The 64,145-nt window shown below is 32.2% G+C and overlaps 1 protein-coding gene across 2 annotated transcripts; it reads left to right on the top strand.

Moving 5' to 3' along the window:
- The first annotated feature begins 10,561 nt into the window (after window positions 1-10,561).
- LOC129290122 (uncharacterized) lies at window positions 10,562-18,656 on the top strand. 2 transcript variants are annotated; one of them, XM_054926831.1, is made up of 9 exons: window positions 10,562-10,964; window positions 11,246-11,312; window positions 11,420-11,497; window positions 12,136-12,188; window positions 13,621-13,704; window positions 17,260-17,312; window positions 17,399-17,463; window positions 17,587-17,645; window positions 18,230-18,656. In XM_054926831.1, the coding sequence occupies exons 1-9, from the start codon at window positions 10,731-10,733 to the stop codon at window positions 18,317-18,319; spliced, it is 783 nt and encodes a 260-aa protein (XP_054782806.1). In that variant the 5' UTR covers window positions 10,562-10,730; the 3' UTR covers window positions 18,320-18,656. The 2 variants fall into 2 exon arrangements, with proteins under 2 accessions (XP_054782806.1, XP_054782805.1); XM_054926830.1 differs by having other exon boundaries at window positions 10,565-10,970.
- Window positions 18,657-64,145: the final 45,489 nt, after the last annotated feature.

The following is a 64,145-nucleotide window of genomic DNA, read 5'->3' as shown; positions in this document are numbered from 1 at the left end:
AAATGGTCCCATATCTAGATTATAGTACTCGGCGTCCACTAAGTCTACCATGGTGTGAAAAGGTTGGTTATCTACCCACACTACCTCCACTTCATTCTACTTCCACATAATTAGACACTACTACAGTGATGAAGGGATGCACTCATTGCTACGAATCCAATCTTGGTCTTGGAGGTCTTGATACTGAGCTGTGGATTTGATCACGAACAAAGCAACTAGGGATGCATTGTCATTATGGCTAATTATCATTATTGTATAAAAAAATATGGTTATGGAAGAAGCCAAGTTAAAATGTGTTATTACACTCTAAAAAATTTTCTTATTGTCTCTTTCATGGTTACAATTAATGACTTGACATGGCATCCACCTTTGGAGTATACACTTGCTTGGCATCTTAATTCTAACATTAAAATGTTCCATATGATTCTTGTTGCATATCCCAACTCTATTCTTATACTCTTGGTAGGTTTACAGATGGAGAAATACATTATGATTTATTAGTTGATTATTGTAATCATTGCCTCGTGGATGTGCTTGGTTATTTATAGATTTTTTGTCTAAATTTTCTCATTATGCCATTTTTTTTTGTGAAAGAGAAACCTTCTATCTATTAATCATGAATGTTGGATCATGTTTTTTTTAACAATTGCATATAGGGTGGTTGATGCTTTAATCATCTTACATGTAGGGGGCATATTTTTTTTTAAAAAAAGATGCATATAGATCCTATATATACACATATAGGACAGTTCTTACAATCATCCTATATCTACTTTTGCAATAGAGGACATTTGTCAACCATCCTTTATTGGGAAAAACAATTGTCTTTTATAGCCTTTTTATGTTATAGTGATTTTTGAAATCCAAACACATGTTCATCAAATAATTCCATAAGTGATATTACATACAATAATCCCTCCCTCTCCGCTCTTCCTTTAAGAGAAGCTTATAGTTCGCTAGAAGGGAGATGGATTTTTCTTTTAAGAGGATCTAAAAAATTTCATATGTCTTGTTCATGTTAAACATGTATTGAGTTTGTACATTGTTATTGATTTGCTTCTTATTCACCTCAGCCTTCAAAACTAAGAGAGGGCATGTGACCGCTTTGTCTTTTATGAGATCTAGCATGGCCATATCTCATTGTGCTTTTAAAAAATATGTTCCTATAACTGCTGGATTTGTTCTTGTTATCCTTAATAAGGAGTTCTTCCTACTCCATCACCTTAGCTATTAGCTCAAATAGGTCTTAAAACTCCGTGCCTTGAATGTGCTTAGTTTTTAAGAGTTGTAGTTTACAACATTTGCAAAGCTTCTTGAATCTATATAAGAACCTCTTCGAGCTTTCTATAAGGTATTGCAAAGTTATGCATAGTTTTGTCATGCAAACTTCTAGCTTTATCATGCGGGATTGCTCATGAAACTTTCCCTTCATCTCCATCTAGTCATACACTGAGTTTCAAGGAAACCTAGCATGCTAAGAGAATATTGACCTTATAAGTGAGTTATGGAATAATATCAGTTTCATGTTGTCTAAATGGATGAGTTCTCCAAATTGAAAGGTAAACCTTGTAATGTGTTCTAATGTTAATGCACCACTAAAGAACAATGTGAAATTTGGGATGTGGATCCTATTTAAGAAGAGATTATCATGATTAATATATTTAGGATATGGCTTATGGAACTTAAGCCTTACTAGAGGCCTCAGTCTAGGTCTTTATAGCTCTTTAACTGCTTCCTTGATGGCTTTTAAGTCCATAAGGAGTAGTTCTCTAACTATATGCATTTTGATTCTAGCTCTCTCCATGTCTGCAATATTGCACCTTGAGTCTTAAGGACCTTGCCTATTTATAGAAAATGGCAACAACGTGCTCCTTCAAATTTGAACTTTCGTGCCAAAAGGAGTCAATAACTGTTTACACTAGTGCCTTATTGAGGGTGTGCTTCATCTTATGAAGAGGTAAGTGTGAGTGCATGATATACTTATGGTAGTGAGAAGAGTAGGTGAAAATGGGTTGTGAGTCTCCTAAGCAGGGCATTCCATTTAGTTATATCAAGGTTGAGTATCCAATAGGCTTGTATTCCATAAAGCTGGATTAGGCTTCGTTCAATTCCTCTCTCATGTTGAACCTTGACTTTAATTATTACAAAATAGAAAAGATTTTGTTTAACAAGAAAATTTAATGGCATTTAATGGCAATAAAGGGTAATTGGACTCATATACTTTAAAATTTGTTTCTCTAAATTCTTCTTTATCCTTATACCCATACTATTTTTTTATATTAGAATAAGTATGAATCTCATAAATTTCTATGTCTTGATTCAATGAGATTCTCTTTAAGCTAAGTATTTGACTTTTCTCAAAATTATTCTTTAGCTTAATTCATTATTTGAGAAGTTTTTCAATTGGATATTAAATCTTAGTCATCATCTTTGAACATTAAAGCTTATGTCTATGTTATTTCTTTATATCAAAATAATATATTTATATTGGTACAGTGATCTCTTATTCTCACATAAACCTTTGCACCAGTACAAGTATGCTCTCTATTCCTTTTGTCTTTATATTAATACAAGCATTTGTTATATCGGTACAATGGCTTTATTTTCTTGAAAATTCTCTTATACTAATATAATGACCATTGTTCTTGTGAACACCGTATTTTGTCTGGCTATTTTTTTTAAATTTAATAATAAATAATCAAAAAAATATAAAGAATATAAAAATGAAATTCAACCCTTTTGAGGATTATATTTTCAAAATAAAAAAATAAAAAAATTATTTAATTTAATTGATGGGGCTTAATTTTATTTTAGATAATCCTTTTTTGGTTAGGATTTTATTTCTTTCAGTTCATTAAAATAATCAAAAAATATAAAAATATAAAATGAAATTTAATCATTTTTAAGATTAAATTTAAAAAAATCAAAAAAAAATATTGTTTAAATCTTTTAAAATCTCTCTCTAAATTATCCCAATCATTCAAAAATATTAAAGAATCAACTTTTGAGAGTTAATTTTTTTCTTTCTTTCTTTAATCTTGTTGTTTTTTTTTTAAAAAAAAGAGAGAGAAATATTCTAGTTTAACTCAAAATTAATTTCTTTTTTTTCTTTCTTCTTCCTCTTAATCTAATTCGTGAAGTTAATAAACAAAAAAAAAGGAAGAGCAGAACGTGCATGTTGCATAGGCCGGAGAGAGGAAATGAGAAAAGAAGCAGACTGCCGTACACACACATACTCTTTCGGCCATGTAGCAGAAACAGAAACATAGAAACAGCAAGATGAGAGACCAAACACAGAAATGCAAAAAGCACACACAGAACAAAAGAAACAGAAATAAGCACACACACGAGAGAAACAAAAACATGCAGAGCATACACATGCAACACAGAAAAGAGAACACACACGCACGTACACTTTCGACTGGGTGTAGAAAAAGCAAAACAGAGTAGAAAGAACAGCAAGCAACCGGAACACGTACGCATATGCTTTCGGCTAGCAGGAGAAAAGAAACAGAACTAAGGATGCACACATGCATGTAGGAGACGGCACAGTAGAGAAAGCAGATGGAACAGCACAAAAAAAGTGAGAAGAAATAGAGACAGAAATGTAGAAAAATAGAGACGGAACATCACAGAAAAAAAGGGAGAAGAGATAAAGGCAGAAACGCAGAAATGCAACACTCACACACAAAAGAAATAGAAACAGAGCAGAGAGATTTGGGGGTGCACATAAAAAATGCAGCAGAAGAGAAGGAAAAAAAGAAGCGGAGTAGGAGAGCAATGATTCACCTCTTCCATCCTCTATATAAGACCGAACGTAAAACAGAGAGAAGGGGGAGAGTGCGTGTTTTCTAAAAAAAAAAGACTGAAAGAGGAGGAGTGGTTCTTACTAGAGTGAGAAACTGAGAGGAGAGGGCTGTTCTAGCTAAAAAAAGAAATGAAAAAATGGAGAGAAAGAACTGCTCTTGCTGGAGAAAAAAGAGAGAAACCGAGAGGCAATGATAATAAGCATTTTCTGGGAATAAAAGAGACTGAGAGAGAAAGAGGAAGAGACTAAGAGAGACGAGTACGATCAGAGGAAGGAGTTTTGAAAAGAGGAAGCTGAGATCAACGAAGAAAGAATTGAAAGCGTACCTATGATTTTCAGAGAGTGAAAGAGGAAGAGCCATTACACAGGTTTCATGATTTATTTGCCTTTGGATCTGGAATGTTTCATAGTTGATTTCATTTCAGCTTGCATTTTGTAAATATCTGGGATTAGTTGCTACTCATGAACACTGCAAAGGTTTTATATGTTGTTCTTATGTGGCTTGGCTATAGCAATTATTCTTCTTTGGTCATGAGTTTGGATGGATTAAATGGTTGAAAACGTTTGATGTTCATGTCTTATGTAAAACCTTTCAATTTAATCACCATATATGTGGCTCTAGATAGTAAAAAGTGATTTGAGTTATTCTCTTTAAAAATCAAGTATGTGCTTGTTTTGCAACCATTCAAGAATTAGTCTTTATGATTAATCCTAAAAAAAATTTCACTTTATGATGTTTGACAATGATAGCTTCAATTAATATTGCTTATGTTGTTGGTAACTTATGGGGAAGGCATTTTTAAATTATACTTGGTTATTTCTTAAGCTATAATTATAAAAATTGCTAGGTCATTTTAAATTAAAATTTAAATCTGCATGAATGTAACCATGTATGTTTGATAGACATAGCTTCAAATGCCTCAAATAAAAATTAGTTGTGTGAAAATCATATGGGTCTCTATGACTGATTAAAATGATTTCATACTATATAAATCAACAAGGTTTTGCGGGCGTGAGGATCAATCTTGTACATATTTATATGAGTTTCAAAGGCCCATCATTAATATTAACTCTCTTTTATAATCTAAATCAAAAATTTATTTAAGTCCCATGTGAGATTTTAAGAATCTTCGTAGAGACTTAAATTAATCACATTATCGTGTGGGATAATAAGTCCTCGCAGATATAGTAGTTCTCAATATATATAATAAATGATATCTGTAAATAATCATATAATAAATAATTTAGAAAATTAATTAACCAAATTAATGTATTTAAATGGCAATCATATTTACCAATTATATCTTTTAGTCATGTGAGATTTTTGAATCTCCGTAGACTTATAAGATAATCGTATTATCATATGAGTCAATAAGACTCTACAGATATAACGATTAAGTTTTTAAAATATGTATAAATTATATATTAATATAATCACATTAAAAATGTATTTAAATTTAATTCCTTTATCGTGTGAGATTTTAGAATCTCTGCAAATATTTAAGATAATCATATTACCGTATAAGCCAATAAGGCTATGCAAGTATAATGATTAAAATTCTTCAAAACATGTATCTACGTGCTAAAAAATTATTATCAACACTTAAAAATGTACATAAGAATATAAATAAATAAATTAAATTGTCAAATTCTTTTATCGTGTGAGATTTCATAATCTCCGCAGATATTTAGAGCAATTGCATTACTGTATGAACCAATAAGGTTCTGTAGCTACTGCGATTAAAATTTCCATTCATAAAACATAAAGAAAAATAATTTTAAACTCTTTCCTTTCTTTATTCCAAAAATTCAAAAATGGAGAAAATAATTAAATTAAATTACCTTTTGCAATTTAAAACACACATATCAAAATTTCAAAAATTATTTTATTTGCAAAATGGTGAATTGTTTTTAATTAATTTCTCTTCAAAAAATATATTTTCACCAACAATTTTCAAACCCGAATTACGTGGACTTTGATCCCCATTACAAGGTACGTAGGCTTCAGAGTCAGATTTTGAGTCAAGTTCGTCCTCCTTCGTAAATAAATAAATATTTCTCACTCAATTATCATCATTTTTATATCAAACACATGAATATAAAAGGGATAATTAAAATAATTATAAAAACATATTAATAGAGCACAACAAACTTTAGATAACCGTTCTGACGAACGGGTGTTGTAGGGTGCCTAATACCTTCTCCACACTTAACCGACTTCGAACCTTGTTTATATTTTCATAGACCACCCTTATCCTCCCTTTAATTAGTTTCTCGAGATTTCCCTCAAAATCTTAGTGGCGACTCCTCTTTCTATCTGGTTCCCACCGCGAAGGCTGACACCTCTGCTCGGGCGCCTTCTGCATCGCATTTTTCCGGATGCGACAGTTCCCTTAAACTTCACTTTAAACCACTACTCCACTATAACTTATTTGGGTATAAATATCTTATATGGATACAAACATGCTTATAGTGGTAGAACCAACATTTATTCCCATATAGTGTACCTTTAATCATTGTCTTTTATAAAAAGCTATTCTGTTATAATTTATTTATTCCCATACCATAACTTAGTATTTCTTCTCAAAATATTCTTGATTACATTGGTATAATGAAGTTTATATCGATACAATTATGAAGAAACATGCTCTATTGTATGTTTTATAACCTCTGAGTTTCAAAATATCACTTGTTATTCTATGTCTCCATATTCTAAGTGTTGTATTTTCATTTTTACCTATCTAGATGTCTTCTAAACACAACCTTAGGTCAATTTAAACACTCATCAAATCTATCCTTATTATATATACCTGTATAGTATTTGGTTTTACCAATATTAACCTACCTACATTTTGCTAGAGTAATAAATGCATATAGCCATTACTTTCCTTACTTGTTATGAGCACACAAGCTATTGAAAAGCAATGTGTCATTGTCTTAGTTTCGGAGTAACTCAGGAGGAATGAAGATGAAGAGTTTAATGACCAATTAAATGTGTCTGATGGATCATTAATCAACTCCAACTATGAATAGGCAAATTTATAAAGATAATTGTATTGGGAAGAGTTATTAAACAATCTTAAGCATTCAATTCTTTACCAACCTTTTGCTTTTATATTCATTGTTATTGAACTTTATTGACTGTATATCTACTCTTGGAGATTTTTTAATAGTAATAGTTCATTCTTGGCTTACTCTGTTTATCCATGTTTTCACTGCTTGAAATAAAAGACTTAAGCTCAGGGAGCTTAGGAGGGGTTATTCATTACCTTTGTAAGGAGGCATGAATCAGATATATTATTTAGGAGTGTATTGTGCAACTAAAAGCCCAAATTAATCTTGGTAGAGTAAATGAACAAAAATCTTAAGTGTGACTTGGGAATTGGACATAGGCTTAAGCAGTTTGAGCTAAACCAAGATAAATACACGTGCATTGCTTCTCTCCTTACTCTCAATATCTTGGTGATATCGTTTTTTTTAACTTTTCTCTTTTATTATGTAAAATTGGTTAAAATTTTATTTAGCCCAATTCATCTTCCCTCTTGGAAACATTTAAATCTTAGGCCCAACGAGCTAAATTTACTCTAAACAAATAGTTTCATAAATTTATGTAAGGTAACTTGTGGATTTAAGGAAAGTTACTTGTGACGGAAAATTAATTTTGAATGGATAGTCTCATGAATTTATGAATAATTACTTTTGATTTAAGATAGTCAATTGTGAAACTAAGGAAGGTTACTTGTAAGTCTATGGATTAGTCAGTTGTGAATGGATAAATATTCTCTTATGAATAGATGCATCGTCACTTGTGAATTTTAAGAACACTCACTTGTAAATCTATGAATAATTTTTCTTGTAAATTTATAATTAAGGGACCTTTCACCTTTTTTAAATATATATTCATAACTATTTTTTTAATAATTTCACAAGTAACCTTTCCAAATTTCACTAGTGGCTATTCTTAATTTATAAGTGATGATGCATAAATTCATTAGATTATCTTCACATTAATAATTGACTTTTCATTGTTTCATAAATAATGTTCTTTAAATTCATAAGTAACCTTCCATTGGCTATTTTCTACAAGACCATCTATTCATTCACATTTGATTTTCCATATGTTCACAAGTGACTTTTCTATTTGGCTAGTTGTGATGGCTGGAAAGTGTGGTTGAAGAAATTCAAGAGACAAGATAATCCTTTTTGTCAAGCTTCTGTTTGGTTGAATAATCAAGAAGTTCAATCTATTCTTTCACAAAAAAAAAAAAAAACAACTTATTTAGATTCATGACTATTCAGCCTCAAATGTCTTTGATTGTATACTTCACTAAATTGTTAATAATAACTTCTCAACCTCTCATGACTCTAGTCCTCTTGGTATCATCTGCCATGATAAACCTTCAACAAAGATCTTTCACTATGGAGACTCTCAACTGTGATATTATTTTATTAATTTTTCAATTTATCTCATACTTATTTCGTATTTCTAAGTTTATGTGTTCTAACTCTGGTATTGTTCTTAGACCTATTTCATTGTAGAACTCTTTTTACTTTTTATGATACTGATCATTTTATTAAAAAAAAGTTAAGATGTAATTTTACTTTTGTACTTATTTTCAAGCAGTGTTAGGCAATCTATGCTTATAAGTGAGACAATTTTTCCCCTGAAATATTTTTCAGAGGAGAAAAATTCCTCTCTATTAGTTAGCCATTTATTCTCCCTTTGTGCTGATGTGTCATAGCTCATTACATTCTAACTTGGCATTTAAGTTGTAAGCTCTAACCCAGCTTTGAACCTTTAACATGGCATCCCTTTTTTTTCAAAAAAAAAAGAGGAATTTTTTTTAAAAAAAAAACCTACAAGTGGACCCATAATCTTGTTTGATGATGGAAAAGAAAAACCCTTGGTTTTATAACAAATAAAGCCAAAATCCTATTGCAATCAAGAAATTTCATACACAAAAACCAATAAAATGCTTGAATACTCGCAAAATAGGCAATTGTAGTAAAGAAATTATAAAATTTTAATTGATAAAACTAAAAGATAGATGAAACTATCACATTCTACCTCTAAATTCTAAATCTAAATCCCTAAAATACATTACCACCATTATTCTATCAATCACAAGTAAGACATACTTCTAATTCTAATTCTATACTAGACCTTCACAAATAAATTTAGTGGAAACCTTCTTTAACCTTTAAATTTATGCATGGTTCTTCACTGCCTCTTGAGGGCATAAAGCACATCCATGGCATTAACAGTCTTCCTACGAGCATGCTCTATGTAACATAGCATCACAAATCACATTTTCTATGAAATTCTTAAGCACACCACAAGTTTCCTTGAAGAGCAAACCACAAATGCGCTTGATACCTCCTCTTCTTGCTAATCTCTAAATTGCAAGCTTTATGACTCCTTAAATGTTTTTGTGAAGAACCTTAACTCTATCGAATTCACCATATTCCTTGTTTTCTCTTATAGCATCAATCTCTTGACCAAATCCCCCACTCTCTCTTTGATCGGTACCAACTTGTTACAAAACTAAAGAGTTAGGGTTCCAAAGACTTAAGGGCAGTATTGCTTGCCTACACTAACAAACACAAATATACTATTTTTCAACTATAAAACAACCATACACATGCATATATAATCTTGCTCTTGATGTTATAAATTCATCTTGGCAGTCAAATTCCTAACCGCTCTCATATTTTCTTTACTCAATCTGATGTGGCCGCTTCTAGAATTGGAGGGAGAAGAAGAATGAAGAAGATGAGAGCACAGTTCACCATATTTTTCATGCCATCATGTTTATTTGCCAGGAGAGCCAAGTCACTAGTAGAAAAACAAAAGAGATGCCACGCTAGACGGTCAAAGATGGGTTAAAAGTCATAGGTTGGATGCCAAGTTAGAAGATAATATGCCTTATGCCATGATACATAAGCATAAAATGAAAGAACAAATAGTTGACTAACAGAAAGGCAAATTTCACTCCTCTTAAAAAATAGATCAAGGGAAAAATTATCTCACTTAATAATTTATGGTGCCCAGCACTCTTTGAAAATAAGTATAAGGGTAAATTTGGATTTTAACAAAAAAGTAACTTTTGTATAATTCACAAATGATTATCTTTAAAGTCACAAGTGATTATGCATAAATTCATAAAACTATCTATCCATTTATAATTGACTTTACAAATAACTTTTCTTAAATTTATAATTAATTGGTAAGGGTAATTTTGTAAATGCATTTGCCTTTTTATTTCAAATAAGCTTTGATTACTATTAATGTATTGAAAATGTCCTTATCTTTCCCCCAAGACAAAATGCTGTGCTAGGCTAGGGTACATGGCTAGTTTTTTTTTTTTTTTTTGGAGAATGGCAAAGAGGTCTCAAAAGATTTAATTAATTTAAATTAGGTCTTAAGTATTAAATTTTAAAAATTTACAACTCAATCTCTTAATTTTGTGACTGTATTGTGATGAATTTACAATTTATTTTTTAAATTTTAATATGGTTGAAGAGTAAGAAAATTTATTTTTCCTATTAAAATTTAAAATATAAGTTATAAATTTATCACAATAAATTATAAAATTAAAAAATTAAATTATAAATTTTTAAAGTTTAACCTTCAAAATCTAACTTAAATTAATTTTTTTTTAAACTTTTCTGTCCTTCTTTATAATTTTTTTTTCTTGGAAGGGTATATTATTTGGGAAGCTAAAGGATTCATGGAGCGATGTGCTCAGCAGGTGTAGACCATTGGATTAATCAAACGGCGAATGCGTAGAGATGGGCAGCTTCGGTTCTCTTCAGGGTCTCTTGTTCAGGCTCTGATTCGCCTAGAGCGCGCGCACCTTGCTTGATAGTAGACGAAGAGAGACATTGATCTCAGGTCATATCCTTAGGGGCACCTCCAACAATGGCGACGACTACCGCGGAGCCATCGGATGCAGAACCTCCATTATCATCAGGCGCCAATCCCATAAGCACCAAGCTGAAAACCCTAGATGAAACGACGCCATTCGTTGATTACGCCGTCCACCAAGCCCAGCTCTACGAGAAGGCCTTGAACAACGCCCTCGATTCTGCTATTGATTCTTCCAAATCCCGGCTTTCTCAGATTCGTTTCACATCCTCGGCGCATTTTCATCAGGTCTTGGTACGTTCATTTGTTTTGTATGCTTGTTTAGTTCGTGTCTATCTGCCGTTTTTTGTTGTCTTTGCATAATATTTCGAGTGATGACTCAAATTTTGAATTGTACATTTCATCATTTGTTCAATTTATGTCAGTAACGGGAATATTTGCTAATCCTGGCAAAATAATTTCCATGGATCAAGCATATTTTCAGGTGCATGGGCACTCTCCAGCGAACTAATCAGGATTCTTCTTCTTTTGTTTTGGTTCTTTTCTTTTTAATATCAATGTAATTGTAGGGTGCTTTGCATGATCTCAAGTCTGACTATAATGCTTACGAGGAACTTTTATTTGGAAAGATTAAAGGTTTGTTATTTGGTTGTTCTACTGATTCAATTGTTAATGAAGTAGTGTAGGTTCATCTGTTAATACCTTCATGATTCAGATACCCGTGTTTTACTTTTCCATCGCAGAGGGTGTTCGTGTTGCAGCTTCTCATCCAATCATTACTTGTGGGGCTACTGCTGCGTTGAGTTTTCTTGTACTTAAAAGTAAGTGTCAACACGACACTTATTTGTGGCTTCTATATGATCAATGTAGGGTGAATTCTTGCAATCCTGCATGTTGAATTTGGAATATGATGATGAAAGGGAGTAGCCATTGTTGTTAAAATGTTTCATTTAAATATAATGATACTAACCTTTGATATTATGGCAAAACCTTCCTGTGAACTTTGTCCCTGTGCAGTTTAAACTATGGAAAAGGATTCCTTTTTCATGCTATGCAAATCAAGATATGGAATATTTATTATTTTTTTTTATCATTACTAAACATTATTTGTCTCTTCTTATTACTTTTTTTAAAATATATTTATGTTGGAATAAAAGACATTTCACTAATATATGTGTGTGTGAATGTGTTGGAATAAAAGACATTTCATTTGCACAAATAAATTTTCTCATCTAACTACTATATTCCATTTCATTTTGTGTACCAAACGAGCCCTTTATCTTCTCCACTGTGAAAACAACTAAATTTATAGCCTTGCTAATGACATAAATGCCAATATCATGTTTGTTATACATTTATGCTGTGACATGCATCATGCAATGTTGATATCCTTATTGTAAATTTCTACTGTTACTTAATGGTAGATTTGCATTTTTCTTTAAATTTGCTTAACTCACAGGACCTCGCCAATTCATGTACCACAATGCACTGCGCCTTTTTGTTAGTGAAGAGGTGAGTAATGCCCTAGATATTTTTATTGTCTTGAAAAGGATAAAGATACATGCTGAAGTGCAGTGGCAACATAAATTATATCTGTATTTGATAGCACTCCACCAAATACTGATGATAACATCTAAATGGTATGGAATAAAGGAAACAAGATGGCAGAGTCGTTTCATATCATAGCAGCAAATAAGATCCTCAATCCTAGTAGAAACAGATAGGATAGGAACGATGGCAACAATGCAAATCAACAATAATGTAATACAAAATTACAGAATAAGAACTAATAAACAACATCCTCGAGCTTTTGAGATGCTAGAGACACTCCACCTAAATCTGAACTCCCTTGCCCCCTCCTATCCTAAATTTCCTGTTTATTCACTAGTTGACTACTCTATTCCCAGTGAGTAATTACATGCGACATCCTTTTTTTTTTTTTGGGGTAAAATCACTTTATGTAAAATCGTTTCACCAATAAGGATTTGGAACCTCATGATTGGTCATCGTATGCAAGATTTTGAATTTTGATTTTATTATCTAGAATGTTCTTGGCTCAAGCATTCAATTTTTCCTTAGATGATAACATCTAAATGGTATTGAATAAAGGAAACAAAATGGCGGAGTCCTTTCATATCATAGCAGCAAATAAGATCTTCAATCCTAATAGAAACATATAAGAACGATGGCAACAATGCAAATCAACAATAATGTACTGCAAAATTACAGAATAAGAATTAATAAACAACATCCTCCAGCTTTTGAGATGCTAGAGACACTCCACCTAAATCTGAACTCCCTTGCGCCCTCCTATCCTTAAATTTCCTGTATATGCACTAGTTGACTACTCTATTCCTAGTGAGTAATTACATGCGACATTCTTTTTTTTGTTTTTTTTTCCTTTGGGTAAAATCACTTTATGTAAAATCATTTCACTAATAAGGATTTGGAACCTCATGATTGGTCATCGTATGGCAAGATTTCGAATTTTATTTTATTATCTAGAATTTTCTTGGCTCAAGCATTCAGTTTTTCCTTATTTTCTTATGCATTGACCCCTTATGTATTTTTTATACATATATGTGAAATTATTTAAGTATTTTTTATACATGTACTAAGAGGGGTAGAAGGCCAAAACAAACACTTATGGAAGTTATTGATCGACATCTCTTAATTAACATTTTTAAAAGTTTGATAAATGATAGAGTACAATGGCGTAATACAATTCATGTAGCGGATCACAGGATGAGGCTTGTTGTTGCTGTATTTGAAATTATTTATAATCAAAATTTAGACAAATTGTCACTTTGTCTGCATATAAATGCTTAATAATTTGATTGTTTTTCATGGAAGGTCTAGATAAATATTGGACTATGTTGAAAGTGTAAAGACATTGCATGGTAATTACCTGGATTATTAATGATACATTTGTTTTGAGGTGTAGGCCTTGATTAATAGAGTTAATATGCAAGTGAGAGAATTGCGGCAATTGGTTGAATCTTTGAGGGCTGAAAGTGAAAAGTTAGAGGTAAAACTTCAAGTTCCATTATTCCATGTCAACTCTTATAAGTTGCAATGATTTTGTTACATTTATTTCATGTATTAATTTAGATTTTGTAGGTGCAAAGTGAAAAACTCTGCACTAAAATATTCAGTGACAAAGAAATTAGAATTAGAATATGTGGATTTGAGAATTGTGTGATTTTTGAATCAATTTCCTTGATTGATAGCATAGTACAAAGTTAGAGAATATAAACAGAGTGCTATAAACAAAAATAAAGGCTAATAAATGCTATACACCGAGCACCTTCTCTCTAATCCTATCTTAGAGAATATTTACAATAAATGACGACAACCAAAATAAGCCTTATTCCATTAGATGGGGTCAGCTATAATAAAAAAATGGCCCATTTGTTTAACACTAAAGCATAAATTATCTTTAGATAGTTTAGAGATTTTATAACATCCATTTGTGCAATAATGATGAAAATTGCGAAAGGTATCGTATGGCTAAAAGGGAAACTAAGAAGGCCTGAGTGAAGTTTGTTCTAAAGCATTTGAAGAGTTTTATAATGGTCTTGGGATAAAAGATGAAGAACGAAAAATTTATAAGATTGCTAAGAACAAGGAAAGAAAATTAAGAGATTTGGAACAAGTAAGATGTATAAAGGATGAAGAGGGAAATGTTTTGGTCGCAGATAATGATATTAAAGACAGATGGGAGACATACTTTTCTAAACTTTTCAATTGTGAAGTGAGAGAAGTTTTTAAGAAAATGGCAAATGGTAGAGCCAATGAACCTGATTGTATCCTTATTGAAATGTGAAAATGTTTGGGTGGAGGAATGCGGTGGTTAATTAAGTTATTTAATGAGATCTTACAATCCAAGAGAATGCTGGATGATTGGAAGAGAACCACTTTAGTTCCTATTTATAAAAATAAAAGATATTTAGAATTATGCTAACTATAAAGGGATTAAACTTATGAGTTATACTATGAAATTATAGGAAAGAGTGATTAAATATAAGTTGAAATTGGAAATTGATATTTTTGAGGATCAGTTTGGCTTCATGCTAGGGAAGGCAATTATAGAAGTGATTTATCTACTAATGAAATTAATGAAAAAATATTGATATAAAGGTAAAGATTTACATATGATTTTCATTGATTTAAAAAAAGCTTATGATCGTGTACTGAGAAAAGTACTTTTGAAAGTATTGGAAAAGAAGGATGTCCAAGTTGTCTATATTCGAGTTATACAAGACATGTATGAGGGAGCAACAACTAGCATAAGAATGCTCGGTGGTGAAATAAAAGATTTTCCTATGAAGATTGAATTGTATCAAGGATCATTTTTGAGTCCTTATTTGTTTGATCTAGTTTTAGATGTTTTGACTGGGCATATTTAAGAGAAAATTCCTAAATGCATGCTTTTTGCGGATGATATAGTTCTTATTACAGAGATAAGAGAAGAGATTAAATTGTAAACTTGAGCTATGGAGGAAGGCATTGAAGTTAAAAGGTTTCCGCTTGAGTAGGAGTCAAACAGAATATTTACATTGTAATTTTGATAAGAGGTCAGTGAGTAGTGATTTGGAAGTGAAATTGGGTGATCAGGCCATACCTTAAGTGGAAAAGTTTAAATATTTGGGAGCGATTGTCCAGACAAAATGGGGAGATTGATGGAGATATTGTACATAGGATACAAGCGTAGTGGTTTAATTGGAGAAAGGCTAAAGGAGTTATCTATGATTGTAAGGTACTTAATAAGCTTAAAGAAAAGTTTTATCGAATTGCAATAAGACCAACAATTTTATATAGTAATGAATGTTAGGCTTTGACAGGACACCAAAAGTATAAAGTTGGAGTAGCAAAGATGAGAATGTTGAGATGGATGTATGGATATACACATAAGGACAAAATTTGAAATGAGTGAATACCAAAAAAAGTGGGCTTGACACCTATTGAAGGAAAAATGGTAGAAAATCATTTGAGGTGGTTCGGACATGTACAAAGAAGACCATGGGAGGCACTTGTGAGGAGAGTGGAACAGATGACTTTGAGCCTTATCAAGAAGGGTAGAGGAAGATCGAAGAGAACATTTTTGGAGGTTGTTGAGTGAGACCTTTTAATTAATAATATTTCTAAAAACATAATAAATGATAAAGTATAATGGCATTATATAATCTATGTAGCCGACCCCACCTAATGGGATAAGGCTTTTTGTTGTTGTTAGAGATTTTATAAAAAAGAGATTTACTTTGTAGAAATTTTGTAAAAAGTTGAAATTATTTTGTTTGCTTACAATAATAAAAAAATTGTTATTATTTAGTAATTTTTAGATTCTATGATACCTTTGTGAATCTCTCTGTTCACAAAAAATGATTTATTATTTAGTTATTTTAAAATCTTGTTTATCTTCGTGTATCTCCATATTTTTCATAACATTCTTTCTTATTTAGTGTATCAGATCATTTCCAAAATAGCTTCTCAAAAATCAAAATAATAAAAAGGCATGCTTTTGTTTCCAGGTTCTGATTAGTTAAAACATTTAAAATTTCACAAAATAGATTTTTTTTCCCTTGAAGATATAATTGATTTTTTTCATAAAAAAAAAACTTAAACAAACGGGCCAAAATAGGCAATCCAATTGGGAACTTGGGTTTTGATATTAATCTCAAAAGGGTTTGGTGCATCAGCTCTTCATGAGAAGGCTTCACCTAGCCTTCATCTTCTCCCCCTACCTTTTTGCCTCTCAGGTATGTACACTTCCTGTTATCACATGTTCCGGCCTTTCCTATGTTACTCGCTCTCCTAGGATATCTCATGTAAGTCTTAGGGAAGAATCTTACTTCATCCTGAGGAGGCACTGTTAAAATCCTGATAGTTAAAATGGACACTTGATTAAGAAACGAGTCTTGCGATGGGAAGAAGTCTATTTCCAAGCTTCTAAACTAATGTGAGGCCAAAAAGTTAAAATACGTAAAGGGCAAGAACCTTGCCGATTAAATCATGAGACTGCTATCTAATGAAAACAACCATACTTCTTTAGGAATGACTTTTCTTTTGGACAGGAAGTTCCAATGTCATTATGTAGTATTATCAATTCATGTTAAATTGATAATTCTCATGTCAAATGCTGGAACTAATTGTGACAATATGAATGCCATGTGATTCACTGGAAGCTGTAGTTATTCTTATTGACAGTGCATAGAGCACTTCAGCACCATTTTCTGTCATAAAGTTTTGCCTGGGATGCATGCGCATCTAGAACAGAATCATGTTTATATTAACTGTTTGTCCCTGGTTAGCACCCCTCCCTCATTTTAGAAGTGACTTAATAACTCCACCCTCCCCTTAACTATTTAAGAAAACATGCTTCAGAAAAATAAGGGATGGAGGTGAGGGTTTAATTTACCCTGGGGATAAATTAAGGAGATTGGTCATTGCATTTGCCTTTTTATCCTCTTGGGTAAATGTTAACATTTTAGATAGTAGTGGTAGCACCTGCTCTTTTTAAAGTCTATTCCAAGGAAACATTAAAACAAAGTCAGCTATTCATGGTATTTGTCATTGCTTTCAGAAGAGGGCATTACATGCAGAAGAGGAATTCTTACATGGAAGAACAAAGCTGAGGTTTGCAACTTAAGGATGTAAAGCTGTAAAATTTACTGCGTAAGTCGCATATATGTTATTTATTCATATTTGTGATTTTGTTGCAGACAAGCTGGGAAACAAATCCGAAGTGTGATTCAATCAGCATATAAAATTGAAAGAAAGGCAGGAGGTATGCAAAATATGATATCTTCCTTTATAAGGAACTGTTGTGTGCCAATCAACTACGCTGGCGATTGTTCTTTCTACTCTTCTTGACCTGGCTTTTTTTTTTTTTTTTTTTGGGCTTCAATAGGCTTAAAAGATTTCCTTGGAGAGCTTCCTAAAAGAGAAGCATCTCATTTCCGGTCACAGGTAAAATTTTTGTTGGCAGGATGCAGTTCACATGCTTCGCAAAACAAAGGCTGTAAAGAGTTAATTGTTGGCCTAGTTAAAAAATGTAATAATGTGAGTTTTCCCAAATAACAACAACAACAACAACCACGTTTTTATCCCCTTATATAAAGACTAGTCACAACGAACTTTCATTTTCCACATGGGAATAGATTTGGGGGCATTTTGATGGTCTTAGAGGGCTGGGTCTTTTTGTCCAAATGCTTTGAAATTTTTTGCATGTTACTTGAAGCCAAATAGCAGAGACTGAATTAAAATTTTGGCGATACTATAAGAACTGAAAGTATAAGTTTAACCAAAATGTTTCACATGCTCAAGGTCTATTAGGTTTCAATCTTTCTGCACAAAGAACTGGTAACCGTAAATAAGGTTGTTACAATAGATATAATTGCTTTGTTGCTGTTATGTTAATAGCCATATATCTCTGGCCAAAAAAATAAATAGCCATTTATCGAGTCGATGAGTGTACAAACTTTCTGTATTGTCCTTTACTTATTAATATCTATTCAGCCATAGCAAATGCTAACTTGTACACTCGCTAGCAGGTTTCCAAGCTTGCTTCCGAAGCAAAGAAAGAAAAGAATACCTTGACCAAGGAGGTCTCAAAAATTAGCAACTATGGCATCTCGGTTTGACAAAATTTTACATTAACCTTCTCTTATTGGATAGGCAATTAGGTTTCCAAATGAGATCACCGTCAGGAATAATTCAATCCCTTCTCTATTTTTATATTTCACAGATTTTCTTTTGTTGTATTTCTTTTGGGAGTAGGGGTATGCTTTTTGTTGTTAATCGAGATCTCCTCCCTTTTATCAGACAAATTCATCTTGAAGGACAAAGGGATTAAGGGAAAAATGGGAAACATAAGAAGCACGCGTTGATGTTGTATACAAACTACCTTGATACTTGAGATTGATCTAAAGGGATTAGTTTCAGTGCTCATCAAAGCATCATGGTGCTTAATGGGATTTATATTGTCTAAATCTAATTTGAATGGGTTAGATTTAAAAATTTTAATTGCAACTTTTTTTATAAAAAATATTTTTGACAAAGTGATAGTTAGAAAATTATTTTTGCTTCAAATTTTATATGTCAAAATAAAAAAGTTACAAAAATATAAAATTAAACTAATATTAAATCTAACCATCCAATTTTAATTTTGGGTAATAGAGAAAATTTGCTTGTAAATTATAGGTCTAAAAACGTTTAGGATTTGAAATTCATTTTTTATACAATATATATTTTTTTTCATCTTTTGAAAACATCATTCGATTCTTGTCGTTAATAAAAGTTAACTTTGATTGTTAACTAATTATAAAATAACAAAAAAGGACCTTCATAATTCTAGAAATGAATTTAAAAAAATAACAATAAAAACCTCAAAAATTAAAGACAAAAATTCAAAAAAATATTAAAAAATAATTAAAAATATTATTGGTTATTTCTTGTAATTTTTGAGATTTATTATTTTTTTATTAACTAATGATTAAAATTAATTTTTATCAATGACAGGTTAGATTGTAACATTTTTAAATGTTAAAAAAAACAGTAAAAAAAATGAGTTTAAATTTTCAAATACTTATGAATCAATAGTTTAAATGTTAATTTGCTGTTTTAGCCTTTGATCTTGATCATGTGTCAAGACTCAGATTAGCTGTTACTGGTGATGGGGACCAGCATGCAGACTCGGCCTCTATGGACATGTGACTAATGACTTGTCTAATGATGACCTCATGTTGCATTCCTTCGAGGACACTATGCAGGAGGTAGAAACAGTTGCCGAAACGCCACTAGTGGTTGAGGATTTGCCTTTCACCGCCTTCATTTAGAGACAAATTGATCAACAGAGGTCCTTCGTCTATCGCTCTTGGAGCCAAGAAGCTTGATGAAATCTAGTTTGAAAAGGGAGATATCATGATTAACAAAAAGAATACTATTACTCACCAGGGTCAAAATATGCGTCTAAATTAAACAAAATCCTCACATCAATAAAGAAAATTGAACTTACGACCTTGTAAATTATAGACTAAATTTTTACTAAGTAGATCAATGTTTGTTGGTTCTTTCTATCACTTTTGCTGATAGGATAAAGAGTGGGCTGTAACATGAAATTGTCAATCATTATGAAACTCCTAGGATGTCCTATCGAATTCAAGTCACATAAGGCTCATGTTACGACCATGTGGAATTCTTGCGGGGACTCGCAACTCAATTCTTGGCAATTGTTTCATTATTATTTAGGAAGAATGGCATTAAAGGCCTTAAAAATAGATTTTATTACAATTTAGGTCTAAATGAATTTGATATTGTTCTACAGGCCTTGGGGCCCTTATTGTCAATTTTCTTAAGACCAAAAGTATGATTTTGCCCTTTGTTTGATTTGAATTCAAAACCTGCGTGAACTCTCAAAACAACGAAATAGACCATACACAATATAACATTCACTATGCACAAGACAATGTCCATATATCTCAATAGAAAGTCTATGCATTTCAAATATTTCACTAGCCTTGGCTTTAGCAAAAGTGACTAGGCAGATTATGCACAACACAATATCCACTATGCATAATATGATATCCACGTGTGCTGAACAAAAAATTCATACATTTTTAGTATTTCACTAGCGTAAACTAAAACAAAATGACATTAGGTAGACCATACACAACACAACATTCACTATGCACAAGACGGTGTCCACGCGTGCTCAATAGAAAGTCTATGCATTTCCAATATTAAGAAGGATAATTATATCATATATGAATAATTTCATGTTGGTATTATCTAAGGTACTAAAACAAGTACCCACATAAAATTTGACACAATATTTCAAGTCTGATATATACAAAAAGTTAGCCACTGTATCTAAAATATCTAACAGTTGCTTCTTCATATACAAATAAAAATTATTTGTGATTCCCACTTACCCAAAAAATATTATTTGAAAATGCTTTCATATACATAATTATAGTTGCTTGCGTACATCAAAGAAGTACAATGTAACCACTTCTTATGCTGGGTTAGGATTCTTGCACATCTTGTGACTGTGTCCGGCTTTCCCACATCTTGAACAATGATAAATGTTTTTATCTTGAAAAACTCTATCCTCCTTGTTCACGGCCTCTCGGGAGGACAGCTAGGTAAAAACGATTGCAAGAAAAAAAAGTTTGTGATATATTCTCACCTAAAAGTCTATGTGATTCCAATTTATCATTATGCTAGACTTAACAAAATACTGAAGTTAAGAAAATAATGCATAACATAATATTCACTATGCACAATATAAGGTTCATTTATTCTCAACTAAAAGTCCATAAGATTCTACTTTATTAGTAGGCTAGGCTTGACAAAATGTACAAGTAAAAAAATAATGCACAATACAATATCCACTATGCACAACATAAGGTTCATATATTCTCAACTAAAAGTCTATACGATTCTACTTTATCAATAAGCTAGACTTAACAAAATGTACAAATAGGCAAACAATGCATAACGCGATATCCACTATGCGCAATATAAGGTTTATTTATTCTCAACTAAAAGTCCATAAGATTCTACTTTATTAATAGGTTATGTTTGGCAAAATGCACAAGTAAGCAAACAATGCACAGCATAATATCTACTATGTCATATATTCTCAACTAAAAGTCCATACGATTCTACTTTATCAGTAGGTTAAGCTTAACAAAATGTACAAATAGGAAAACAATGCATAACATAATATCCATTATGCACAATATAAAGTTCATTTATTCTCAACTAAAAGTCTATAAGGTTTTACTTTATTAGTAGGTTAGGTTTGACAAAATGCAGAAGTAAGCAAACAATGCACAACACAATATCCACCATGCACAACACAATCTTTATATATTCTAAACTGAAAGTCCATGTGTGTCTAGTTTATTAGTTAGCTAGGCTTAACAAAATGTTTTTCAAGTTTATGAACAATAAAAAGTCTGTATATAATATGACAAGGTCCATTTATTAACAAAACGATGTCCATTTATTTTACATGATTTGTGTGATTAAACTGAATATTTGAAAAAAATTTTCAAGTTTATGAAGAACAAAAGGTCCATATATAACACGAAAGCATCCATTTGCTAATAACACAATATCCATATATTTACAATACAAGGTTTGTTGATATGATACACATATATCTGCACAAGTTAATTGCAAAGTTAGCACAATGTAAACTCCATAAATAGCAACATAAATTTCATAAACAACATCTATACCAAAACATTTATATCAATTGCAGAAAAATATGTATGAAAAACAACAAAAAGTTCATAAATAATAACTTGTTTTCATTAAATGAACATGAACGCGTACATTATGATTAGATAAAATTAATATGGCTCAAACTCTCTCTATATCCTTTTTTGACAAAATAAAACTAATAATGGTAGATGCAGCACTTGATCCATTCTTTCCACACTATGGCAGATCATTTCAGGAAGTTGGTTGGTGTGAGAGGAATGTAATCGAACGAATGCTTGATCGTCTTCTCCATACTCATATGGATAAAAGTGGATCACTCACTCATACCTGTTGAATGAAACAACTTCAAATGAGAGAAAGAAGGAAGAAGAAGAAGAGAGGGAATAGAGAAGCATGATGGGGAGGAAAATAAATTTGGTTATTGCATTAGTGTTAAAAGAGGAAGAGAGAGAAGGAAGAGGGAGGAAGAACAGAGGAAGAAGAAAAAAAATTTTGTTCAGCAGCTGGTTATGGAAGGGACAAATTAGTCATTTCACTAAAAAAAACATAATTGCAAATGAGGCCTTTAAACCCTCAGAATAATTTCAAAATCTATTAGGCCTTATCTACAAAATTCTTGCTTTTTAAGACCCTTAGTGCTATTTCCCCTATTATTTATTAGTTCCAACACAAGGATGAGCATCGCATGGCTCTAACTGGGCCCCTGTGTCATTTGTGGTCATTACTTGACCATCCAACATCAGACCTAAACATTTTAAATTAAATTATATATTTAATCTTTTAAATTTATACAAGGTTTTATTTTGCTTTTTTTAATTTTAATCTCAATACTGTTAGTTTTATCACAAAAAATTTATATTCAACTTTTAAATATTAACAAAACTTTTTAAAATGTTGATATATTAAGTTTATTTTTTTAAAAAATAATAATGATTGGCACTACAAAAATAATCATTTGTAACTAACAGTGTTAAGGTTATAGGACTGAAAAAATACTTTATAAAATTAAAAACTTATATATAAAGGACTAAATGTATACTTTAATCAAAATTTTATCTCCAGACCTTTATTAATAAGGTGGGGGTGGTTGATTCAAATGTTAGGTCTAACTTTCCATACTTTTATAGAAATGTGCTTAGGTGCATTAGAGAATTATTGGGGCAAGTTATCAAGATTAATACAACATTGAAGGAAAGGGGAGAGACAAGCATGCTAGAATGGTGGCAACTCATGAATGGCTTTATAATCTAGTGGCATGTAAACCTTTTTGTAAATGAGAGGTTACAGGTTCAATCCCATTTATAACCTTAGGTCATTAATGCATGCCCTTCTAATTCATAAAGAATGGTGGTAATTCTTGATCTTGCCAAGTTATTAACATCTAAACTTATTGTAGATGGCGAAACACATTGTGGAATGTGAGGGACTCCTTGAAACCCGCTACCATTGTGAATAACATAGGCACCTTGAACGATCGTGTCCCTTAAAAAATCTTGCACAACTACTAAAAAACCCAATCTTCTTCAATGACTTTACTAGCTCTAGATCAAGATCTAGAGTTGACCTTTTACACTATGTTTGGTTGGAGAAAAGGAGAGGAGAGGGAGGGAGGGAGGGAAATTATTTAAAATTTTGTACACATACTTTAATCATTCTTGTGTGTATAATTTCAAATTCAAACAAGGATTTGGATGAAGATTAAATGGCCAAAATATTGGATTACAAGGCAAACTGCAAAGCAAGAAGACCTTAGAATGACATATGTGTAAGAGTTAATTCAAAGAGCTTCTAATGACTATAGACATTGAGGATTTCAACCAAGAAGCCTTAATCATCCTTTCATCATCTTTTTAGAAGTGTTTAGTGAGTTCTAAGCAAGTGTGGAGCATCCTACAAGAGCTATATATGTATCCAAGTTAACATAGCTTAAATGGTGGCCATATTCATTCTTAAACCTTATAACCAAACTTGTTAAGTAGTTTCAAATATTTTATAGCTTTGATCACCTAAAAATCATTCTATTCTATTCATTTTACACTATCACAAGCTAAATATAGGGTTTTGGGTCGAGCACACACTCATTTACTCATTTTACACATTACATTTTACACCCATTCTCTCTCACTTATCTAAAATTTTCAACACCTCTTCATTCAAATTTTCTCTCATTTTCCTTCATGTTGCCATACTTTACTAGCTATATTCCTTCATCTTAAACAATTATTGAAGCCATGGAAGTTATCTCAAGGAGGATTCAAGCTTGGATTTAAGGAGAATTCATCATGAGAGGCTAGATTCTCAAAGCTTTCCAAGTACGATAAAGCTACATCTTGAGTTCTCCTAAATCTTTTCTCTTCCTTTAAATTGCTTTGAATTATTGTCTTCTCCTTCTTGAATTATGAAATTCATGCTCATAATGATTGATTCTAGGTTTAGATTAATCATTATGGCTGAAATTCATGTTATAAAGAGGAGAGGATGTGTATTTGATTTTTGAACTAGTTGTGTACTCTAAGTGTTTGTATTTATGACTCAAGGTTTTAATGAATGAATACATAATTCCATTTCAATTTCTTGTTGTTTAGACATATATTAGCTATTTCTTAGGTCATAAACTCTAGTTAATATCATAATCTTGATTGGTTTAAGGTATTAAACATGATCAGGGCAAAAGTTAGGACTAGTTTCAAGGATTAATTGAATTACATATTGGTGTATCTATCTTGGGTTGTTTGTGTGTTGAATTTTAAGTGGTTACTAGATTCTAATCACTATCACCTAATCTTGATGGTCATTAAGTCATCTTCACACACCAATTGAAGAAGGCAATTGAATCTAAAACTAGGTGATGAAGAACAAGGATGGAAGTGGTAGAATCTAACATTGGGAAGCTAATTTGATACTTGGGGTGATTTTTACACTTTTTCTCTTTATTTGTTTCACATTAAAATTAAATATAAACATCTAAATTCTCTTTTCAACTCTTCAATTCAGTTTTATAATTTTAATTTGTCATGATAATTATGTTGATGTGGTTGCAAAATGCTTAGTCCTTAAGGATATAATAACCTAGAGTGCTCACACTACTACACCTTAGTTTCATTGAGAACCTTGACATGACTAGAACTTTTCAAGTGGCGCGGTTTTTGAGGAGCAACATAGCCAATCATATCATTTCATTGATCATCATTTTATTTTTTTTTCTTGAATTTTCACTTTTATTCATTGAGCTTTAGAGCTAGGCATGACCCAGACACAATGTGGACAAAACTGAACACTGCGTTTGTCTCCATAATTCTTTAATCAGATTCAAAATTGAACTGGGAATAACTCAAGTGGATTTTGGAAGTTACACTTAATTCATTGGAAATATATACATCCTATCTTTAATTGAAGACTAGTTTCACAATTTTTGGATATGGGAAATGCTCTGTACAAATTTTACAAGTCAACAAGGTCCAAGAAGCCTTGCCAAATGAGTCCAAAATCTTAAGCTAAATTTTAGTGAGCATATCTCTATCTCTCTGTGACCAAATTAATTGAGTTTTGTCTCAATTTTATTCATTGTATTAGCTTGTTTTCTTGTTTTTGTAATTTTATTTAATTTGTCCATTAACCTATGCCAAAGAGTGTTAGAAACTTACAAGGTCATCTGGAGAAAATTTTGATTCTTCAAAGCTATAGACCATTTTTTGTGATTTTTGGAACTACTGGAAATGAGTATTGAGCTGAAATTTTTATATAGTATTCCTCCACATTATGACTATATCATATAAAACTTTTAGAGATTTGGACATAGGTAAATTTGAATTCATAGCTCACAAGCTCACTGACTCTAGAGTGCCAGTGCAAGAACTTCTAGAAAATTGGACAAAACTTGAATGAACATTTCTAACTTTCTATGTAACACTTGCCTTGAATGTTATCCAAAAATCACACAATTCAAATAAACTAAGTGTGGTTAAGGAGTTAATCTTAAAACCAACTTAGGAAACAAACCATTTAAATCACTAAGCAGATACACGATTACAAAGTAATTTTTTTAAAACTTTTAAAAAAATTTATAGGTTTTACCTATAGTGCACGAAAGCAAACTAGACGAAAGTAAGGTAAAAAAATGCTGTCATGACAGCCCTCCTAGGCCAACTTCTGGGAGGCACTGTTTAGTCATCCGATTCCTGATCGAAAAAATTTTAAAGCTCACACGTCACATTCAAAGGATATTATAAGTGTACCAAATTTCAAAAATATCCAACGGTGAGATTAAAAATTAGACATGTTAAAATTTGGTCATTTTTGCTGTCATGACAACTAAAAAGCTATCATGACAGCACTTCCAAACTAACTTTCGGACTGCACCATTTCATCATCCAACCTTCGATCGAAGCGATTCTAAAGCCCACATACCACTTTTAAATAGTACTATTAGCATACCAAATTCTAAAAAGATCCAACAGATGGATTGAATTTCGTGCATGTTGCAACATCATCACTATTGCTGTCATGACAGCTCCTTCGGACCAAATTCTAGAGTGTATTGTTTCTCTGTCCGATATCTAATTAACGTGATTCCAAATCCCACATGAAGCTTATAAAAGGTTTTACTTGTGACCTAAATTTTAGAGAAATCCAACGGTTGAATTAAGATTTGGACACCCGGATGCAAAAATGCAGTTTTTTTGGTAAAAACCATTTTCAAAATTGTCCAAATCTCATCCTAATGGTCACAAACTATGGGAACACTTTGGACACATCAAATAAGACTAAAAACACCTGATAGAATATTTAAATGATAGAAAAATCCTTGATACCAAAATTTGACTACCTTGGTGCCATTTCCCAAAATAGACCCTAAACCCCCAAAATGCACAAATCACATAAGAGTGGCCAAAAACTATTCCAAATATCATATACACATATGAATACACATGCTAAACATTTTCACTTAGCTTAGAAATTTTTGTGGGGCCCACGCACCTACTCTCTCTATCCAAGGTATATGTTTGCCCATAGCACACCATTTGTAATACAACCAATTTGCATTTGCTTGTGGAATCACATATATACCAAAATAAATATTTGCTTGCAGTGGAAACTTTGTCTACTAAATAAATCTATCAAAACCACACATCATAGCCAATTTTCCTAGCCACAAGTCTACAAGCAAACAAAAATTCATACACAAGCCATACAATCTACACATACTCACACACATATACATAATCACATCCTACTGGCATCCTAATTCTAAATGTATTACAATAGATTTGTTCCAAAGAAAGGCATTGCAGTTCTTTACAATTCACAAACAACCCTAGCTATTTTCCTTTCCTTGTCCTCCACTGGTTCCTTCACCTAGACTTGGAAATATTGAAAAAAAGGGGGTGAGACAACCACAGTCTCAGTAATAGAGAAATCTACATTGCTTATTACAAAGTAAACCATAATCGAATAAATGAATAATAAATTCCACATAGCATATAATTTAGCCATTTAAAATGCATGACATAGGACAGTATGGCCTTTCATGACCATCAGAATGCCCCCTGGCACTCTTTAACTCGCAAGTAACCCTTATACCCACTTGTACCTCCACAGACACAAAACATAATCTAAGGCATGATCTAATCCACCGAACCACCTATGCCCGTTCAACGTGAATCCTGAGCAGTCAAAGCTAACTCCCCCCAGAGCCAGCCTGACTTACTCTCCATGTGAGGGCTACCTTGGCCTAGGCACTCAACCTCACACTTCATATGTCAGATTTCCTTTCCCGCTGAACGGTGTCGAACACTCAATAAACTAACCACTTTAGTACACTGAGCTCACAATATGTAAAGCAACACTGAGTACTGGCAGTGTGCCACAGAATATCAAAAGTCTACACCTTCTTATTAGTGAACTCCCACCGAGATCATGCCTTTTACTCGTGTCTACCTTTCCCGAGTATTGACTACTTCAACACTCTAAGGTAGTATAACATTTATAAACCTCCCTTAAACGGTTCCTTAGCCTATCTAAGGTAACTTACTTAATTACACTTCCTTAAATACAACTTCTATTCTTTATGATTGCAGTACATGCAAACAAATCTCGTTTTCATAAAAACATTGTGTTAAACAATTAGAAAAACATATTTGCACTATAATCAAAGTAGTATCCCATAACCCCTTATAAAGCAGATTTAATCTTTTAAAAGATCTAATGCATGATAGCTAGTAATATTTATTCAAAAATAGATAAAATAAAATAATATATAAATTTTCCTGTTACCTCAACCCTTTGGTACCAAAAGGGTTTCCTCTTGTACAAAATAAGACTTGGCTTGTTCCTTAACTTCTCAATAAGTTTCACCAACAATTCTTACAACATATAAGTGATCCATATCACTTATCATGACAAATAGCATTAATGAAGACCATAACTCATACCACACAACTTGGGTCAATGAGTCATAATCCATCCTAATGATCCATATATTAAACCAACCATTCACATAGTATCATTTAACCACCAGAATCATTTATTAGCCATCACTAGGCTAATTTTCAATTCATATAATTTTTAATCAATTAAAAACCTTCACTTAATGTCATCAACTTTTATCATTAGCCCTTATAATGAAAACCAAACCTTAATTTAAATCTTATTGAGCTCAAATAGCAAAATTATAACTAAATCAATAGACTTAAACCATTAAGGAGAAAACCCCAATCTCTTAGGGTTTAATTTGTGCCCAAAACACCTCTTTTCATCCAATTATCTACTCAAAACATTAGATCACTATATAGAAACTCAAAACATCCTCCTTAGGATCTAAAGAAACAAAAGCTTACAAGAATAAAGCCTTTGGGATCAAAATCTAAAAATTTTCTCTTCCAAAAATTTAAGAAAATCAAGAGGGATGGAAGAGGATTGAAGTAGGGAGTTTACCTATTATGTAGCCGAACTCGCAACGGTCGCAAAACCTGCTAGATCTAAGCCTAACTCCCTCTCTTTCTCCTCTCTTCTACCTCTCACTCTCATGCGTTTGTTCTTTTTTTCTGTGTTCTGTGTTCAGTTTCTCTTTAAAAAAGCTGATATAAGATTTTGGGAAAAATTACAAGAAATGGCCCAACATTTTTTATCATAGCACAAAAGCTCGAGTGAACTTTAATAATTTTTCCCATAGTTAAACATAAAATAAAACCTAATTTTTTCTTAGTAAAATTTAAACTCTGCACCTCTATCAAATTATTCTTAATTTTAATTTAATTATAAATATTTTATTTTATTTTATTTTTTAAAATAATTTCGAGTCTTAAAATTTCAGGATGTTACATTCTAGTACTTCAATTTGTGTGAATTTTATTTATAAATTTTATTTGTCATCTTAGCTTCATTTTTTATGTTTTGTGTTTTTTCTAATTCTGTCATTTGCTTGCTTGAAAAAAATTAAAAAATTATGTTTTGTTTTCATTTCCATTTGCTATTTTTCATGCCGTTGTGTTTTTCACTTTTGTGAGCTTGTTTTGTTGGGATTCCTTTGAATGTGCTTTAAAATATAGAACATTGGCTTCGTTTAGTAAACATCATGGATTTAATGTTGGAAATTGTGCCCTAGGGCTAATTATTATACTATGCATATTGTTATTTAATGAATTTCTCTTTTATTATCATATCAATTGCATGTTCAATATGATACTGTATCTTTGAACAAACTATAGTGCTTATTCTAAATATCCTTGGTCGATCATCTTTGAGGGATCATAGATGAAACAAAACTAGTATAACTTTAATTAATTATAGAGATACAAATCAAAGTCATGGGCACTTAAAAGAGTACATGGTGTTGGACTGACCTGTTATTAGAAAGCTGCATGGTACAAGTTATAAGCTTATCTCATATGTAATTATATCACTAAGGCCTCTGACTTGAGATCATCATGGATTCCTACATGATGACCACTGAACTTTGACCTAGTCAAAAGTCACCTTTGTGAACACTGTATTTTGTCCGGGCATATTTTACAAAAATAATAATAAATTCAATCAAAAATATAAAAATACAAAAATAAAATTTAATCCTTCTAGGGATTATATTTTTAAAAATAATAATAATCTAACAAAACATTTTACTTAAATCTTTGAAAAATCTCTCCGAAATTATCCCAACCATTCAAGATATTAGGAATCAACTTTTTGAGACCCAACTATTTTTAAATTTCTCTCCTTAAATTTTATTGTTTTTCATTAAAAAAACATATATATATATATATATATAATTTAACTCTTAATCTAATTTCAGAAAAGAATAAATATTAATTAAAAAATTAAAAAAACTAATTAAAGGCTGGGTGAAACGCACAGTGTTTCACCACAATCAAAAGGAACGAATCCAAGTGCAGAAGAAGAAAAATGCACAGAAAGAAAGCAGAAAGAGCAAACAGAAAAGATAGAAGAGAGAAAGAAAACTAGAGTAGCACACACACAAAGGACAGACCCGAGAGATGCGGGTGCAGAAGATAGGAAAGAAGAGGAAAGTGAAACACACAACCAGATGCAGAGAAGACCAAACGCACGAAAACACAAAGAGGAAGAGGAGAGTAGAAATACAAAGACGCAAAGAGAAAATCCGAAAAGGCATCCCTTCAGTTTGAAAAGCCAGAGATAACCTCAGAGAAAAGCAAAGAGTAGAAGAAAGGCAGTCAGATGCAGAGTATTTCACCCACCCTTGAGCACTTTCAGTCGAACACAGAAGAAGAGCAAGGAATGCTAGAAAAAAAAGCAAGCGTGCATAGAGAACACATGAACAGAAATTAGAGAGCAGATCACACATGCAGAAAACACAACGAAAGAAGGGGAAAAAGCAAAAAATAGAGAAGTCAAGGCAGCGAACGATCTGAGGCCGAAGCGTGTGAGATTGGAAGAGCAAATAGCAGGTGAGTAATCATGACTCTGGAAGAATTTATCCCTTCTATTCTCTATATAAAGCTAGGGAGAAATTGGCTGAAAAAAGAGAAGAAGAGATCGAGAGATGGAAAAAATTTCTGAAAAAAGGGAAGAGAGCAAAATCTGGAAATTTTTTGAAGAAAAGAACCAAGAGAGGGGAAGTTTTTGGAAAAAAAATTAAGGATTTATAGGCAAAAGCAGTGAGGCATATTTGGGATATTAAGAGCAAGAAGAGACGCTACATTGGTTCTCTAATCTATTTGTTTTTGAATCTGGAATGTTTTATATTCAATTTTGATTTCTCATTTCCAAACAAGTCCTATGTATAAATATCACAATGCTTTGATCAGTGTTAGGAATCATCAGAGATTGATGTTTGTTTCAGAAAGGATTCGATATCTTATTAGCCCTTTGATAAATCCTCTATGTGTACATATTTGGTTAGAGTGGATAAATGAGAACTTAGGCACAGGATGATTTCTGCTTCGATTTCTAGCATATAAGCCTATACTGCTGGGATACTTGTTTTACTTTAGTTAGTCATGTATGTGTAAAGGAATTTAAGCCTGGAAAGATGAATTTTTGCAGGAGTCTTATTTTCCTTTCTCTTTTCTCAAAAAGAAATTCTGATTTTTTGATGATGTTGATTCAGGGAGATACATTCAACTTAGGATATCTAGGAAATATATAAGAAAATGCTCTCTAGTTTTAAAGGTTCGGATAAAAGTTATGGGTTTAAACCATGTCATTTTATCTTACTAGTATCTTTATTTTCTTTTCCAAGTTCTAATGGATCACCATCCAATTACCTACAAAATTAGTTATGATCTTGTGTCCCTTAGTAATTAAAGAATCAAATTTCAAGGTTTGTGGCATTTAGATTATCACCGAGCTTGCTTACTAATCTAGAAAATTTGCTAATTTTTACATTTCGTGTTGATTGTTTTGATATATGAAAGGTGTTTATGAGAATAGGTTGCCACGTGATGCCTTGCATGATTTTTAGTTTCCTTTGATTTATATATACAAATTTGGCATAATCACGATGAAAGGCACACGTTGCCATGACTGAGTAGTTTCCTTACAAAAGATTGAAATAAAAAAAAAGATAAGAAGTAAATATATATTCATATTTTATTTGTGGGTCCTATGAAATTTTAAGAGTTTTCACGGGCAATTAAAATAATCTCGTATCGTGTAAATCAAATAGTTTTTGCAGATATGAGAGTAAAATTTATATGTTAATATGGATCCCAAAGGTCCATCATTAAAATTAATTCTCTTTTCATAATTCAAATTAATAATTTATTTAAACCCCATGTGAGATTTCAAGAATTTTCATAGAGACTTAAATTAATCACATCATCGTGTGGGATAGTAAGTTCTCCAGATATAGTGATTCTCAATTTTTATAATAAATAAATGATTTTTATAAATAAGGATATAATTTAGAAAAATAAATTAATTAAATTAATGTATTTAAATTATAGTCATATTTATCGATTATATCTTTTAGTCATGCAAGATTTTTGAATCTCCGTAGACTTCTAAGATAATTGTATTATTGTATGAGTCAATAAGATTTTGCAGATATAACAATTAAGTTTTTTAAATATATATTTATATATATAAATTATATATTAAATCAATTAAATTAAAAATGTACTTAAGTGTATATTATTTAATCTTTTATCATGTGAGATTTTAAAATCTTCGTAGATATTTAGGATAATCATATTACCGTATAAGTCAATAAGGCTTTGCAGGTTTGATGATTGATATTTTTTAAAAAAAGTGTATATGTACATATATGCTTAAAAATTATTATTAATACTTAAAAATATACATAAAAATATAAATAAATAAATTAAGTTGCTAAATTCTTTTTTTTTTGTGAGATTTCAGAATCTCCATAGATATTTAAAGCAATTACAATATCATATGAACCAATAAGGTTCTGCATGTATAGCGGTTAAATTCTCAATCATAAAACATAAAAATATATTTGTAAACTCTTTTCTTTTCTTTATTTCAAAACTTCAAAATTGAGAAAATGATTGAAATTAAATTACCTTTTTTGCAATTTAAAACGCACATATCAAATTTTAAAAAATTATTTTACTTGCAAAATGGTGGATTATTTCTAATTAATTTCTCATCAAAAAGATATTTTCATCAATAAAATTTTAAGCCCGAACTACATAGATTTTGATCCCCATCATAGGATACGTAGGCCTCATAGTCAAATTTTAAGTCAAGTCCTCCCTTATAAATAAATAAATAAATATTTTTTACTTAACTATTATCATTTTTATATCAAACGCATGAATAAGAAATGGATAATTAAAATAATTTTAAAACTATATTAATTTAACACAACGAACTTTAGATAACTGTTCTCACGAATAGGTGTCATGGGGTGCCTAACACCTTTTCCATACTCAATCGACTCTTGGACCTATTTTTTGATTTCACAGACTGTTATTCTCCTTTGATTGGTTTCCCAAGATTTACCTCAAAATTTTAGTGGCGACTCCCCTTTCATCTAGTTCTTACCCCGAAGGCCGGAACCTCTATTTGCGTGTCATCCACATCACATTTTTCAGGTGCAACAACCTATAATTGGGTGATCATAAAGGCTATAATTGAGTTTAGTAATATTCATGTAGAGGAATATGAGTGGTCAAGGTGAAATTTGTTCCTCACATTAAGTGAGAGATATTATCGGCTCCTCAATGAGTAAGATTGAGAAAATGTATGGCTATACTATAATGGAAAGAGTTTTTTTCATTACTACATTAGTCCACTCAAAGGTTGAGAATGTAATGGTCAGGTAAAGGAGAATGACAATTCCATATCTCACACTTGACCGAAATATTGCATGACAAAAGGGATGTGATATGGTTGCATGAGAAATTACATTAGATCATCGATCCCTATGTGAATTAGGTAGTTGCAATGTCTTGCTAGAGGCCACTTGTGACTTGTGAGCTAATAGTGTAATTAGCCTACTGCTAATTTCATATGAGCCTACAGGATCGCACATAAGAATAGTCCAACTCGAGCTATAATGTCCAAGTTCATTGAATCTGAAATATATCTAGATTCAATGAATGTAATATAGGGTGAATGAATTATATATATATATATATATATTTATTTATATTTGAATAAATATTTGATAAATATATATATATATATATTTCTATGAAATATAAAATTCAAATATAATTATATATATATATATATATTTTTCAAAATATATATATTTATATGTGTGTGTGTATCTGATATATATATATATATGTATATGTATACGATATATAAAATTAAATAAATATATATATATATATATAATATATTTGAAATATATATATTCGAATATATATATATAATATAATATGTATATTATATTATATTATATTATATTATGTTAGTTTTAAATTTAATTTTATATCATAGATTAAATTTGATAACTAACGTGACATGAGAGAATATCATGTCAATTTTATAATTTGAATTTATAAGATAAATTTAAATTAGATATGATATTATAAATTAAATTTATAAGATAAATTTAATTAAATTTTCATGGGCTTTTAAATGGAAGATGATAACCCTGATCCATATACTATATATATCGATAGGGACGTCCTTTATGAAGGAGGAGAGAGTTAAAAAAATTCTGGTGACAAAAATATTTTGAGAGCCATGAAACACCTCATAAAAAGGAAAATTAATATTTAAAAGGAATGGATGCTAGAAGCGCTAGCATGCTATTTAAATTAGAAAGCTGTTTGTCTGGATGCTGGTAGAAAGAGCAAATCTATGTTATCAGCTCCTGAGATCTAAACTCTTGAAGAGAACACGTACCAAGTTTGAAAAATTAAAAGGTAACTCTTCTATCCACATTAACTTAAACGAGTTCGTTCAATCCATATCAGGATAGGGACTTTAAAATTTTAATCTTTCACTATGCCTCCCTATCCAACATTTAATTCTTATTCATCTATGCCTATTAGTTTTTCTTCTTCCATGAGAAATTATTTTACATTATCATTCTAAGGGTATCATAGAGATTCTTACTCTCACTTGACTCCACAATATAAAGCACCACTTTGTACTTTTTTACAACTCTTTTATGCATACTCTGTTTTGATTTAAGGCAATATCCATTGGAGAGAAATGAGGCAATTGAAATCAGAAAGTGAGGATGAAATTCTTAAGGCAATAAATGCATTGGGAGAAGAATTAAAAGGAATGTGCCATCTCTTATATTTAAGCCTTCTCCTCCACAACACCACTCAAGCCTCAACTCATGCAACCAAGCAACTTTCACCTCAAGCTCTCAAGTTAGTGCACAAATTGAAAAAGAAAGGCTAGTCAACAATCAACTTAAGAGAGAACTTCTTCACTAGGTAATGACCCTAATTCTTATTGAGGTTAATTCAAATTTTCATGTTAATTTGATATTTCATTGACCAATGAATTATTTGATGAAGAAGTTGATGAAGAAATCATTTATGAATCACCTAGTGTTGCCATGTCTTATGATGATAGTATTGAGAGTGTACATCCTAGTGATAATAATACTATAGCTTCTTATATATCTTGTGAGACTCTTAAAATTGATGAGAGCTTAGAGAATATGCCTTGTGATGATGATATCAAGTCACCAAAATCAATATAGATGCCATACATCTTGAGAGTTTTCCCTCTCATACTTTTGACTCCTTTGAATCTCATTATATGATTTGTACTTTGCATGATGTTAAAAATGAATCCTTCTTGTTTGATTAATTATGAGGATTCCATTAATATTTTGATTGATTCTAGTATTCCATTAGCTCTAAATACTCTTGCTTCTTGTGCACTTATGAATATGAGTTTGGAAGTAAAGATTGGTAATGCACTTTTGCCATCTTATACTTGTTTTTATAAGAGTTTGAAAGCTAAAGATGAAATAGACATCTTGCATGATTTCATACCTCCCCTATATGGTGGAGTTGAGTACTACTTGATACTTTCACATAGTGACTTGTATCTCTATAGTCTATCTTGTGCACATGATGTTTTAGATGGAGAATTTGATTTTCTTATTAAAGAATTCTCATTTCATTTAAAAAATCTTCAAATTAACTTGTTTTTTGGTGATAATGTGCGTTCATGCCCACCTAACACACCTACTTATTATATGATGATTTGAGTTTACTAGACTTCCTTGGTTGTACGATATTTTTAGATGCTTTCTTATCACATTACTATGACTTGATTGTAATATTTTCTTTAAGGAATGAGGGCTGCCACAAAAAAGATCATAAGGAAAGTTCTTCTTCTCAACTTGAGGCCCTCTATTATAATAATCCTCCATAAGATCCTCAAGGTCATATCTCTCCTCTCATACACTTGGTTGAATTGTTCACAAAGCACACATGTGGAGCATTGTTGTATGTTTGTATTTTGTACACTTTTCGAGACAATTAGAGCACATCACTAGGTCACACACATAGTTCACTACTTTGCTTGCGATTATTTTATGTGATTATTTTTTTATGGTTCAAGTGTGGGGGAGATATGACCAACTTCATTAGGTTAGGAAAAAATAAAAATAAACTTTTCTTTTTCTTTCTAGGTTTCATATTGTAACATCCTAAGTTCTTTCATTAGTAATTATCAGTGTTTTCAAGGGGTAACTTAGTTAATTTAGATAAATTATTATTTAGCGAGGTTTATGGAGGCTAATGTGATTTTTGGATCCTTAGACAGCCTTAAAAGAGGGCTAGGTCAAGGTTCAAGTGGGCCATGGCATGGAAGGGAGTTTAAAATTTCATGGGGCTTTCTGTGCCATGCGCCGCGGTGCATGAGTAAAATTTACACTTATCAGATGTGAATAACATATCAAAAATAGAAGAGATAAAGAAAGAAAATGAGAGAACGATGGAGGACAGTTTTTGGTCTGCTAGGGCATGATCTCTAGGCTACTTTGAGAGCATTTGAAGCTTGATTCACCATTAGGTAAGTTGTACATTCCTACTTCTCCCTCTTGTATGTAAAAATCTGAACATTTGGGGTCATGGGGGCTTTAATTTTGGTTCCCTTGTGTTTAGACCGAACCCATTAGTTTATTTAAGATCTTGGGGAGTTAAATCAAGCTTCTAACCTTAAGTTTATGAGTTTTGTGGTGATTGAGAATTTTTGGTAAGGGTTTGGATGAACCCTAAGTATAATTTGAGGATTTTGAGACAATATGAAACATTGATTAGCGATTTGGGTATGTTGGAATGTGTAATAGGATGGTTAGAGTGTGTGGGAATAGTTGATATTGTTAGAAAATGAATTTGAGTATTTTAAGCACCTAGAACCTAGTGAATTCAAAGTTATCTGGAATGATAATTGACGATTGTCACTTATTGGTGTTGATTAAGTGTTGCTCGAGCCATATTGTATGTATAGAATGTGTGGAGCTAACATTAAGCCACGGTAACCCTTTTTGTGTGACAAAAGGGTTGAGATAACTATATAGTTTATTGTGTTTATTAACTATTGTAACTGTGTAGAAGTAATTTTAAATGATAAAGTTGTGGTTTTGAAGAATTTTATGCATAATTTAACATTGTAAATGATTTTAGCATGAAAAAGTGTTTTGTAAATGGTTATTGTTTCTAATTGAAATATATATATACTATGTATATAAGTGTGAAGTGGAAATGTGATGAAAAATAGCATTTAAGCTATTGTAGTTTATTTCTCATGCTTCCGTATTTGCTCTTAATTGATTTTTTACCAGGGTTTGACCTCATACTATATTTTAAAAATGGTTTTCTTGGGATCCCAATGTTTTAACTAATTATCTTTAAACTTTTGAGTTGTGGTAACTTCTTCTGAGGATTTTAATCAATTCAAGTTATCATAATAATGTGTGAGTGTTGTCCTGATAATGTCAAGGCGGACATTACACATATCATGCATTGCATATTTAGTTACCTTACTTCTTCTTCACTTTCACTTACATTCATGATTGATCTCTTTTGTCATATCATTAGTCTTATTTGCATTGAGGACAATGCAAGTTTTAAGTGTGGGAGAAGGAATTAGGATTGCATTTGCATAAAGGGTGGTTTTTGGTGAAAATTTTCAAAAATTCTTGAATCTTTGATTTCAAAATCAATAAAATGTTTTGTTTTGAAAGTAATTAGGAAGAAAGCTTGGAAAAGATTTCCTTTTTGACTTGACATATAAACCCAAAAGTTTTTGACAAGTAGGGTTGGATTAGATTTTGTACCTATCTTTATGTGTGAGAGATAACATAACCTTGTTGGAAGAATACTTTTAGCTTCCATGCCTATTTCATTTCTATATGTGTGTTCCTATATGTATCTCTAGAACTTGTATTCTTCCTTAATCGAGGCTACACAAGTGTGCTTGTGGAACATGATTTAGGCCTTCTAATTGGCAACCTATTCCTTACACTTCTTTTCCTAAAAAGCTTACCTATAACAATTTGACCTATTTTGCTACTCCTTTTAGCCTTCATTTTGTAAAAAAATCCATCTCATTTTCATGTTTCAAGATGCATCCCTTATCATCTCCTTACAATGCATGATCAACATTATCCACCTTATATTCTCCTTATTTCTTCTAACTGAATTTGTGGGCTAACAACATATTAGGATCAGTTCAATATGACTAGGCCGGCCCAAGCTCACCAATTATGTAATACCCTAGAGTACAAAAAAAATAGAGAGATAATAAATAATAATAATACTAATAACTTAAAATAACACTAACATATAATTCTTTCTTCCTCCCCTTTTATTTCTCATTTTATCATTCAAAAAGAGAGAGCTTTGACGGCCCTCACTTTCTTCTATTCTCCACCTATCCTCCTCCACTGCTCATTCTCATCGGATCCTTTGTTTCCTCAGTCCTTCCTTTCCTTTCCTTCTCCTATTTGCCAATTGAATACCGCTATTATGGGTTTTGTTAGACTTGCAACTTCTTCCTCCTCCTTCCTTCTTTCCGTGGTTGAATGTTGAGGAACTAGTTTGCTTTTGTTAGAGGTTTGTTTAATGATTTCTTTCTCTTCCTTGCGCATGTTGTTGATTTCTTCTCTCTTCCTTTGTTCTACAGGTGATATTTGAGTAAGTTTAGCTTCATTAATTTTTCTTTCCTTTCCTTTAATTGATGGCTGTGTACCAATTTAGTTGTTGGAAACTATGATTTTTTTCCTATTTATCAATTGTTGTATGTACGAAAGAATAGGTAAAATCTATTCAAGCTTAAACTTAAATCTAAGAACACATCTTTAATAGATAGTCTTAAGTATTCTGGTCATTATAAGAGAGAGGATTTAGAGTAGCTTCCTTTGGATCTAAATTAAATTCTTGATGAAACTTAGGTTAGAAAGTATGTTGAACTTATATTAGTGTTTAGAAATATATGGGTAAGAGAATTGAAGGCTTAAAAGATTAATTGAGAAATTAAAAGACTTAAATGATGATGAAGGATGAATTTTAACTTGTTCAAGTTAATTGTGGTTGTTTTACTATGGCAAGAGGGTTTGTTTAATTGTAGAAAATAAATTAAAATTTTATTATATTTTTGGGTCAGTAGAAGAAGAGAAAACTTGATTGAAGCACTAAAAGGGAAATTTTGGAACTAGGTGGTATATCAAGTAAGAAAATATCATTCGCCAATAATTCAAAATGATAGCCTTTATCTTATTTTTATTTTCACTTGTTTTAAATAAGTTTTTCCTATTATACCTTTATGATTAAGTTGATTTAAAGTGTACAAATATCTTATTCATTATTCAAATTTATTTATGTAGTTATTTTCATGGAATTTTATTTTCTTAAAAGTATTGTACAAGCATGGACTAGATAAATTACTAATGAACAGATTATTTATACTTTACGTATTAAAGAAATTTTTGACTCCATGCATGCAATAAATGTTTTATGGGGCTAAATACAGAATGATAGTTGCTAACAACAGTTTTGTTAGCCCTTGGCGTGCCATGGTATACCTAGCTAACAGGGTATATTGGTGGTGCTAGTCTTGTGTGTTGGCCAATACATGTGGAAGGGAGGATGTAATTTCATATATATAATCCACGCATGTTATTCATGAGCGTTATGCTCACGCTTGTTTTTTGTAGCTTATAACCATGCCGAATTTTACTTACCCTTGTGGACTGTATGGTCACGCCTGTTATTCATTCTGTTAAGGTTCTAACCGAAACAAGTTTTTCTAAGTTACATTTCTACTCTTGAGAATTGTGTTTTTATGATTTTTTTTAAAAGATATATTTCAATTTAGTGGTTATGATTCTCTATTGTCTCTTTTCTATTTTTATTACTCAATTATTAAAGATAAATTGTGCTATTATTTTCTAATACCATTGATAATTAGATTAGTCACTTGTTTTCTCTTTCATAGGTTTATGATTATTATTTTTACTTATTATTATTATTTGGGGATATTATTTATTGGAAAAATTTTTGGTATTCAGATAGTAGCAGTGGACTTACTCTTTAATAAATCTTGTGAGACTCCTTGAAACAAGAATCATTTTTTTGCCCCATTTACATTGTAGATTAATGTAAATATTTAAGTATTTTTTTTTATTCTGAAGTCACTCCATAAATCATATAGGCAGGATCCTTGTTTAAAGTATTTTTGTTTGTTCACTTATTATAGACCACAAATTCCCTCTTTCCTCAAATATCTGAGGTGTCGTATGCTCAATCTATCTCAAATAATACTGGGACTTCCAAATGAAAAATAGACTATGCACCGGGGCCTCTATAGTGCCAGTATATTATATGGATTTCATATAAATATTTCCTGATAACTCTAGGATGAACTCCTACCCTCTCACAATGATCATACTCATGCTAATGAATCGTACACATATTTTTCATCATAGATAATTGCATAATATTTTTTAACATGTTAAATGGTATCCAATTCCATAATTTTTTACAAACACAAGTAAAAAAGGTTTGAGCATAGAATAATACATTAAATCATAACCACTTCACACAAATTTTCCAAAGCATAAAACAAATTGTGTATAATTTAAAATTTTTCATAATAGAATGTAAACATATATTTTTGCAAACCCATAACCACTCGAATATACAAGTAAAATGATTAAATTATTCGATTAACTCAACCCTTTTGTCACAAAAAGTGTTATTATAGCAATTTTCCAAGTTCACAAAGGTCTGCTTATTTAACGGGGTTTGATTAATATTTAATCTACAAGATTAAACACTAACCAATAATTATCACTCTAATTAAACTCCTTTTCACCTAATTTTGGATACCCACTATACCCCAACTCCTTATTTAACTCAATCAATTCTTCCAATACATTTAATTAATTCCATTGATCACCCAACCACTTAGATAACACCAATTATTTACCCAGATTACTCCAATCTTCAAATGTTCACTTAGAGTTTGTCCAAACCCTAACAAAAAATTTCACGTCATTGTTAAATCATCAAACCTATGTTTAGAAGCTTAATTTAACTTCCTATGGCCCTAATTAAGCTAATGGATTCATTCAAAACCTAAGGAGAGATGAAAATAACACCCAACACTCCCTAAACTAATAGAAATCTCATATATAGGAGGAAGAGTGGGGATAAGAAGCTTACTCCAAGGTGTTATTAGCTCAAATTTCTTTCCAAGATCCCTAAAGATGAAGCATAAGTAGAGAAATCCTCTACCTTCATCGCCCTTCCTTATCTTTCTTCTTTTCTCCTTCTACCTCGAACATACATAACAGTCTGATTAAATCAAATTTTTGTGCATTTGTCACGGTAGATGGCACAGTAATGCTGAAAAATGTTTCGAGCCTTATTTTGTGCTCTGGTCTGCTCAAACTTCAATCTAGCCATCTTTTAAGGCTATCGAATGATTAAATAATCTCATTAGTCATGCAAAAACATCCTTAATAATTAATCACTCAATTTACCAATTTACCTCTTTTTTAAACACTAAAAACTCAAAGTTAAAAATTAAGGATGTTACAACAGACATATAAACAAATTATTATCCACAATAATGAATATTTTAAAAATACTTTTATCAATGCTAGATAAATGATTAAATTTTGTGCCATTATCATAATGTTCATCTCAAGCCATGCAATTTAATAAAATAGAAACTTTTGCCTTCATGCAAATAATAAAGCCTTCATATATTTTTTTTTATCTAAATCACAACATAAAGAATCTTGGCAATTTTAAAATCAAGCTTAACAATTTGGCACAACACAGATTTTAGAGTAAAGAAAAATAATTTCTGCTAAATACCTCCACACTTTAAAATATTTCAATCGCATGAAAAATACTTTCATGTTTTATCAACAACAGTTCTAATTAAATTAGAATCTCGCACCTATAATCTCCTCCCATTCTAATTAAATTAAAATTTCTCATAATTTAAGTCTACCATAAGGATAACAATATATGCACATAGCACAGCCCCACATTTATTTTTCTTTAACTCAAATTCCACCCTTTCAAAATATCTTATATGTCATCACATGCACCAATTCCTTGAACAAAGGAACTAATCTCAATTATCACTCATGTGCCAAAATTATTTATTCAACATTGAGACCAACGCTACTAGATAAGAGTAATAAACCTAACAAAGGAATTACATTAATCACAATTATGATACTCGAGGTGATATTTCCTTCTCACTCCCATGTGCCCATCATCATGGTAAATAAAACAAATTTGTCACACAAGACTATCAAATCATTGATATTTCTCAAATTTTTATAATAATAACTATCATTACTCATTGATATTCCTCAAGTTGAAATATCGATATTTCTCAAACTGTGTTTCTATCATTGTATAAGAAACCCAAATAATGAATCATTCTTATTTACTATAATTTGTGTTTTTATTGATCATCATCTCAGGGTTTAAGGTTCGAATATGCAACCTAATTTGGCATTGTTATGACCATCATATTCTTAACAACTTTCTCCATCATGTAATCATGGCTGCAACAGCATTTATTTATTTATTAGTATTAAAACTTAGAGTAAAGCACTCTAACTTGCTTTTTATTTTATCTTAATAATATATACCTTCTTTCTATTTTAAAAACCTATATGAACCTTGTTAATTTGTAGAATTTCATGCTATCTCATCATATTTTCCTTAGAATCTAATCTATTTTGGCTTAATTGTATATGTTTTTATTTCCTAAATTAGGAAAATGTGCATTTTATTTTGGGTTTGTATTCTTGGCTTTGATTTGATTTTTTTTGGCCTAATTTTATGTTATTTTAGTTGAAAACTTGATTAGGAGCGTTTCTACAGCTTTGTAGATGTTTTTAGAAGGCTTTTGGATGAAGAAATCAAGCAAAAAGTGAATAATTTTTGTTAGCTACAAAAATAATGTAAAATTGCCAAAGTCATCCCAAAGTCGTGACTTTTCTTCGTGACTTTTGCCACTATCAGAAAATGCTGCATTTTATAAAGTCTGAAATTAGTTGGGTAGGACACTTATATTCAGAGAGCTTGACCCAAAAGTCATTCTTCTCACTTTTAGACACATTTGGAGCATCAGTGTGCTAGGGTTTGGGCATTAAAAGTGCTTAAAGCAAGGGAATGGAGCTTTGAAGACATTTAATGCTTATTTTCTTTGGTTTTTCTATTCCTCTTTCCTTTCTTATCTTGTAATCTAAAATAGGTTCAATTATTTTGTATATTTATAGCTTGTGGATGATTGTGAGTAACTAAACTCTTTGTTCTAGGATTATTTAGAACCCTTGTATGGATTAACACTAAGGCCCTCCTTTCTTTTTGTGATTAATGATGTGTGTGTGTGTTTTTTATTTTACCCTTTCCTTAATGCTTCTAAGTAATTAACCACCATTTAAATATTGGGTTCACTTAATTAATGCTTAAGAGGGCTAAGTTGAGTATAGAACTTAGGTAAAATAGTATAAGAACTTGATATTTGCATGTTGAATGGATAGTTTTGCTAGTAAAATAGAGATATACTTGCTAGCCTTACATAGCTACATTAGGGTTAGTGTTTAAAATTGAGTTCGATTAATTGTAATAAGAGATTAGGAAATTAATTTAACCAAACACTTGTTCGTGATTTAAGAGAGCTTGTCCAAGTATTTTTAGAACCCTAAGATAACACTTATTTTCATTAAAAGCAATTATAAGAGGAGGTAATTTTAGTGTTATGAAATGTAAGGGAGATAAATAATCCTAGGTCTCAAGTTGTGTTTGAAGTGTGTGTATCAATTGCTTTTCTTTATTCTCTAGTATTTTAGTTTGCAAAATCATTTTTCACCTTTGGCTTAACTTAGTTAAACCTACTTAGTCTTTTGTTTGATCACTATTTTTAAAAAAATTTATGAGAGAATGATATTTACTTTCATTATATTACTTGCTATGACTCGTGCACTTGTGGTGAGCAATAAGTTTTTGGCACCATTGTCAGGGATTTGCTTTTGAAAATATTTTGATTAACCTTAGGCTAGTGATAGTAGATGTCTCTTTAGCTTTGTAGATATTAGTTTTAGATTTTTATTGTCTTTGTTTATTATTATTTTTATTTTAGTTTAATGCTTCTTTGGTTGTTTTCTTCTTTAGGTATCTATTTGGCATATGCAAGCCATAAGCCTAAAAGGATTGGAAGTTATAGTTGAAGGATTAACAATCTTTAAAAAAGCTGAGTCTCCAAATTTTGAAAGAAATCCTAAAACTCAACCTGAAAGTATGGCAGAAGACGAGTATGACACTACCTCAGTTAATGACTTTACTAATCAGAATTTGAGGGCTACTCAATCTTGTATTCAGATGCTAGAGTTTCAAGCACATACTTTTTAGATCAAGCCCACAATGATCACAATGCTTCAAATGAATAGGGTGCTTTATGGTCTATTCAATGAAGATGCGAACAAGCATTTGATATTTTTTGTGGAAGTATGTGATTCTTTCAGACAAAACAGGGTGCCTAAAGATGTCTTGAGCTTGCGCTTGTTTTCTATTTCTCTACAAGACAAGGCTAAAAATGGTTCAACAATCTTCTTGAAGGTTCTATTAGTTCATAGGAGGATCTTGAGAACAAGTTTAGAGCTCGATTCTTATCTAATGATAAAATTATGGAAGCAAGAGATGAATTTCTTTGCTTTAAACTATATCCAAAATGAGCATCTCTATGCAGCTTAAGAAAGATACAAGATGTTGATGAGGAAATGCCCTAATCATGGGTGGATAAATGGGTAGTAATTTAGATTTTTTGTAATCTTCTGGATCCATCTTCTAAGGCCATAGTTGATTCTATCACAAATGGAGGATATCGGAATGTGCCTGTCAATGAAGTTTTTTGATTTTTAGATCAATTGTCTACAAACGACACTCAAAACATGGATAGAAGGAATACGTCAATGGTGACTAGTGCTAAAGATGATTCTTCTTTACAAATTGTAGCCATCTTAAATGCAATGAATAAGTGCTTTGATATGTTAGAGTCTTAAATGCAAAGGGGAAATTCTCAGAATGTGCAGTCTATCCATGCCATTCCAATTGTGCGTAATTAATGTAATGATGTTCACATGCCCGATTAGTGTCCTCTCTATATGACCACTGAGTCTGTCAACTACATAGGCAATTTTTAAAATCATCACAATAACCCTTACTCTCAAACATACAACTCAAGATAGAGGAATCATCCTAAATTTTCATAGAGTCAAGGGAATTTTTTAAATCAACCTTCTTCTTCTAATGTCAAGCCAACTTACCCTCCAATTTTTCAAGAGCTACTAAAGCCAATACCGGTTAAAGAAGAGGAATCTAGAATGGAAAAGATGTTATCATAAATCTTAAATAATCAAGAGTCTGCAAGAGTTGAAACTAAGGCAACTCTTTCTCTTCATGAAATCACAACTAAGAATCTTGAAGTACAAATAGGGCAATTGGCTTCATAAATGAATGCTATGTCAAGAAGCAATCTCCCTAGTGACACTATTCCAAATCCTATAAGGGATAGTAAGAAGGAATGTAAAGAAATAACTTTGAGAAGGGGGATGCAATTATCAGAAGTTCTTATGCCAAGTTCAAGTGATGTGAGTAATGGTGCTATTAATGTGGTTATTGATGATGAAGTGGTTAACGAAGAAATTGTGGTTGAAAAGTGTGACAACTCAAAAAGAATCAAGAAGAGAAAAAGTGTGATGATAAAGCCAAAAAAGTTGGTGATGAGAAGAAGTAACAAGATGCTAAGCTAAAATATATGCCTCCACTACCTTTTTCTTAAAGGCTTAGGAAGCAACAATAAGATGGCCAATTCAATAAGTTTCTTGATATGTTCAAGCAATTGCATATCAACTTTCCTTTTATGGAAGCCTTAGAGAAAATGCCAAAATATACCAAATTCATGAAGGATGTGCTCTTTAAAAATAGAAGATTTAATGAGTTTGAGACAGTTGCTCTAAGAGTTGTACGGATATCATCAAGCAACTACCTCAAAAGATAGAGGATCCTAGTAGCTTCTCAATTTCATGTCACATTATAAATAAATTTTTGGGTAAGACATTATGTGATCTTGGTGCTAGTATCAATCTTATGCCTCTTTCTATTTTCAATAAATTGGAGCTGGATGAAGCTAAAGCAACAACCGTGACTTTGTAATTGGCGGATAGAAGCTTGGCTTATCCACATGGTGTTATTGAAGATGTTTTTATAAAGGTCGATAAATTTATTTTTCCGGTTGACTTCATTGTCCTTAATTGTGAGGTGGATCGTGATATTCCTATTATCTTAGAAAGACCATTCTTAGCAACCACTATAACCTTAATTGATGTTGAAAAAGGGGAGCTTACTATGTGAGTTGATGATAAGCAAGTCACTTTTAACATGCACAAGTTCATGGAAACTCCTGATGATCTTGAGCAATGCTTATTTGTTGATATTCTTGATCAAGTTGCACAAGAAGAATTCAATGAGGAATTCTTAATGATTTTTTAAAAGCCTTGTTGATAGGAGCTCAATTAAAGATTCATGAAGGACAAGAGTGTATGGATATCATAAATGCATCATTGATTTATTCTAGAAATTGTGTCCAATTTGAATCTTTAGATTTATCTTCTCTTGATAAGCCATCTTTGAGATCCTCTATTGAAAAGCTACTAGCTCTTGAGTTGAAGACATTATCTTTTCGTATTTGGTATGTCTATTTGGGAGCTAATAACACTTTTACTACTACAAAAATAATTTTTTATAGTAGTTAAAAATGACTTTTTACAACGGTTAAATAGGTGATGTTGTTATAGGAGATGTAGAAAGTCTAACTTTCTACATTGGTTATACAACCACTGTAAAAAATACATATTCTACGTCGGCTAACCACAACCGATGTAGTAAATAGTTCAATGATTAAAAAATTAAAAATTGAAGCACTTTCTACAGCAGTTGTGTTGGAACCACTGTAGAAAGTCTGCCTTCTACAGCGGTTCCAACACAACCGTTGTAGAAAGTTTGCTATTTTACACCGGTTTTTACATTAACCAATGTAGAATATTAATTTCTACACCGATTATAGTAATAACCGCTCTAAAAAGTATATTTTATTTTTAAAATAAACATTTATATTTTTAAATTTACCCTACTCTGCACACAAAAATTACCATAGCCAAATCAAACAGCTCAATTTATTTACAATTTTCAATATAAAATTAAATTAACAACTATCCAAAACTTAAAGTTATCTATAAACTATCTAAGAACTATATATTGAGCTATCTAAAATATTGTGTCAACAAATGTTTTTAAAAGTTGTCTATAACTAACAAACTTCTTAAATTGTATGAAACTTTCTATAGAACTCACAAATTCTCCCCAAAATAAGTTGCCTAACATATGCGAATGTCTTCAATTTCAGCTTTGAGAAATGGATCTGAATTGTCAAACATCTAAAATATAATTTGAAAAAGAGACTTATTATGTACTCTCAAATAATATAATAAAATAAAACTCTTAAAAATATATTTACCTCTTTTGTAAATTCATTCATACCCAATGTGATAATATTGAGCATATGTCTCATGACATATAGGCTGCACAAATTCGTCTTTACTGGTTGTCTATGGCTCTGTATAAGAATAAATCATAAGCAATCAATAAAAAAATCTTAGTAATTGAACATATTCATAAAGTATAGCATTACCTTTGGCTCGATCCATGTAGGATCCTTGAGCTTATGTCCATGCTTTTACAAGACCACATTTTGATACGTTTTCATTGCTCTATGTTCAAGATCACCAAGTTAGTAACTAAAATATTTAGTGTAAATTATATTAAATATTTTTACACAAATATACTTATGAGTCTATCGTCTTCTTCATTTCCTTCCAAGTTTGTAATGGAAGGAACATAAAAAGACAATAGTGTTGCTCTTTATTGAAAGAACAAACAAGTATTAATGGTTCCTATAAAATATGATGAGTTAAAGTAAATCTACATAAAAAAAACTATTACTTACAAATTGATCCTTACGAGTGCACGTATAGAGTCATAAAAACATCTTTCTTGACGTCACATTTTCTTTGCTGGAGATATTGGGCCCTTAACTCCAGAGTATTCTCTTTCTCTGTCATGTGATGTGGGCAAAGGAATTCGAACTTATCACCTTTGCTCGATGTGATGCACAAATGATGAAGGTACCTACAGTAACGCAATTGTGTTAGATCACTAGACTTGATAATTAAGTTAATTTCATTAAAGAAACATAAACTTACATCATAAATAGTTCAATGTGTGGTGTGGTAAGCTGACTATCTGACAAAAGTCCAAGCAAATCTTCTCATTCAATTGTCACTATCATATCTTTCTTACCCACAACCTCCGAATCCATTTCTAAATCTTTGAATTTGAATGATGGATCATATACCATTAAGATCATTTATTACTAGAGTTAACAAGGGTTCTGGAAGTTTCAGGAGATTCAGTGAGAAAAGCTATTATACATAGTAAAAAAGAAATAAATAGTTAGTAAGAAAACATTTTAGGAAAGCTGCAATATAATAAAATTACATACCACAGGTTGAACCATATTCACAAGTCTCTTGGGCCACAGGATAAAATTGCCAATAGCTTCTACTATAGTCTTCACCTCATTAGTAGGGAATGGAACCAATGTGTTTTGCACTTTTGGATCTTCAACCATTACTCTTACTTGATAATCTTGAATTTGCTTGTGGTGGATGGTTGACCCCAAGTTGTAAACACTATCAAGAGCAACCAAGTGTCGATTAGGATCTTCTAAAAACATCTCGTATGGTTCACCAATGTTGTCACCAGAAGGACCATCTAACACACGCTCAAGAACATTACTCCTTTTTATGCTATGAAATCCAAGAGATGTATGAACTGGTTCAGTAGGCGTCTCCTGTCGTGAGCTCATCATGCTCATCATCTCCTCCTTCATTTGCTCCTTCATTTGTAAAAGCCAAGCCTTGAATAAAGTTTAGTTTATTGTCTCACAGTGGATATCACTGTTTTAAGTTCTTTTCTAGTCACTACACCTCTTGAGTTGGGGCGTAAAGGTGCTCCAAAGTAGTCTCTTATGCCCATACCATGTCCAACGCCCCTCACACGACCCGAATGCTCTGGTTTTCCTGCTACAACCATTAAGATATCATTTCTGCCCTCTGGAATCAAACTTTCTTGGGCTTGTTGCTCCTTAAGAGCATCCTGTAACATAAAAATAACAATCTTAATTAATATTATATATAATTGTACAGAAATTTAAAAGGACAAGAAATAATAATATTACTTATAATCCTCTCAGCAATCTCATGCGCCGTCTCGCTTGTATAGCCTTTTTTGCCTCCTTTTTTGTATTGGTGTCCATATCTCCATTTCTCCTCTCGGGAAACGGGGGATGGTGGATAAAGGAGTATGGAAGGATCGGACTTAGCTTTTTCTTTTCTCTTCTTCTATTTCTCCACCATCAATATATTATCTGCCCTAGCATCACCCCCACGAGACAGCGTGTGGGGGCATTGATTCTATCGAGCAATTTCCTACCCTCTAGCTCGTTTTTCCTATTAAAAAAATTAATTTTAAATTTTATAGTTGAAGTAAAACTAAACAAAACTTAAATTAATTAGAAATCAATAGACCAAAGCTTTTTCAGAAGTTTGAATCCTGACAAATTCTTGCCAAGTATCTTCATTAAGGAATTGGTATGTGTCGAGAGGATTAGGAGGAGCTTGACCCTTTGGCACCTCAATATGGATATATCTCCTAGCAAGATCAGTCTTGAAATTTCTCCAGAGCGTTCTAGAGTAGGAATCAACCTGTGTCGGCAATCTTGATTAGAAGGAACATCGTACATGAGCTGTAATTAAAACACAAGATGATAATTAGTAATTTAATAATGATATATAACTACATACATAAATTAATTACGTACCTGAATACTTTCCCATATCTGGTCCTTCACATGTTCTGGCACATTAGACCAATCCTCAAATACAATAGGGGGCTTGGTACGAGATAGGAGGCCAAGAAAACTAATAAACTTAGCCTTGTTTTCCCCTAGCGGATTCCATCTCCAATCAAATTGGATTGGTAACTTATGCCCAGCACTCCTACTTAATGTCAAATCTCTTAATCGTGTACCACATCTACCTTTCCTCATAAACTAGCTCTCACTAGGGGTACCCTGACTTGAGTTATCACCAAGTGGCTAGCCAATAGTGGGCTGGCTTTAACTGTCATCACCATATTCACTCTGATACTCCCTGTTCCTATTAATTCATATAGATTAAATTAATTCAAAAAATAAACAAATATAAGATAGCTAAAAAACATAATATAAATTTAATTAAACTTAGGAAACATACTTTAATTTAAAAACTAAATTCATATAGGGATATTCTCCCATATCCCTTTATGGTGATCATTTCTTGTAGCATGTTCGTCATCTACTTCATCTACTACATTCAAAATTGGTAGCCCTGATGAGAAAGTAGGGGTTTCAGAAATATTGAAGCTTGATTCTTGATTATCATCACTATCAATCACCATTTTTCCTTTCAGTGCTATTGACCAATTTTTATTTTCTAGATTTGTTACATAGAAAACTTGTTTAGCTTGGTCTACCATGATAAATGGCTCATCCCTATAAGTTAGTTTTTTAAGATCAACTATTGTAAATCCTAACTTATCATCATAAATACTGTTGATGTCAAACCATTTGGATTTGAAAACAAGAACTCTAAATTTTGTATAATCAACCTCTCAAATCTCTTCAATAACCCCAAACTAAGTCCTTATTGCTAGTTTAGGTTTCTTATCTTTTGAGTTAGAGAAGTGAACGGCTTCAGCCACTATCATAATTCCACTATTGTGCACTGTACTCTTTTCATCCAAGGACTTTGTGTAGAAAGAATACCCATTAATATCATATGCACTCCAACATATAACATCAAAGTTAGGAGCTCCTGCCAACCATTTAATTGTATCAGAAATGCTGCTTTCATTCAAAACTTTCTGCTTGAACCAATCTACAAAAGTCTTATTATGCTCTTTCAACAACCTTTGTTCAGTCATTCTCATTCAATAATTTTCTGCCTTTAGAAGTTTTTTGTGGGAAGAAATGTATTGTTTAACTTCATCAATATTATTCAAGATATATAAATATACTTGTAATTCATCATGACTCATGCTCTTTACTAATACTCCACGTGTGCCTTGACCTAATTACCTCTTCTCACAACAAGATTTAAGAAGTCTAATTGATTCTGTACTTGACAAGTAATTAGAACAAAATTCCATAGCTTCTTCGGCAACATATTTTTCAACTATTGATGCTTTAGGTCGATATGGATTCTTGATATGCCCTTTTAGTATTTTCATATATCTCTTAAATGGGTACATCCATCGTAAATAAACAGGATCACAAAATTTTACCTCCCTCACTAGATGCACTATTAGGTGAACCATAATGTCAAAAAATGTAGGAAGAAAGTGCATCTCAAGTTGGCACAAAATCATACAAGCTTCTTGTTCTAACTCTTTTAGTTTACAAGGATTAATAACTTTACTGCATAAAGCATTGAAAAAGAAATAGAGTCTAGTTATTGTAAGTCTTAAATCTTCTTTCAATATACCTCGAATAGCCAAAGGTAATAGTTGTTGCATCAAGACATGGCAATCATGAGACTTTAAGCCTACCAGTTTCAACTCTTTCACAGAAAAAAGCTTCCCAATATTTAAAGAATACCCCAAAGGAACTTTAATTCCATGTAAACACTCACAAAAATTTATTTTCTTAGACTTGCACAATGTATGAGAGGCTAGGGGACAATAAGTTCGCTTACCTTCTGGTCTCGGGTGTAAATCCTCTCGTATTCCCATTTCTTTCAAATCCAATCTTACGTTCACACCGTCCTTGGTCTTTCCTAGTATGTTCAGAAGTGTTCCAATAATACTATCACACACGTTTTTCTCCACGTGCATAACATCAATACAGTGCCTCACTTCAAGATTGTGCCAATATAGAAAGTCAAAAAAGATAGACCTTTTTTTCCATATGTTTTTTACACCAATGTTCTTTTTAGTCTTACCGAAGACAATATTGATATCTTTCACCCGTTCAAACACTTGATCCCCAGTCAAAGCATCCGGAGCATGATTGTGCTCTTGGTAACCATGAAAAGCTTTCTTCAATTTACGATAAGGGTGATCTCATCTAAGAAACCTCTGATGACCAAGGTAGACTGTCTTCCTTCCATGTTGAAGTTGATGATAGTTTGTGCTTTCTTCACAAATTAGACAAGCTTTATGACCTTTCATACTATAGCCAGACAAATTCCTATATGTAGGAAAATCATTTATAGTACAAAAGATCATAGCATGTAACTTAAAATTTTTCTTTCGATTTGCATCAAACACTTCCATACCTACCTCCCACAACATTTTCAAATCTTCAATTAGAGGTCTTAAGTAAATATCAATATCATTTCTAGGTTGTTTTAGTCCTAAAATCAACATGGATAGCATTATGTACTTTCGTTTCATGTACAGCTGAGGTGATAGGTTGTAAATCACCAAAAGAATAGGCCATAAACTATATATACTACTGAGACTACCATAAGGATTCATTCCATCAATAGAAAGTCCAAGCCTCAGGTTTCTTGGCTCATTACTAAATTCAGGAAACAATTGATCAATTTTCTTCCACTAAAGAGAATCGGCTGGATGTCGAAGTTTTCCATCAAATATCCTCTCATTTGCATGCCACATCAAGTTCTTCGCATAATTAGTATTTGCAAACAAGTGCTTGAAACTTTGTATAATTGAAAGATATCATAAGACCTTTGCAGGAGCCCCCTTCTCTTTGTACTGTGGTGCCTCACATTTCGGACACTTCTCCTCCCCTTCAAGCTCTTTTCTGTACAACACACAATCATTAGGGCATGCATGTATTTTTTTATACTTCATACCCATTGGACATAAGATCTTCTTGGCATCATAATAACGATTTGGTAGTACATTGCCTTTCGGCAACATTATTTGAAGTAACTCTAGCAACCAAGTGAAACTTTGGTCACTCCACCCAGCTTTTGCCTTTAAGGTAACCATTTTTAACACCCCATATAATAAACTAAAATCAGTGCACCTTAGGTATAGAGGCTTCTCCTCGTCAGTGCACAAGTTATCATACACATGTGCTCATTTAAAAGCTTCTTCCCCCATATTACAGATCATGTCCTCTAATCGATCTTCATTCACATCTATTTCATCATCCAGATTATCAATTTCCACGTATTGAGATGTGTTATTATAATTTTCCAATCGTTCACCACGCCAAATCCATACTGTATAATTCTTGCAAATCCCATCACAAATCAAGTGCTTTCTTATTTCGGTAGCACCTAATCTCCTCTCATTCAAGCAATTAACACAAGGATAATAGAACCTTACACTATTATCAACAGCATTTTTCTTAATAAATTTTAAAAATTCCTTCACCCCATTATCATACACATCACTTGTTCGTCTAGCATGCATCCAACTACGATCCATATGTCAACTCCTAAAGAATATACTAATGTTAAAAATTGGACCTTCTTAAAAATGACCACATGTAAACAACTTGATGAGACCTTCTTAAAAACTAAATTTAAGCAATTCAAGGGAAAAGAATGAATTTTGAAAAATTTTGATAGAGTCCCTTAAAAATTAGACCTCCCAAGACTTTTAAAAAATTTTAATAGAGAAAATTGATAATTTTAAACCAAATTAATGATCACATGCAACAACTTAAGGCTTTATGAATCCGCTAATAGCACTCTCAACGATAATCAATATCATTATCATCATACACACACACACACATATCAACCTAATAAATTAAAAAATTAACAAAAAAATACAATCAAATAAAAAATTATCTTTATAAAAATTAAGAGCCATACCTAATCAATCAAGAGTGGCGGCAGTAACAAGAAGAGGAGCAAGTAGGAGAAGGAGGAGGAGAAAGAGGTGGTAGAGGCAGGGGGAGGGAAATCCGAAGGGAATGGCAGCAAAGGGGGGAGGGGCAGCCATAAGTGGAGGGGGTGTGAGGATGGGGGATATGGGTGGGGGCCGACGAGGAGGGGGATGGGGACAGGGGTGGGGGGACCGGTGTGGGGACAGGGGGCTATGGGGAAGGGGATGGGGTTGAGTAAGACGGGGGACGAAGGGGAGGAGGTGAGGAGAGGGGGAGGGGGCGGGGTCAAGGGAGAGAAGGAATGAGTGTTCTGAAGGCACAAAGAAGAGGAAATGAGGGAGGAGAAGCGCGGAGTTTAAAAGGAAAAAAATTGAACCACTTTCTACAGCGAGTGCATAGACACCCACTGTAGAAAGTATGTTTAATAACAGTTGCCTTTTCACCTGGTGTAAAAACTATAATACACATTGTCAAAATTACAAAAATGCCACCGCCTTAACTTTCTACATCATTTGCCTTTCAACTAATGTAGAAAGTACCCCTTAAATTTCATATTTTGTACTAGTGTTTACTAGTGATTATTGCTACAAATTTGAATGCACAATAAGAAAAGAAACTTGTAGAAGTCTTAAAAGCTCATAAAATAGCTATTGAGTGGACTATTGCCAATATAAAAGGTATTAGCCCTTAAATTTACATGCATAAGATTTTTTTTGAAGACAATCATAAAGCTTTCATGAAACATCAAAGACTATTAAATCCAATTATGAAAGAAGTTGTAAAGAAGAAAATCTTAAATATACGGGCATTGTCTATCCTATCTCTAACAGCTCTTAGGTGAGCCCAATCCAATGCGTTCAAAAAAAAAAGGCATGACTGTAGTAGCTAACACCCATAATGACTAATTCCTACATGCACTATTACTAGTTGGAGAGTATGTATAGATTACCGAAAGCTAAATGCAGCCATAAGGAAAGATCATTTTCCTCTTCCCTTTATCGACCAAATGCTTGACAAATTAGCTAGAAGGAAATTCTTTTGCTTTCTTGATGGATATTTAGGCTATAACCAAATTTCTATTACTCTAGAGGATTAAGAAAAAACAACATTTATGTGTCCTTATGGAACTTTCACTTTCAAGTGCATGCCTTTTAGCTTATGCAATGCATCGGCCACTTTCCAGAGGTATATGATGGCAATTTTCTTTAACATGATTGAGCACACTATGGAAGTCTTTATGATAACTTCATAATTTTTGGGGATTCTTATGATGAATGCTTGATTAACTTGGCTAATATGTTGAAAAGATGTGAAGGGATCAACTTGGCTTGAATTGAGAAAAATGTCACTTCATGGTTAAGGAGGGCATAGTTCTTGGCCATAGAGAATCCAAAAATGGCTTAAAGGTTGACAAAGTAAAAATTTTTATGATTGAACAACTTCCTCTACCTACTAATGTCAAAGGTATGAGGAGCTTTCTTGGCCATGCAGGATTCTATCATCACTTCATTAAAGATTTCTCCAAAATAGTCAAGCCTCTTTATACTCTTCTTGAAAAAGATGTTGAATTTAAATTTGATGATCCTTGCTTGAAGGCATTTAAAAAGTTGAAGAAAAGACTTGTATTTGCACCTATCATGATAGCTCTTAATTGGAGTTTTCCTTTTATTATAGTATATGATGCTAGTAACTTTGCTATGGGTGCTATGCTAAGTTAAAAGAAAAAGAAAAAGTGCTTCACCCAATTTATTATGCTAGCAGAACACTTGATGATACTCAAGAAAATTACACCACAACTGAGAAAGAACTACTTACAGTGGTATCTACTTTTACTAAGTTCAGATTATTTCTTATGGGTGCTAAGGTGACTGTTTACACCGACCATTTAGCTTTAAAGTACCTATTTAGCAAGAAGGAATCTAAAGCAAGGTTAATTTGATGGGTACTACTTCTACAAGAATTTGACTTGGTGATTGTTGATAGGAAGGGTACTGAGAATCATGTAGTGAACTATCTTTCTAGGTGGAGTATTGATGCTCAACTTGAATTTACTATAACTATTGATGAAGCTTTTCCTGATAAGCAAATCTTTAAGGTTGACAACTTTTAAACATCACGGTATGCAAACATTGTCAACTATCTTGTTTGCAGCATCTTGCCCTTTGAGTTGAAGCCTCGCTAAAAGAAAAAGTTTCTCCATGATGCTAAGTTGTATTTTTGGGAAGAACCTTATCTGTTTTGCCAATGTGCCTACTAAATGATTAGAAAGTGTGAGTGTGAGCACTAATAAATTTTAAGATGTTGCCATTCTTCTAACTATAGAGGCCACTTAAGGGGTGATAAAAAAGTAGCTAAAATCTTGTAAAGTAATTTTTATTAGCCCTCTTTATTCAAAGATGCATATGACTTTGTATTAAAGTGTGATAGGTGCCAAAGGATGGGTAACATCTCTAAAAGGAATGAAATGCCACTCAACAACATGCTTGAGGTTGAATTGTTTGACATATAGGGCATAAACTTTATGGGACCATTTCCTATGCTTTTAACTATCAATATATCCTTGTTATTGTAGACTATGTCTTAAAATAGGTCAAAGTGATGGCCTTGCCTACCAATGATGCTAAAGTGGTGCTCAAGTTCTTGAAGAAACATATTTTCACCTGCTTTGGAGTACCAAGAGCCATTATGAGTGATGGTGGTACTCATTTTTACAATAACCAATTTCAATCTCTCTTGAAGAAATATGGTGTCAAGCACAAGGTTGCACTTGCCTACCATCCTTAAACTAATGGACAAGCTGAGATTTCTAATTAGGAAATCAAGAAGATAGTTAAGAAGACAGTAAGGGTGACAAGAAAGGATTGGTCCATTAAACTTGATAATGCATTGTGGGCTTATTGAATGGCTTACAAAACTCCTATCGACATGTCTTCATACCAATTAGTTTTTGGGAAAGCATGTCATCTACCCGTAGAGCTAGAACATGTTGCTTATTGGGCTATCTAAAAGCTCAACTTTGATTTTAAGGTCGTGGGTGAAAAGAGACTTCTCCAACTAAATGAACTTGATGAATTTCGGTTCAATGCCTATGAGAGTGCTATGCAATACAAGGAGAAGATAAAGAGATGGCACAACAAGAAAATTCCATGTAAAACATTTGAACCAGGCTAAAAAGTACTCTTATACAACTCTAGATTGAAGTTATTTCCTAGCAAACTCAAGTCTAGATGGTTGGGACCATTCAATGTGGTCCAAGTATTCCCTTATGGTGCTATTAAGCTAGAAAGCATTGAAGGAGAAAGATTCAAAGTCATAGACAATGATTAAAGCATTAGTGGGGTGGTGAGGTAGACCATGAAGCAATCACCTTACCCTTATCTGATGCCTCTTGAAGAAAAGAAGAGTCAAGTTGAATGACTATAAAACAAGCACTACTTGGGAGGCAACCCAAGCTCTAAACCTTATCATTTGATTTATTTTCCTTGTAGTTTGGTTGTTTTGGTAAAGTTATGTGTGATCTTTTGTCTTTTGTAGGTTAACATGGAGATATGAGGAAGTGTGAGCCTTTGGAGAAGCAAGAAATGTGGCAAAAGACTAAAAGATTCCAAGAGAAGAGAAAAGTTTAGGAAAATCAAGCTATTTAAGTTGTTTTTATGCTTATGAACTTGTCTTGGCAATTATTTTGAGCTTATTGAAGGGAATATAAATTTCTATGGTTTGATTCCTATGAAAAATAGTTCTTTTTAGGGGTTGATTGCATTTTAATTGAAGAAAATTGTTTATAGTTGATGAATGATGGTTGGAGATTAATTTTGGAGTGAATTTGGTGCTTGGAAGAGATTTCAAGGGGTAAACAAATCAAACTATTGAAAATAAATTATTGGAGAATTTTTGCTGTCAAAAAAGTTCTAAGAAAAGTCATGACTTTGGGCTCACAACTTTGGGTGTCTAGAGAAGATGAAAGTTGTAACTTTGGTTCACAGGCTAATTTGAAAGTCATGACTTTAGGCCTATAAAAAAATTGGTGGGGTTATGTTTTTTTAGGAAAATATATGTATATATTAGTTATTACTATTGTTGTTTCCCCCCTCTTTTTTCCCTTATGTGTTGCATTTTGTAGCTCAATTAAAAAAATTTAATTTATTTTGACCCCACTGTTTAAAACCCTCAGCCCCCCTTATTATTTTCCATTCTATTACCTCACGTCCATTCTGCCTCTCATCTTCCTCCATTACCGTCCACCATAGCTTGCATCTACTCACCTTCACCGTCGACCTCCACTTCTTCTCATTCACTTCATCATTCTCCACTGATAGCCACTACATCTTCTTCATTCCACCTCATTTTACCATTTATGGTTCAAGCTATAGCACATCTCCTTCATTTCCACTAGCGATTTCCACTCTACCTCTCACCCCCATTCACCATCGCATCCATACTCCTCAACACCAATACCCACGTTGCCCCCTGTCTCTTATACCCTCTACTGCCTCTCCCTCATTCCGCCTTATCCCATCATTTCTGTTCACCTTTTGCTGTCACCCCTCCACCATTGTAGTTCACTGTTCTTTTCCCTCTGCTTTACCTTCCTTGCTAAATCCTAGGGAGGAGCCCTTGCATTTACCATCATTCCCTCCACTGTAGCTTGGGCTCACATTCTTAGCAATTTACAGCTCTACTACTGTAGCGTTGTCACCTGCTAGTGGCATTTGGCTTGTTCCTTTGTATCTTGAGCTTGCAACCCCTTTTAGTATTGATTTCTCAATCTACCCTAGAGAGATGCAAATCTCTAATTTATGCTTTTGCTCAGTCTAAAATTTCTCAACTACTCTCTGCCATAAAGTTTACTGTTCTAGGTTTATTTACTCTTCTTCTTGCTGTGTTCTCACTTAACTATCCTACAATTGTTATCTCTTTGTGCTTTGAGGTATACTATCATGCCAGCTTCTTTGTGTTCATGTGATTTCGTTGGCTGAGAAATTTTAGTATTAATTTCTAATTTGATTTTGCTGCTGGAGCTGAATTCAATTGTGCTATAAATTTGTGAGAATGCATTAGTATTTTAAAGTGGTTTTGTTGCCTTATTTCTGATTTTGATGCTCAAAGTTTAAGCCATAATTTTAGAGCCTATGTTCTGTACTATAAGTTACATTGGGGATGAAAATGGATGTTGTTGCTCAGTAAATTTCAGGATGCATTTGTGAATGGGATTGGACTGACTACTCTTATAGTTTGAATTGAGAACATTGCAAATTTCAGGATGTTTGAAGAATAATTTTTCACTATTTTGATGGTGCTTATTTCTCACTATTTTGAGTTGTCTTTTAATGGAATGATGTCAATTTTAGAATTTTATATTAGCTGGCTATTTGATGCTTAGAGAATTGCATTTGTGGAAATTTTGTTGCTGATATCTTTGGTAACACATTTTGATGTATTTGTTTTCATACCTTTGGGTAACTTAAAATTTTAATAATGGGGTCTAGAAAGTTGCTGTGAGTGCTAACTTTAGTTTTAGCTGCTGTGCAAATTGCTGATTGCATTGTTTAATTGAGAAAATATGTTGGTTTGAATGAAACCTTGATTTTGTCACTTTGTGTTTGACATTGGGGATGAGAATGGGAATTGTTATTTTCATTGTTACATGTTAAACTGTTGTAATAAGAACAAATTGAATTTAGCTAGCTAGTTGCTTGAAAAAGGTTGCATTGGGCCCATTGTTAAATGCTTGTTGGCAATTTCAATCTGTTTGGGTTTATTTTTGCTCATTTTGGTGAATTAATCTGGTAAAAGAATTGCAATTGTGACACGATGCACAATTCTTACTTTGGAAGTTTAAGTTGGTTCTTCATCATTCTATAGCCTTTATTAGGCTTGAAGCCTGGTTGTAGCCTGCACTAGGCTTGAGTCTTGTTTGTTTGGTTATATGACACAGCTTATATTTGAATTTAAGGGCAAGTTCTGGGTTGAATTCATTGTGTTCTTATGATTCTAATTTATGGGTTTATTTTTGTTTTTGCTATTTGTGGTCTCAATTTGCTATTTTATGGGCATTTATGTAGGAAATGGGTAAGAAAAGTATCCCATTTTTTAAAAAAGCCAAAGTTACTGAGGTTGGTGAAAGCTCTAAGACATTAGGTTGGGATAAAACCTGCTTTGCCACTACTGCGATTCAAAATTATTTTGATCAATATTTGAAGGAGTGAAAAATAATCCAAGAAAGACCCTTCCCTTTGAAATGATTTGAATAATTTTATAATGATTTGCATGTTGTTTATCATACCACTTGCCACATCCGTGAATGAAGCCAGGCCTCTCAACTACTTGTTGAAGTTGACTATGCTTATGCTGCTTATAGGGATATATCGCGATGCAAGATAAGGGGCAAATGGATAGAAATCACTGTGGATACATTTCAAAAGTTGTACAACCTTTCTGTAATAGACGAGTGCCAATATACCATTTACAAGAATGACATAAATCAATTGTCATTTGATGACGTAGTTCGAGTGTTATGCCTCCTTGGCAAAAATATTTGGCAACATAATGCTCATGGCAATCCTAAGAGCATTTTGTGCTGTAATCTAAATAGGACAACTCATATATGGTGGCATTTCTTACATCTAATGTTGTCCCAGTGACCCATATGATTGATGTGACTGTTGATCAAGCTGCCCTCTTGTATACTTTGATGGTGAGGCAACCTGTCGACTTTCTAAAGATCATGTTTGAGTACATGCTAAAGTTGCCCAGAAGTAGATATCACAAGCAGGCATTTGGATTCGCACACTTGATTACTCAAGTGTGCTTAGAAAAGGAGGTTCCCACTTACCTAAAGGATCTTATGCTCCCCCCTTTGCCAAAGTTCAATTACAAAGAAATTTGATGTGCTGAGGGACTAAGAGATGTGCTAGAACAAGCTATAAATTGCATGAGACATATTGATCCACCTAATGTTAAGCCTACACTAAGCAACCTCATAACACTCATTCAAAATATGTAAGGGCCTCTAAAGCCAGCTTGATTGGATTGACTTCAGGATCTATAACATTGAGCTATTCTTGCATCAGAGATTCCAGATAGACTTGCTAGAGGAAGAAGAGGAGGCCAATACTGATGTTGACTAAGATTCAGAAGCTCATACTGACTAGCTTCACCCTTCTTTAATTTGTTGCCTCTTATTTCTATTTTTAATTCAGACTAGCTGTTGATTATCTCTTTTTAGGTAAATATGGTTAATTGTTATCTTTTGATATCTTTTGTGTAGGGTTAACTTTGATCTTTTTGTAGTTAATCTATGATTCCTTGACTGATCTCTTACAACTAATTATTCTGTGATAACATTTTAACTTGTTGTATATGCTGGCTTAGTTAGTTGTATTTTTTTGGGCTGCTTGTGGATATATTTAAATTATACTTTTACAAGTTCTAATTTTTGTGCCTCTCATGCAACTTCTTTTTGGTTGTTAGGTTGTATGAGAGAGGACCCTCATTTTGCCCTTTTGACAATAGGGATACTATTCAATTTAAGTTTGGGGCTGAGGGTATTATTTATTTTGGCTGAATTGAAATGAAATTTAATTTTGAAACTTAGATATTTATTGTTCCTTTTTTCTAAAATTTGAGCTAGATTGAGAAATTATTTGTTGAACTAAATGTGTGATTAATAATAAAATGTTGCTTAGACTGTATGTTTAAAGGAAGTTGTGATCAATATTTTAGCATGATTGATTTGTAGTGTTAAAGCTTGCTTTCTAGCAATTTGTGAAATTTTCTTCTACACTTTTGAATCAGACATTGATTTGAATGCCTTTGTAGGGAATTTTGTGGCAAGTTGATGTGTATTTTCTTTTCCAATTGAGAGACTCTAGAACCTATCTTGGAATTTTTTAAGGCATTTTAATTACTTCACATGATATTGGAACATGATTTGGGCATTCTTTCAAATGCATTTGAGACTTTCAAGCCTATCTTTTGCATTATTTCCATTTGATCCCCTTTTGAGCCTTGAATTGAAAACCATGTGGATTTTCTTTTTAAAATTCACATTAGACCTTAACCTCTATAACTTGAAAAATCATGAACTACCTCACTCTTGAGAAAAGTGATAAAAAAAATTATGTTAATGGTGAAGATTGGTTTAGTTGTTAAAGGAAATGTTATTATTGTAAATTTGGATATGAGGAATGGAAATCAAGTTTGGAATACTACTAATTAGACTCCTAAAAAATGTATAAAAAAAGAGATATACATGAAAAAAAAATAGAGTTTCAATATCAATAAATTTAGAATACAAGGAATGGTATTTGAGATAAGTTTGGGGGAAGGTATCTGGCTAGCAAGGATGGAATGGTTGGCTTTTCACTATCATTTATCTCAAGGTCTTTGAATTCCATTTATCCTTTTTCTTTCAATTAGCCTAGAACCTTTGGCCACGTTGCAAGGTTACAAAATCCCATTGATTTGTATTATGTGAAGTGATCTTTTAGTGGAGAGAAAGGAAGAGTTTAGGCATATGAAGTCTTGATATTGAGCTTGTTTCATGCATGTTGAGTTGTTACATTTTGACTTGATAGTTGCAGGAGAATCATTTTTTGGTCTCATAGACAAACATTCCGAAATTGTTAGAAAGCATGATCTTAATTTGTGAATTGGGCATTCTTTTATATTCCACTACTGTCCTCTTTGATATACATTTAGAGCAACTAGTGAGGATATTATTTTGTATATTTATAGCTTGTGGATGATTCTGAGTAACTAAACTCTTTATTTTAGGATTATTTGAAATCTTTGTATGGAATAACACTAAGGTCCTCCTCTCTTTTTGTGATTAATGATATATATATATATATATATATGTTTATTTTACTCTTCCCTTAATGCTTATAAGTGTTTGGCTACTATTTAGATGTTAGGTTCACTTCATTGATTTTTGAGGGCGCTAGGTTGAGTGTATAACTTAGGTAAGATAGTGCAAGAACTTGATATTTGTATATTGAATAGTTAGTTTTGCTAGTAAGATAAAGATATACTTGCTAGCCTTACATACCCACATTAGGGTTGGTATTTAAAATTAAGTTTGATTAATTGTAACAAGAGATTAGACAATTAATTTAACTAAACACTTGTTCATGATTTGAGAGAGCTTGTTCAAGTATTTTTAGAACTCTAGGTTAATACTTTTTATTAAAAGCAATTATGAGATGAGGTAATTTTAGTGTTATGAAATGTAAAGGAGATAAATAATCCTAGGTCTCAATTTGTGTTTGAAGTGTGTGAATCAATTGTTTTTTTTTATTCTATACTGTTTTAGTTCGCAAAATCATTTTTCACCAAATTATATGTGGCTCAACTTAGTTGAACCTACTTAGTCTTTTGTTTGATCACTATTTTTAAACAAAAGAAGCAAGAGCTTTAGTGACCTTTCTAGTTCCCCCACAAGTTGTAAACATTAGCAGCTTCTCTAAAAGTGGTGACCAAAATCTATATAACAAAACAAACACATTGTAAATTATATGTAATTGGCATTTTTGATACACTTAAACAAAGGCATACAAAGTCCAAGATAACTTTAAATGACAAACATAGAATTAAACATCACAAGAGTTCAAAATGAGAAGCCAAGTGAAACCTTCAACTAGTGCCATTACTAGACAAAAAAGAGCAAAAGAAATCAATTCACACAAATGAGTCTCGTTTTTAATTTCATTTTGTTGTCTCTTATTCAAGAAGATTCTTGTGCTTACTAAAATGACAAGACTACTATGTATCTACAACACTAAAAAACAAAGGAAAACTAAG

This window comes from Prosopis cineraria, unplaced genomic scaffold, assembly GCF_029017545.1.
Source record: "Prosopis cineraria cultivar Desert tree isolate PC_DT_omini unplaced genomic scaffold, ASM2901754v1 PC13, whole genome shotgun sequence".
Lineage (NCBI taxonomy): Eukaryota > Viridiplantae > Streptophyta > Magnoliopsida > Fabales > Fabaceae > Prosopis > Prosopis cineraria.
This window is presented reverse-complemented; position numbering and strand designations above follow the sequence as displayed.

Excerpts from the sequence above, each read along its gene's own strand:
- LOC129290122 (XM_054926830.1), top strand. The coding sequence starts at position 10,731 with ATGGCGACGACTACCGCGGAGCCATCGGATGCAGAACCTCCATTATCA. Across the intron at positions 11,313-11,419 it reads TTTATTTGGAAAGATTAAAG|AGGGTGTTCGTGTTGCAGCT; the intron begins GTTTGTTATTTG and ends TTTCCATCGCAG. Across the intron at positions 11,498-12,135 it reads GAGTTTTCTTGTACTTAAAA|GACCTCGCCAATTCATGTAC; the intron begins GTAAGTGTCAAC and ends CTTAACTCACAG.